Source organism: Anabrus simplex, chromosome 2, assembly GCF_040414725.1.
Source record: "Anabrus simplex isolate iqAnaSimp1 chromosome 2, ASM4041472v1, whole genome shotgun sequence".
In the NCBI taxonomy this organism is placed as follows: Eukaryota; Metazoa; Arthropoda; class Insecta; order Orthoptera; family Tettigoniidae; genus Anabrus; species Anabrus simplex.
The window spans coordinates 303,603,130-303,675,218 of NC_090266.1; the positions used below are offsets into that span (position 1 = coordinate 303,603,130).

Genomic DNA, 72,089 nt, shown 5'->3' on the forward strand with positions numbered 1-72,089 from the left:
TCTTAAAGATAGGAACTATCACAGCTTTTGTCCAATCTTCAGGTATTTTGTTATCCTTTCATATTGTTCTGAGAACTCTATACAGCCACTGTATTCCTGGCATACCAGCAGCTTTAATCATGTCAGCTGTAACTTCATCAGCTCCTGCTGACTTACCACTTCTCATCCTATGGAGAGCTTGCTCTACTTCTGTCCATGTAATTGGGATATCTTCCTCTATTGTTTTCTGTCCTATATCCTCAACAGAGATCTCATTAGGGCCATTTAGGAGCTTGTCAAAATACTGTCCCATTGTATCCGTGATATCTTTCATATTGCGAACTACACTTAAGAAAATGGAAATTGCACCACCATTTAGGCATTGGTCGTTTGTGTTGATTTTCAAGATAAGGAACGATGCCATGTAGGTATGTAAACGATGAAAGTTTCAGACCCATAGGATTTTTGCTACAGGTCTGCCCACGTGATTGGTCGCGGAGGAATCAACTCCAGTATACGGACTCTGGTGTAGCGTAGATGACTTGCAGCCTCTGCAGTGAAGTGTTCCCCGTCAAACATGCCTCGACGACAGAGAAGAGCACACTATCAACAACTGTCACCGTTTGAGAGGGCTCGGATAGTTGGGCTGCGTTGGGCTGGATTATCGCTAAGGACTGTCGCTGCACGTGTTGGCCGACAGGCATCTACGGTACAACGTGTATGGCAGCAGTGGTCAAATGAAGGTACCCACACTCGTAGACCTGGCACAGGCCCAGCGCAACAGACAACTATGAGAGAGGATCGCCGCATCATTCGGATGGCCCTGAAGGAACCCCATGCAACAGCAGCGCAAATTCGAGCAGCTGTTGCACCCCACATTACACAACAAACAGTTGGTAATCGCCTGCGTGCAGCTGGCTTACAAGCCCGTGTCCCTGCAGAAGGTGTTCCATTGACCCCACAACAGCGACGTGTAAGGCTGGCCTGGTGTCGAGAAAGATCGACGTGGGTCGATGAATGGCATAGGGTCGTCTTTAGTGATGAATCGCGCTTCTGTCTTGCCTGCAGTGATCGCCGGAATTGTGTGCGCCGACGTACCGGGGAGAGGGGCCGCCCAGATCTTATTGTCGAGAGGCACACTGGGCCATTACCAAGCATTATGGTCATGGGAGCTATTGGCTTTAATGTGAAATCACAATTAGTGCTTGTTGAGGGCACTATGACTGCTCGACAGTACGTGGATAGGGTACTCATTCCAGTGGTTGTCCCTATGATGGCGAACATTGCTAATGGGATGTTTCAGCAGGACAATGCCGGGGTTCACGCTGCACGCATCTCCAGAGAAGCTCTCCACGACATCACAACCTTAGTATGGCCCGCCAGATCCCCGGACCTCAGTCCTATTGAGCATGTGTGGGACATGATGGGTCGATAACTGGCCAACCTTCCTCAGCCACCCACAACTCTGGAACAATTGACCTGTGCAGTGCAGCAAGCATGGGCCACAATTCCTCAGGAAGCGATCCAGGGCCTTATTGACTCCGTGCCTCGACAAATTCATCAATGTAATGCAGCTCGTGGTGGGCACATCCTGTATTTATTGTTGTCCAAACTTGCGATCAGAGGGACCTGAAAGTGTAATCATCGAAGCACAACTGAACACTCGTCCTGCATGTTCAATTGCAGCAATGTAGCACCACTCCTTCTGGGTGTTGCATTTTCCATTTTCTTCCGTGTATATTCCCATCTGCTGTCTCCAGAGCTGTACTTGCTTCTTTATCTGATCTTTTACTTTTTACTATTGCATGTATCATTTTCAAATTCCCTTTATTTTCTTCTTGCAGTTTAGTTGTAAATTCTTTCCAACTTTTCTCTTTTTATTCGTGTACAATTGTCTTGACTTCCAACTTCTTGTATCTGTATTCTTTTGACATCTCTTCCAATTTATTGTTGTCTATTAGGTAGCTGTTGATTCTTCTGTCAGACTTAGCCACATCAAGAACTTTTTTGGCTTTATTCCTTTTCATTATGGCTTCTTTCACATTATCATTCCACCAAGATGTTCTTTTCTCTCTAACTCTTCTGCTTGTTCTTCCACATATTTTATCTGCACTACCAACCAGACTTGTCTTAAAATCATTCCATTCTTCATTACCTTTCTTTGGGTCTGTTATTGTTATTTTGACTCTGATTTCGTCTTGAAACTGCTGTTTGACTTCCAGATCATTCAATTTCCAGTCTTTAGTTTGTGGTTTTTTCTTCTTGCTTACTTTATAAAATAGGTTTGGTGACTCTTAGGTCTGCAGTGAGGAGTCTATGGTCACTATCAAGGCTCTCACTGGGTATCACTTTTACATCATGCACCTTTTCTCCACTTGACCTATCTGTGATGATAAGGTCTATCACTGATCTATACTGACCTCCCAGCTGTATCTTGTTAGCTTGTGGCTATCCCGTTTCTGAAACCACGAGTTCCTTACTAGAAGTTGGTTTCATGTCCATCGATCAAGCAGAAGTTCACCCTTCTCATTTCTATTACCAAATCCATATGGGCCAGTAATTCCTTCATAACCTGACCTATCAGTTCGTACCTGGGCATTAAAATCCCCAATTATCATTATGTTCTCTTCATCAGTTATGTCCTCTAGTTTTTCTAGGAAGCTTGCTTTCCACAAACCTACTACGCTGGCGTAGCAGGGGGAGAGGTAATACTCCCACATGGTGGGTGTGATACTCCCAAGTGGCACGTCCCAGGTGATGGAGAGGGGGTCCTAACCAGCTTGCTGGCGGACTTCAGGGAAAAAAAAATACCTCTCGCGAACCAAACGCACAACCCCCTGTGGGTTGTGGACGCAGACGAAGAATACACCTACGGTATCCCCTGCCTGTCGTAAGGGGTGACCAATGAATGATTGATTTAGAACTATGAAAATACTTGTAATTAGTACCACCACGCGGGGAACACCATGGGTCGCTTTTACTTGCGCATAGTACCCCTATGTTAGGAACCAAATAGGTTTGTGATTAGTAGCAAAGGAGTACTGTGCCGGCTTTTACAGTACCTGTGATTAGTAGCACTATATGAGCGACACCATAGGATGAGTGACACCATGGTTCTGGCTTGCCTATGATTAGTACCCACTATATGAGGAACACCACGGGATAGTGCGAGTCCCTGTGGTTAGTACACTTATGTGATGAACACCATAGGCTTTTGTTGTCTGTAAATGGCACCGCAATGTATGAAACACCATAGGTCTGTATTACATGTGCAAATTTCTTTACCTGTGAGTAGTACCATACTGTGTGGAATGCCGAGAGTCTACGCTACTTTTGATTAGTACCGCACCATGACAAATATCATGGTTCTACTTTCCTAGTGATAAGTACCATTATGAGGGGCCGATGACTTGGATTTTGGACCCCTGTAGACTAAAAAGATTATCTTAGATATATGAACATTTATTGAACATTGAACATAGCAGGCTTTCGCCCAAATACATGTTCACCGTACCCATAAAAACCAAGTATACTCTTCCTCCTACCACCTCGTACCTACTAAATGTGATTACTAATTTACGTCTAACCCAATACATATAAAACTAATAAAATAGAGAAATGTTTCGTTCCTATTCGGAGACCTTGGCAGAACGGCAACACTGAATAAAGAAAGAAAAAATAAACAAATAATGCCTTTCGGCGAGAAAAAACAGTAAAATAAATAAAACACACCGGCACTCTGGGGGGGTACATGACCTGCCCCCATCCTTAGTGTCAGCAACACACGTCTATTCACTTCCTCCTCACACGCAGACATCTTAGAAAGCAGGCACTGTCCTTGAACCCTGTTCAATATGGTTGAACCTGTCTGCTTGCTCTTAGTCATCCTCTATTGTTCCATTTTGCTGTACACACATAACTTCTTTAGTCCACTGAGTTATACACTAACTACTTCCAACTCGAAATCTCCTTAACCCTGACTCATTATTTAAGAGCAGCATTTAAATCGTACTCACCAAGTCTTCTTTTAACATTTTTTTTTTTTAAAGATGTATGACCAATTCCTTCTTCTATTTTGTCCACACATAATTTTTTAACAGCACATAAAAATTTAAGTTACCAGTCCTGGTTCATTCATTCACTACCCATTTAATAATTTTCCGTTTATTCCCCTGCTTGAGTAGGGCTTGATCCTCTGGATTCGATAATTTACTTCTCACTTTTTTTTACAGCAACACATTCTTTCAACAAGTGCAGGTCATTGGACACTTTCTTGCATAATAAACACCGTGACTGGTCCATCCCTTATTCTTATCCAGCCCCATTAACCACCATAACATACCTCTTCTCTCTACTCTGTTTACATTGATAATGCTTAATCTTGCAACTTAAGCGACTTCATTGTACAGGCTAAGGGAACACTTCTCCCTACCTTCCTCTATCAGGTGCAGCCTTTGAATGTCTTTAACTCTCCCTACTATCTCTCTCAGTCTACTGTTCTCCTTCATGTACCACACTATCTTCCAAATATACCCCATACCGATCCTATCCAAATACGCTTTAACTTTCGTAAGCCAACACCCCTTATACATATAAGTTACTTCGACTGTTGAAGATATGCTGCTTGCAAAACAACACCCCCTGCTCCTGTTTTAAGTCTCATCCAGTATTTTAATACTCTTTTAACACAATCAGCTTCGATACACTCCCCACACATTAGTAATGCACCGGCATTAGCCGTGCATTGTGGTAATTGCATTATTATTTTGCTGAATCTGGATATAATCTGTTTCAACATGTCTTTTGTGTCCTCTAAACCCCATAGTTCCACCCCGTACAGTACTCTGCCCAGCACCAACCTTTTTAAAACCAGTCTCTGCAAGCTGTAATTTATACCAGGGAATTTTGATTCTAGGATGTTGACCACCGAAAGTGCTGCGGTCCTCTTCCATTTGGCAGTCTTAATTTGGTCATCCCAGCCTCCTCTCCGGTTTATAATTACTCCCAAATATTGTAGTTTGCTTACCTCTTCAATCTTCACTCCCTGTACCACCCATATCCTTTCATTCTTTCTTCTCCTAATTTTACTTACTACCATCACCTTCGACTTACTTCCATTCATTTTCAGGGACCATTTCCTTGCAAACTCAAGTTGAGGCTTTTCTGTAAACTTCCCCCTGTCAGGGCTAGAAGGATCACATCATTGGCAAATATTAAGCCTGGTACCTCCAATCCATTTACTGCTGGCACTGCCCAGTTATTTCCACCGTGGTCCTGGAGGATGTCATTAATGAACAAGAGAAATAATATGGGCGATAAGTTACAGTCCTGCTTCAGACCTACTTTACATTCTATTTGGCTGCTCAACAGATTTTCCTCCAATCTAACCCTACAATATACCTTCCTATATAACACTTCATTCGCTTTCATCATTTTACTAGATACCCCCATTTTCCATAATTTTTCTAATAGTGCTCTTCTACTAACCATGTCAAATGCTTTCTCAAAGTCTATTGCAGCTAAGTACACTTTACCCCCTTTCCTATCCAGATATTTTTCTATGATCATCTTGACGGTCATTATACTATCTGTTGTTCTGCGTCCTCTTCTAAACCCCCCTTGAAAGATTGACAATATCGACTGTCTCTCAGCCCAATCACTTAACCTGTTCGCCAATACCCCTGTGTAGACCTTACTCAGTGAGTCTAGCAGTGTTATTCCTCTATAGTTCTTTGGTAGATTTCTGCAACCTTTCTTTTTATAAATAGGGCATATTACACCAACTTCCCCTTCTTTTGGGTAATTCCCTCCGAAAATCGTGTTAAAAAGTTTTAACTATACCTTCTACTATCTCATCGTGTTTGCCTATTTCCTTCCAAAAAACGTTGCTTATACCATTACATCCTCCCCGCTGACTTACTCTTAAGATTACTCAGCACCCTCATCACTTCATCCCTTGAGATCTCTTTATCCTGTTCCTGAATTTGGACCTCTAGATATCTCCCTCCTATGTCATTTCCATTTCTACCTTGTACCATTTGTCTTCACTCCCTAACAGCTCCCTGAAATAATCAAACCATTGGACGTCTGTTATATTCGTTTTGCCAACCCTTTTCCCTCCCTTGTTAATTTTATTAATTCTGTCCCATACCCTCTCCACTTGTTTCATTTTGCACTCCTTGTTTATTAACTCCATTTGCTCTCTCTTCCATATTCTCTTTCTCTCTGCGATTTTTAATTTGTATTCTTTTCTTAGGTTACGGAACACTATTCTTTCTTGGCACCCTCCGTTCTTCCTAAACTCTTTTAGCGCCATCACTAATTTTCTTTTTTCTTTACATTCATTGTTGTACCAGCCCTCTTCATTCTTCTTCGACCTCCTAGGGACTCTGTTCGCCTGTGCCACCCTTTTTATTGGGTATTTGATTAACTTTAGTGCTCTATCAGTATTACCTTCTCTTAAGGCCTCTTCCCATCCACACCTAATTACATCCAGCTCCTTCTCTAAAAGGGGATTTAGCTCCTGTGCTATCTTTTCCGTCCACCTGTATTTAGTATAACTAGTGCCCTTCCCCATGTATCCCTTTACCTCCTCCCCCCTCTATTTTCCCTCGCTTCTTTCTATCATTACCCATACTGGAGCATGATGGGACTTAGCCCAGTCTCCAACCTGCATCTCTTTGATACTCTAGCATGTCCTCTGTGCACAATATTAAATCAATCACATCCCCCCCCCCGTTCCGTAATGAATGTCAGCTTATCCCCCCTATGACCGTCAAAATATAAAATTGGCCTGTGGCACATAGCTCCAACAGTTTTGATCCATACCCATTTCTTTCTTTATCTGCACTTCGCCTTCTTTCCCTCATTGTCATGTCGTCTTCTATACTGTAAACAGGGCACAATTCTCCTATTCTGGCATTCCAGTCCCTTCCCCTCCCTTGTCCCTTCCCCCTACTGAGCCTGGCCCAAATTACTTCCTCCATCTAGTTTTCAATAACTTCAACTAGCTCACTAATCTCTTCTTTTATCAGTAGCGCTATTCCTCCTGGAACTCTCCCTTTTCCACTCTTTTTTCTCCTGGATTTATACTTTACCTCATACCCTTTCCATTTTATCTCTTTCCCAGATTCAAGCCAGATCTCTAGTAGCGCCACAATGTCAAAGCTTTCTATCGTTTTAATAACTGCCTCGTTGCCTAGCTTATTTAGTAACCCTTCAATATTTATAAACCCTATCTTCCAGTCTAGCTATGACTTCCCCTCCTGTCCCTCTCCGTTATCTCCCTTATTTTTGCTTCTTGTTATTATGGCTCTATCCTCTTCTATTCCCATTCAATCTTTCTTTTGCCCTTTGGAGTTCAGCCTGTCATCCTTTTCTTCCACAAGTCTACTTTTCTTACCCCATAAGTCTTTAAAGCTTAAACTTCTCCCTCTATTCAGGGCATCTTGACCTTTTATTTCCTCGCGTGCTCCTTGCTCTTTATTGGACACTTGCCTACTTACGTTTAAACTTCCTGGATCTTATGAGTCAACTTCTGGTGGCACTTGCTGCTGACTCCCCATTTCAGCTTCCGCACTGCTCACTGGACTGCTCAGTACGCTGACCCCTGACGTGCGTTCCTTACGTGCTTCGTAGTCCCGCGCTGCTTCCTCTTCTGTCTTCATGTCAGCTATCCTGTTTTCTTCTCGTTTTAGGTTTTCGTCAATTATTTGCAAATTCTCCACCGTCCAACACCTTACCCACTTTCCGTTTGAAACTATCAACTGCTGTCCCCTGATATGCGCTCTGAGCCCTTGACTTCTTGCTCTAAATAGATGAGCTCTTAAAGTATTTAAGCACTTACTACCTTCACTTCCCATATCTCTCCTCACCCATAATTTCTCGCCTTGAAGGTTGTTCGCATTTCTTACGATAATTTCCACCATCAGAGTTGATATCAATTTCACTCTGATAGGCCTGCTCCCCCTCACTTTTCCAACCCTTTCCACATCGTCGATATCCACTTTGCTAAAGTTGATATAAATTACATCGACCACCTTGTATATGAGTTCAACTTTAGCTTCTTTTACCTCTTCCTTCACTCCATATATAAAAATACATTTCTTCACACGTTCGTGACCACTGTTGGCCTCTACTTTCTTCAGTTTCGTTACCACTTTCAGATTTTTGACTTTTTCTTTCAGTTTCCTGATTTCTTCTTCATTATTTCCCGTCTTTGCTGCTACGTCTTCAGTTTTGTCCTTTATCCATCTCTCCAGCTGTCCGAATTTCTTTGACTGGTCCTGGAACATCTGCTTTAGTTGTTCTGTTGTACAAACATCCTTCACCTCCTCTCTGACTATTCCTTCAGTAGCCTCCATGTCGTCCCAACTCATACTGCCGTTAGAATTCGGGCCGGGATTAAGTTCCACGCCCCCAATAACTAACAGCATCGTAACCACCACAGCCACCAGCACCATCTCTCCTATCTTCCATAAGTCACTCTTGTCAGTTTTTTCTCCATTTCATTCTCCATAACCACCTTCCTATCGCTGCTCAGTACTGCTCCACACCAACCATTGTTCTGCGCACTCCACTCAGCACAACTGAATCCTTTAGTAGCTTGAGTTAGACTGCTAAAAGCATTATCGATTCAGTATTATGCTATAGACGCAGTCCCTTGGTCAGTAATACTATTATTTCATGTCAGTTTCTGTGAATGCAAGATATTGCGGGTCGGATCCACTGATTGTTGTTTTAAATTCATATACATCCATTCATTCTTCGTCCTCACGTTTTGAATTCTAGTCAGTGGAGGATTTTGGACTTTTGATTTGTCATTCCATTTCATCTCATTTCGAACCATTAGGGGCCGATGACCTAGATGTTAGGCCCCTTTAAACAACAAGCATCATCATCATCATCAAGCTTGCTTTTTGGTCATCACTACAACCCTGCTGGGGAACATAAACTTCGATCACAGTTTGAGTTTCTCCATTTAAGCATATTTTAGCTTTGAACATCTCTCATTGATGAATGAGACATCTATTACACTATCAATGTCTTTATGGAGTATAAAACCAACTCCATTCCTCGCTACTGCAGGATTACCACTCCAGTATAATATATATCCGTTATACCTCTAACATTCTTGTGTTGCAACCTTTCCATTTGGTTTCACTTAGCCCTAGGATGTGAATATGTCTACTGTTCATTAAATCTATGTTTTTGTTGCATTTTCCTGTTAAAGTCATAACGTTTAAGGTTCCAATCCGAAGGTTGTTTCTATGATCGGTTCTTCTCGTGCATCTTGAATGAACATCGGACATGATGTCATTAGTTCCAAGAGTACTTGACCTATTGTCAACATTCAGAATATGTTTCTTTCCGAGGCTCGTTTTTGTTTTGAAAGCAACTGCATTATACTCCTGTACTGACTTGCTAGGCCTAACATATTAGAGTATTTTCTTTCAGGGTGGTCTCCCTTAGCCTTTGGCAGTCCCCTGCCTCACTGCAAGACAGCAGCTGATGAATTTGTGTGTTATTTCCCACACAAAGGTCTCATCTTATCCAACCTTCTAAGTGAAAACTACTCTACTCGCAGCTATTGCTTGTCCCTTAGTTTGCCTGGTTTTGTATCGGCTGCCAGACCCTCGGCCAGACAGTCGCAGGTAGTACCGTCTACTGTCGCATACGGTAGCAGAATATATTCTGACCTGAGAGAAAGGATTAGGTATAATTATCACATCAGTGTAGTACTGTACATAATATATTCTATTTCATTAAAATATAACCTCAACCACACATAGGCTACCTTTCTTTTCATTCCATTTCTCTTTTCCATTTCTCCTTATTTGCTTTTTCCACACAAGATTTGCTTGGAGAACACTTACATAAATCACTGCTCATTGCATACATCATTCCACTGAATATTATGCAAGTAAAAATTAAACGTAGTAATGTTTAACAAACACTTAACCACACATTACCAAACACAACACAGCTGATGGCATTATGAAGGAATCCTGGGTAATGCAATTAAGTGCTGATTGGCTGAAAGCAACTTGGTGGGTTTTGAAACTAACAATAGCAGATGTTCAATTGGATGTAGCGGATTTTAAAAATTAACCCTAATTTTTGTCCACCATTTTCGTAGGGAAATAGTGCCTTTTGAAGGAAAATCATGGTACCATTGAATTGCCCGCATGCAAGTTCTTATAAAAGTAACTTCATCTCATTTTTAATTTTCGATGGACTAGGCGAGTTTTGATTCTAGGCGCCTCATATCATTTTTCAGCCATGATTCAGCTCCTATTGCATTATTGGGTATGTATATATCTATTAAATTACTTCATTCTATTCCTTTCTTTACAGTACGTCTACAACGTATAAATCTCATTTTTGTCCGTATTGGCATCAACTCAACTAAGGTTAGGTTGAATGGAGAATCCCACATTCCAATACTCTTTTGTTATTCTATATTCTAACCGTCCGGTGGTCGATTCAGTTAGGTGTTCAAAGATAATGCGAATACGCCTCGGCTGGAGTCAGCGGAGATACACAAGTCCCTGCTCATGGCATGGACATTCGACGAGCACCTGTTAGATCTCATTTTCTACTTAATGTCAGGCTCTTATTGTTATAGCAAGGAATTGTTCAAATGATTATGTAAGGCTAAGATAACTCCTAATTTAATAAATGAAGATATCGAGAATGTTAGTTTCTTGGAAGGATTTTTCCAATTTAGTTAATCAAAGTAACTAGAATTAAATAATAATCTTACATCACAACATGACTGGAAAATATGAAAATAAAATTGAAATTGAATGCTTTGTTGGTTGATACTATCACATAATCAATCACATGTTGGTAAAATTAATTTAAATTCAAAATTAACTTGTAATAAAATCAAACATGGAACTTGGCTGAAGGCTTAGTATCACAATCCATAAAATTATTCTGTTATCATTAATTGTCCGCCAATCATAGAATTAAAATAAGAAAAAGTTCAATCGTTTCACGCTCTTTACCACTCACTGATCCAAGATTTCATCCTTCTATATTCCATCATTATTATCGTTTCTCACATAAATTGCCTATCAATTTGAGTTTCCTAATAACCTATGTCCAACGTTGCAGTTTCTTAAACAAGTGATCATATATCATTCAAAGACAAGCAACTAGATTTAATAATAAATTCAGTCAAAAGGAACAGCCTCTCCTGGAAACTCATATCCGCCACACCTAAAATGTACAATATCTAGCTGATACAATCATAAATAAATAAGATGATCTGGAAATGATTCAACAGCATCCTCCTGAAAATTGTGAAGATTTACTATTACGAAAAATCCATGCTATAGAGCAACTACCCAAATGAATACTGCTCCAGGTGACAACAACTTTGCTTAAGTATGATGTCTCACTACATCTATACCAACGTTATTCATTGTCGAAGATCTCCTATCAGTGATTATCCGTTCAAATGTTTAATATTCGCATCGTGTCATGCCATAAATTAATATTTTGATGACTGCATACATGCCTCAATATTTATATTCTTCCGGAAACATTACGTGAAAACATGAATAAAAGCAAAGCAAAGTCATCTCCATACAGGCCATGAAGGCCCTTGGAGGGGTGGAAGGTAAAGGCTTCCACTATCCGTAACCTCGGCACTTATTGGGGTAGAGTGGTTAGCTCTACGCCCAGCCGCCTTTGCCCCCAGGAATTAACTTGGTACTCATTTTTGATGTAGGCTAAGTGAACCTCAGGGCAATGTGCACCTCCGGAAGTGGAAATCTTGTTTCTTAAATTTTACGACTTCCTGACGGGGATTCGAACCCACGTCCTTCCAGACAAGCCAAGCACGCATTTACTGCCTCAGCCAGGCAGCCACTGAAAACATGAACATCAAACCTTATTGCTTGTCTACCCCTAGGGTCACTTAACTTTGCATGATGAACACTTTAATCAATCATTCTCAACCTTAAATTCTCTGAAACCAAGCTCGATAGCTGCAGTCGCTTAAGTGCGGCTAGTATCCAGTATTCAGGAGATAGTAGGTTCGAACCCCACTGTCGGCAGCCCTGAAAATGGTTTTCCGTGGTTTCCCGTTTTCACACCAGGCAAATGCTGGGGCTGTACCTTAATTAAGACCATGGCCGCTTCCTTCCCACTCCTAGCCCTTTCCTGTCCCATCGTCGCCATAAGACCTATCTGTGTCGGTGCGACGTGAAACGACTAGCAAAAAAAAAAAATCACTGAAAATCTCAAAGACTATATTACACTCTTATAATACCTATTTTCAACAAATCATATATCACAGCAACTTCATTTTACCATATAAACACTTTATCGATGATCCTATCATTTATAATTCACAATACCTTCATGCGCACCATGCATATTCATAATTATCCATTCCAAGAAATACACAAGCATCTTTATCCAAAGAACCATTTCATCATCACAAAACATGTCATAATCATCATGGTATTAATCTGACAAAATACTCACATCTGCACAAGGCACGCATATACAAAAAATTATCATAAAAGAAGACCTTAAAATCGACATTAAAATCACATCACCTCACAAGATCATCTACGCACTACTAGTATATCATTTTAATTATGAAGAGAACATTTCCTATATTAATGTCAGCTACAAAGAAATCCCGGGATAATTTACGATGAAATGTGTGTTCTACAAGTTGAACACTGCACGGGACAAATAACTCCAATATCTCCTTATTAAACTTAACCACAATTACGGATATCGCTGAATGTTTGCGTCAATCACATTAGGTTACTCAAGTTGTCTTAATTATGTCACCTCATGACAAATAAAAGAGAAATCTACTCTACTGCTATGTGTTTTACATTATAGAATAAAGAAATTGGTACTTATCATTGATGGCTTCATGACGTTGTTCTCTGTCCCTCCATTTCGTTGGTCTCAATTTTGGTATTCATTTTATCATCGACCCGGGCCTGTCAGGACACTAATCCCACTCAAGCCCACATATTAAATCTGATCATGACATTACAGAGACAATCTTAAACCATCGTGAGCATTTGGACCTGAAACTTGTATAGGCGGAATTAGTACAATGATATATTTGTCATACAATATCTCAATATCAACCTAAACACTCGCCTTGTTTCTGATAATCAATATACTGAGCTCGATAGCTGAAGTCGCTTAAGTGCGGCCAGTATCCAGTATTCGGGAGATAGTGGGTTCAAACCCCACTGTTGGCAGCCCTGAAGATGGTTTTCCGTGGTTTCCCATTTTCACACTAGGCAAATGCTGGGGCTGTACCTTAATTAAGGCCATGGCCGCTTCCTTCCCACTCCTAGTCCTTTCCTGTCCCATTGTCGCAATAAGACCTATCCGTGTCGGTGCGACGTTAAGCAACTTGCAAAAAAAAAAAAAACCAGATAATGAATATTGGATCTTATTATTCTTATTACTACTATATCCTCCCAATATTTCTCTTCAATTTGACTTCAAAATCCACACTTCCAACTAGCTCTTTCTTAGTACGTGTTAACCAGTTCTTTTTCAACCTTCAATCTCAATTTTTACAATACATTGTTCATGAAACAAAATCCCATTCAAACTATTACATTAACAATATTGGTTCGCATTTCATAATTTCTGACAAAATCATTAGTTTATAATTTCCTTTCCATATGTTTTTGACATTTGAGGAATGTACTCTATGATGATGTCACTCTTCTATTTAGGAAGTTATGCAAAGGAACACTTCACCATTCACTCATATCTTCATGATGTATACAATCGATTGTCTCATCAGCGCCTTCTTGATCGTTGAACTTGCATCGTTGAAACCATGGCCTCTGCCGCTTATGTCATTGCTGGACCTGAACGTCACATGAGACTTGCTTTATCCTGCTGCTGGAATGTAAATTTCACTTTCACATTAAATGATATTTTCTGAACAAAATTATCCAAAGACCACGGGGTTCTGAGCTTATGAATCTCCATCCTCATTCTGTATCCATCCAATTTCTTATCCAAATGAGTGAGTTATCTCGGCTAACAGACACAACTGGACGTGTAACTGCTGGACGTATATTTCCGTGTAATTTTTGTTGACCTCTTCTTTAACATAACCTTCAATGGCTCTATAACTGATTTGAATGCCATTGGGTGGTTATAATATATACAGTATGTATGACATAATGTAGCTTAAAATCTAAGTACAGTATTAAAAGGTACATGTTTCATTCCTAATATGGAACATCTTCAGCTATAAAGATACAAAAATTGGCACATACAAATAAAAACACATATGATGATGTTAATGATAATAATAAGATAAAATGCACCTTACCGAGCTCGAGAGCTGCAGTCGCTTAAGTGAGGTCAGTATCCAGTATTCGGGAGATAGTGGGTTCGAACCCCACTGTCGGCAGTCCTGAAGATTGTTTTCCGTGGTTTCTAATTTTCACACCAGGCAAATGCTGGAGCTGTACCGTAGTTAAGGCCACAGCCGCTTCCTTCCCAGTCCTAGCCCTTTCCTGTCCCATCATCGCCATAAGACCTATCTGTGTCAGTGCGACGTATTAAAAAAAAGCTCCTCTATTTCCGTTGAAATCTCAACAAGTCAATGTTTAAGTCTGTGATAAAATCTGACGTAAGGGATCTTCTTATAAAAAGTTGGAGAAGTATGTACTTTAGTATCTTGAAGATAGGCTTAAAGTTTCTTTTTAAAATACGGTGATCAGGGGAGACTCTTAAAATAACCGAAGTTGAGGTTGATTTTTAAAAGTTTTTCGATGTTGAAGGGAGTCTGTAATGAGGTTGGGTGGCTGGGAGGTAAAGCATTTGCATAGTTCCTTATACTTCACCACTACATACTCACAAGTTTTTTTTTTCTTTATTCTCTTTTTAAAACAAATGTTTCATTTCTTTCATTACAGAGTCCCTTCATCATCATAAATCTTTTAAAAATCAACCTCAACTTCAGTTATTCCCAATCACCGTATTTTAAAAAGAAACTTTAAGCCTATCGTCAAGATCCTAAAGTACATACTTCAACTTTTTATAAGAAAATCCCTTACGTCAGATTTTATCACAGACTTGAACATTGACTTGTTGAGTTTTCAACCCAACATGAAGGAGCATTTTATCTTATTATTATTATTATTATTATTATTATTATTATTATTATTATTATTATTATTATTATTATTATTATTATTATTATTATTATCATCATCATTAACATCATCATCATCATCATAAGTGTTTTTATTTGTTTGTGCCAATTTTTTTATCTTTATGCTGAAGATGTTCCATAATAGGAACAATACATTTACTTTTTAATATTGTAATTAGATTTTAAGCTAGATTGTGTTACACATATTGTATATATAGACTAGCAATAAAAAACAAATAAGTATTGGAAGGTGGGATTCTCCATTCAACCTAACCCTAGTACTTCTACAGTTCACCACTAACATTTTTATGTCATCCCTACTTGACGTCCAGATCCCTGTAGCCTTATCACTGCTCCCTAGTCTTATTATTAAATATTGCAAGTGTAAAGTATTGATTTGTTTTAAATATTTTTTTCTCGTTATGGTATGTGGCCTAAGTATCATACGTGATACCACCTGTTACGACCATTACATCAGATATTACTTTCATAATTTTCCTTTAATTTGTAGTGACCTATTATAGGTTACTACATTTGGGGAGGCCTATGCATGACTATGCACTGCGGCCAATTAGGTATATTGTGTTTTCCCCACTTACGTCTCCATGTAAAACTTCATATTTAGTGACAAATGCTGTGAGATTGTCAAGGGAGACATTAGAAAGTTTACTTAAATCAATAAAGTGACCTCAGGAGTGTTAGTTCTTAGCATGGCTTATGTTTCACAGTTATGAAGGAGTTGTTCAACAGTTCCATCTACTTTATGGCAGAGAACACAGGGAATTCACAGCAATTCCAATCTTGTATAGATGTCCATTTAGTCTCTGCTCTGAACCAGTGAGCAGATCAGTTGTCCATTTCAGATTTCTTGTTCTCAGTTTTTTAGCCCTACTTGCTTTTGGCTCTTTTATATAAGCTTTTATTTTTTTCATCCTTCAGCTGATTTCAAGTACTTTATGTGACTGCTCATCATCCATTCTTAAACTTGGCCTCAGTTTTCCTTAGAAAACAAGTACAGGCTTGGATCCTATGAATAAGCTCTTGAGAGTATTCCCTGGCCAGCCTGTGAGCCTTTTCATTGTTTTGAATCCCTTCTTGTCCCAGCACCCTCATCATCTCAACTTAATTGTGTTTCACCTGTTTCAAGAGGTATCTGGGCCATCAAGTACCAGTTTAGACTGAACCTTCATTGTCTCCAGAGGTTTAACAGCTGCTTGACTGCAAGAGAGTATTAAAATGTTCCTTTTATGATGGCTGTTCCTGATGTTCTCCCACATGCAGTATGCAGCGAAACAAGCAGTAGTCAAATTACAAATATGCTCTGAACATGAACAGTACTGAATGTCACCAGAAACCTGCCGCTGGCAACAATAATGGATGTAGCAAAAGGGAGCGCTACAGCCCACTCTGCAAGTAGGTCATTTGCCCTTCTGCAACAACACTTTGGAGATCACTTAATTTCTCATGGAACAGAATTCCCGTACCCTTCTCACCCCTGAACCTTCTCCAGATGCCTACATGTGGGGCACGCTGAAAGAATCCATTTTACAGTCAGATGACCCACCAAGATTATGTTCCTCAATTACGAGTGTGTCCTTGCTGCAATCTGTGTTCATCAGCATTTTTTAACACATCTTGTACCGATGCTCTTAAGATACGTGTTGCCATAGTCTCCTTGCATCTGATAATAACAGTATCTTGATGTTAAGAACTTGTTATAATTTCAGTACTGTTTGTTTTGCTGGATACTGTACTTGTCAGTATGGCAAAGATCCCAGTTTGAAAAATGGTGGTATACTGACCAATATCATACATATGTTAGTGGAAGCAAAATTCAGAATTAGTTTCAAGACATTGACAAAAGTTTAACTCAATTGGTGTCTAGAGAAACTGAAAGAGCAAGCTGTAAGTGATAAATTTAAGGATAAAACAAATGAAACTGATCCTAAATTAGTGTTGAAAGAAATAAGAGAAGGCACAGAAGAAGCAGGAAGTGAGGTTCTTGGTAGAAGAAAAGTGAAATGCTGGAAGCTGTGAATGACTCAAGAAATCCTTGATCTCATTCAAATGAGGAACAAGATGATAAAAGATGGGAAATTGGAGGAGTACAGAAAAAATAAGTATCTTATCACACTTGACTGTCATCGAGGAAAAGATAATGGATAGAAGAAGTAAGTACGGACATTGAGAATGGTATCAATAATGGGAAAACGGATAAAGTATATGCTAAAATAAGATCATTGCAGGACAAGCCATAAACTGAGAGCAACATGAGGAAAAAAGTTTTAAAATAGGGAAATTATTTCTTGATAGTCAAGAGGTCAGCAAACATTGGAAAGAATACCTTGAGGATTTATAAAGTGGAGAGGATATAGACAATATGGAAGACTACTTGGAAGCAAAAGGTCAGGTTCACAAGGACAGGAAAAGCCCACTAATATTTTGGGATGAGATTTATGTTACACTCTTAAACCTCCATAATTAAAGCAACTGATATGGACATTATTCCTGCAGAACTCTTGAAACATATGGGATAGGAATGAAGAAGCAACTTTTCAAAATAGTACATTATGAAAGAGGACTTCATTCAGAGGAAGAGAGTCATCCTATCAAAAATAGAAAATGCTATGGATTGTCCTAGCTATAAAACAGTATCCCTCTCTCCCATGCTTCAAAAATACTGTTGAACATCTTCAAGACTATAATAAAAGGAAGGGTTGAGCAGTATTTAGATGATGATCAGTTTAGCTTCTTAGTTGGCAAGGGCATCAGGGAGGCAATTTTATCGCTATGTTTGATTTTTTAAAGGAGAATCAAATTTAATAAGAAAACTTATATCACATTTTTCAACTTAGAAAATGCTTTTGACACAGCAAATTGGAAATATGCATTTCAAACTATGAAAAATAATATAATAATATTTGATTGGATGTATTATACTAAATTTGTAAAACAGAATAGCATCAAAATTCAAGTAATGGGTTGTAAAACCCAAACCCCATGGCACTACAGCCCTTGAAGGGCCTTGGCCTACCAAGTGACTGCTGCTCAGCCCAAAGGCCTGCAGATTGCGAGGTGTCATGTGGTCAGCACGACGAATCCTCTCGTTGTTATTGTTGGCTTTCTAGACCAGGGCTGCTATCTCACCGTCAGATAGCTCCTCAATTCTAATCATGTAGGCTGAGTGGACCTCAAATCAGCCCTCAGGTCCAGGTAAAAATCCCTGACCTGGCCGGGAATCGAACCCGGGGCCTACGGGTAAGAGGCAGGCATGCTACCCACACACGACGGGGCCGGCTAACAGGTTGTAAGAACTTACTAAAAATAAGGAGAGGTGTAAGACAGGGGTGGCCTACCTGATCGGTCTATACATTAAATAAGCCATTGCTGCTCTGAAGGACAACATGGAAGGAATTAATGTAAAAGGAAAATTTAGACTGTAAGATTTGCAGATGGCATAGCTATTGTATCTATTTCAAAATAATAATACATTTTTAATCAATAAAAATTCAACTCATGAGACCAGGAGAAAGTTTGTTATATCTTGCATGAGTTGTACTAACCTATTGGAGCAAAAACAAGAAAGGGGCAGGCTAGAAGCAGCTGAGGTGTGGTTTTGGAGACAATTAAACGGAACAAGCTGGCCTGAAAGAAAAGTAATACTGTAATGCTGACAGAAGTAGATGAAAAGAGAAGTCTCATCAGAGAAATAGAAGGTTTAATAAACTCCTAATGAGAGACAACAGTTTCATTCACAACATTATGGAAGGGAAGTTCTTGGAAGAAACAGAAGAGCATGAATAAGACTTTCATACATCAAGAACCTCATGATGAAAATGAACTGCAGCACCTATGAGGAAATGAAGGAATGGTTGGTTGTGACAACTAGGCATAGCCTTTAGTAAATGATGATGATGGACCAAGAAAACAATATAATCTTGCTCCACATCAGTATACCAGACTGATCACAAACTCTCTCTCAAACATATACTCTGGTATCATTTTGTCAGTTTTCATGTTAAACATATGCTCTTACTCTTTGTCCTGAGCAAATTTCAGATGTTTCTGAGTCCCTAAAATTAGATCATCAGCTTGACATGGAGTCAGTAGTGGGCAACTCTAGCTTCCACCTGTAGTGAGATGTTAAGATATAGAAGGCCCAGCAACTCCTCCAGTGCTGCCGTAGGAGTAATATGAAAAGCTCCTGTTATACCAATACTGGACTATCTTTATAGCTTGTTCAGATCCATCCTGTGTGTATTGCCCACCAGACCGAAGCAACATAAGGTATTATGGGTTTAACATCAAAATAGGGTTTAGTCCCAAAGTCCCATCAAGTGTAGTGCAACAGGTCCACAGGGCTCTAAGTGTGTTGCTTATACTATCCATTATTCTGCATGAATTTTCAAAGTCAAGTCTAAAATTAGCCCAAGGTATAAGACTTCATTAGAAAATGCAATGCGTTCACCAGGCAGAAGCAGTTTCTTCGGAGTCCCTAATTTACATTGTCTGGTAAAACTTACTACGGTTTTTTAAGTTCATTTTTGTTATGCCAGCTTTCTGTCCCTTTCAGCACAAATTGGAGCACTTTCGAGATTGTTAAGGGAAATTTTCACTTAATGATAATTGCAATCATTAGCTGTAAATCATATTGAGTTATATCCAAACTCATTCAGCTCCCATAGCAGATCATCTGCCACCAAGCTCCACAAGAAAGGAGATAAATCCTCCCTCTCTTGTTAGCCCCAAGCTGTAGACACTTGCGGTTGCTCCAAAATGGCCAGATACAGTTCTCCTACTGTTTGAAATTGAGTTGATCAAGTTGATAATAAATTTTAGAACTCCTCTCTTACTGAGTGCTAAAGAAATTACATTACTTCATATGAGGTTGTATTAGAAGCTCACTCAGTATCCAAGAACATTCCCAAAGCAATCTTTTTGTCCTCTAGCACCTTATCTATGTAAATATAGAGTACAGTGCTGTCTGTTCAGATTTTTCTGCTTATTAAGCAAAGTGGTATCTGTGTAGAGGAAAACTTTTAAGAATGGAGTTCCTTATATATCATTCAGTCAATCTCTCAAGTCTTTCGAGTAAGGAGATGATAGACTTATTGCCCAATAATCATTAGCTTGGGCATTAGGCTGCACAGTAAAGCTCGCTCTGGCTTGCCCTAAGGCTAGGGAGGGTCTGAAAAGTTTACAGATCATTAATGAAATTTCATCGTTTCTTTATTCGATATGGGCCTGCCATGTTATATGTTTCAAATGCTTTGATTGCTTATCATATTTTAGTTTGGTTTGCAATCCCTCTTGCAAGTCACCAGTCCTCCTTGTGTTTTCAATTCTTAGAACACAGATATGGTAGCTCCTGTTTTGTCATAGTTATCAAATACTACTGAGTCTGGGAAATGAACTGTTAACAATTCATTTAGAGTTGCTCTGCCAGACGAAGAAAAGCTTGCATCAGGTAGCTTTAATTTGCTAAATTTATTGATAGCACCATTAACCATTAGTGTGTTTTCTTTTTCCTGGCAGTACTTCCTCCATGAATCTTATTTGGCCTTCTTCATGACAGGAACTAGTAACAGCACTCCACCTAACAAGTTGGCTGTGCATTGAGGGGTGCACAGCTGTGAACTTGCATTCTGGAGATAGTGGATTCGAACTCCACCATCAGCAGCCCTGCAGATGGTTTTCCACACCATTTTAACCTTAATTAAGGCCACAACCACTTCCTTCCCACTCCTAGCTCTTTCTTGTCCCATTGTTGCCATAAGACCTATCTGTGTCAGTGAGATATACAGCCAATTGCAAAAAGAAAGAAAGTTACAGCACTCCTGTACATGTCCAAATCACCAGCTCTTTTAGCTTTTTATTTCAAAAGCCTACTAGTTTTCACTTTTTCTGTAACTCCTTAGACCTCCAAGGAAGCCTCCTTGGCAAGCGAGCTATCTTAAACTTACACTTTTGGTGATAGGATAATAAGAGAAAGTCTTATTCCTGGTCATCAACAGACAACTCTGTCCAACTCGTTGGCTGAATGGCCAGCGTTATCACCTTCAGTTCAGAGCGTCCCGGGTTCGATTCTTGGCCGGGTCGGGGATTTTAACCTTCATTGGTTAATTCCAGTGGTCCGGGGGCTGGTGTTTGTGTTGTCCCCAACATCCCTGCAACTGACACACCACACACAACACTATCCTCCACCACAATAACACGCAGTTACCTACACAAGGCAGATGCTGCCCACCCTCATCAGAGGATCTGCCTTACAAGGGCTGCACTCGGCTAGAAATAGCCACACGAAATTATAATTATTATAACAGACAATTCTTAACAAGGAATGCTTTCAGTCCTTCCGACAGCAATCGTCACAAATTCTTTTGCAGTAAACAAGCAAGAGATCAAAAGTAAATGTTGTCAAATGCAGCAGTTCACAATCGTCCACAATCCCTAAAACAAGGGTGTGCGATTGAAATGTTTGCAGTTCTGGTTCCAGTACTTTAAGGCTGTGTCACAAGAGGGCAGTTTACTAGCTGCTAGAGCTTGTGGTTAGCACTAGTGGCTAGTAAATCTGTCACACAAAGCCGGTACTGGTAGATAATTACTCGCTGCTTGTAACTCAGTTGTTGAAGAAACTCTCCAACTGTGACATCACAAAACAATGTCTTCTGTGGGTATTAGCTGTGAAGTACTGAGAAGCTTGTTGCATAGGTGTGAGACAGTTATGTGAGGAATTCCTAGAGCAACTAAGGAAAAGGAGAAAACGGAAGTGGGTTTTAGACTGAATTAGGAGAAGGAATCAATTGGGAGCCTCTGCACATCTGATAAGAGGACTGACAGTGGGAGACCCCAAACGATACAGGAATATTTCAAGGGTGACAGGGCCTAAATTTGAAGGATAACTCGAGATGGTGTCACCTCTGGTAAGAAAGAAAAATACTATTGTGAGAGAAGCAGTACGTTGCCAAAACAAATTAGAAATTGCTCTCAGGTATCTCTCCCCTGGTGTTTCCTTGAAATCTGTACAATATTTATTCAGAGTGCTACATAATACTATTTCCACCTTCTTAACTGGAGTTTTGGGAGCCATTTTTGAAGTTCTTTAACCATATATCAAAGTAAGATCACTGTTACTATTGTTATTACCATAATATTATTATTACACATGGTAGTATCCATTATGTTATCAAGAGAATTAGTTGAATGTTCACTTAAAGACCTTTAGCACTTACTTTCAATAGAAGAAAGAAAATGCAGTAGCAACATTCAATTTAAAATACAGTGAAACCTCGGAATGCGAGTAACTTGGTCTGCGAGTGTTTTGCAAGAAGAGCAAACATTTTAAATAAATTGTAACTTGATAAACGAGTGAGGTTCCGCAATACGAGCATCACGTGTGCCTACGTTTTCCCCTCCCCTGTTCGTTTGTTGAATGGATGAACAAGATCTTTGGTCCTGTAATGAAGAAATACCCTTGAGGCCTTGAGGACGACTTACTGGACGAATTCAAGTTTTTAAGGTTAAGTTCCTTCCTCCCAACTCTACTACACTACTCCAGCTTATGGATCAGCAAGTCATTTTGAACTTCAAGAATGCAGTCGCTTAAGTGCGGCCAGTATCCAGCATTCGGGAGATAGTAGGTTCGAGCCCCACTGTTGGCAGCCCTGAATATGGTTTTCCGTGGTTTCCCATTTTCACACCAGGCAAATGCCGGGGCTGTACCTTATTTAAGGCCACGGCCGCTTCCTTCCCAGTCCTAGCCCTTTCCTGTCCCATCGTCGCCATAAGACCTATCCGTGTCGATGCGACGTAAAGCCAATAGCAAAAAAAAAGAACTTCAAGAAGCTATACACCAAAGGACTATTTCAGCGATGCTTCGAAGTGACCGAAGGAACAAACCTTACCCTCCGAAAGTTTGGGAGAGATCATTTCCTGATCTGATCATTACCTGAAGATCATCGATAAAGCCTGGGATGGAGTCACCAAGAGAACTCTTACTCCCGCTTGGGGAAAGCTGTGGCTGACTGTGTTCGTGGACGTGACTTCAGGGGATTGTTGGTGACAATGAGCCGCCGATTGTTGATGAAATTGTGTTCTAGGGAAGACTATGGGACTGGAGGTGAATGACGTGGACATTCAAGAGCTGGTGGAAGAGCTGATGGACCTGCATCGCGAACAATAGGAGGAGGTTATGGAGATCTTATCCGGGGAAGAGGAGGAGGAAAAATCAATGGAATCTCTCACTTCAATTGAGATTCGGGAGAAGTGCAAAATGTGGGAAACGGTGCAAAATTTTGTAGAAAACACCACACGAATAAGGCTGTAGCAGTGTGAGCGATGAATCAGTTCAGTGACAATGCAATGTCACATTTTCATGAAATCTTCAAAATGAGGCAGGAGCAGCAGTCATTGGACAGGTTCCTCGTTAATGTTACACGAAAAGAAAACAATTCCAGTGAGCCAACAGATAACAGTGATACCGTTAGTGAAATTCGTGCTACACAGTAACTCTTCTCATGTCATCTCTCGTCTCCCTCACACCAACAATGGTTCTGTTGTAAGGAAAAGTGCACTTTAAATTCTTTTACGTTATATTTTGTTTTAGAAATGGTATGCGAATAAATATTTTTGTGTTGTGGATGAATCATCCACGTTTCAATTGTTTCTTATGGGAAAACTTGCTTTGGTATAAGAGCGCTTTGGATTACAAGCATGTAGCCGGAACGAATTACGCTCGCAATCCAAGGTTCCACTTTATATATATTAAGGTATTAATCGGACAATAGTAGAGTCTTATTAAATGTTACAACTACATCAAATAACCAGTGGTCAATAAGAAGTTAATGTAGTGTGAAAAATGGTAAATAATGAGGAATAGAATTGTTAACCATGCTCTTTACTGCAATTCACTCTCAGCACTATCCAAGTCACAGATGTTTTACAAGGCATGTTGTAAGATATCAAGACCATGTTGATTTGACGAGATGAGACATATTTACTAACCACTTGTTTTTACTGGTAGTAGTGTATTTCAATAACTTAGCTGCTTGTCTTGGTTTGAAGTAGTGGAAGATAAGGAGAGGTCAAAATGACTTTCCTTGATGGTTTCTTTCATGGAGTTTGTGCTATCTTGCATTTGCATGTCTGAAGCCTCTGCTACAGATATGTCCCAAAAAGCAATGAAATAATGACAAATATTTGGCAAAAAAAAAACTCATTAATTTTGTTCGGTTTCAGGTTCCTACATCTACAGATGAATGGAAGGCTATTCAAATCACTTTTGAATACAGGTGGAATGTCCCAAACTGCTGTTTGTGCCCTTGATGGAAAACATCCAGATTGTGTGCCCTAACAATTCTACAAAGTAACTTACAGTATTGTTTTGTTTGCCATGCTAGACACAGATTACTGTTTGCAATATAGTGATGCTGGAAGTGATAGAAGATCTAGTTATAGTATGATAATCCACAATTCTAATTTGAATATAGCAAGAAGTCTGATGGCTCCTCATTTGTGGTCATGTGGACTTGAGTGAACCTTCAACCAGCCCTCATATCCGGGTGGCAGTCCCTGTTCTGGCTGGGAATTGAACCCAGGTATTCTGGGTAAGAGGCAGGCACACTGCTCCTACACCACATAGAGAGCTATAAGTAACTTTGTTTTGATGTGAAAGACTCCCAAGATGTTCATGATGCAATACAAAGATTCCTTTCTTATAAGAGTATTACACATCTTCGTAGCATCATAGAAACTATGTTCATGGCATTTTAACATAATATTCTGAGAATTGAGGATAGTGACAAAGCAAATGTACTTTTTTTTTTTTTTTCTGATACTTAGAATGTCTATGTTTGGATTTGATTCCATGTTAATATTGCTTGTTGTTCCATTTACAACATGTTCCTTTTTTCTTTTCTTTTTTTCCTTTTTAATGAGCATGGTTTTTTATCTAGTACTTTATGGAATTGGCATTTAATTGGACTCTATGAGAATACCACTTTTTTCTTATTCTCTCATTTATATTTTGTTCTGTAGTAATAGTTCTTTTTTGTAAATGACAGTTTTGTTGTAAAAGACTCCCAAAATGTTAATGATGCAATGCAAAGGTTCCTTTGTTATAGGAGTATTACACATCTTTGTGGCATCATAGAAACTATGTTCATGGTATTTTAACATAATATTCTGAGAATTGAGGATAGTGACAAAGCAAATGTAACTAACATTAATCTGTGTTTGATACTTAGAATGTCTTTTGTATTGATTTGATTCCATGATAATATTGCATGTTGTTCCATTTACAACATGTTCCTTTTTTTCTTTTTATCCTTTTTAATGAGTGTGGTTTTTTTATCTAGAACTTCATAGATATTGGCATTTAATTGGACTCCATGGGAATTCCACTTTTTTCTTATTCTCTCATGTATATTATGTTCTGTAGTAATAATTCTTTTTGTAAATGACATTTCCTAGAAATTGTTATAAATACTTTAAAATTAAAACTTGAGTCATTTACCTTATTTTCCTTCACCGTGCTTTCTTTCTTCTACTTGTGTTTTTGGAAGTTGATTCTCACCGTACTTATGGTTTAATATAATTTTTGACTGAGTTTTTTTGGTTCTTGAACTACACTTTTCTGATTGGATCATACATGCAGTTGTGTCAATTGCTGTAGCAATATCTGTAAAAGAATAGAATCTGAGTGTTACAGTACTACATACTGTAACACTCCTCATCCATCCTTTTTCCTGCGATCTGCATTCCAGTCGTGGTAAGTAAATGAGAGACTGGATGTACAGTCCTTCCTTTTACTTTATTGAACGCTTGGAAACAGTGTTGTGATGGCTTATGCAATACAGCAGCCCAAACTTAGACCATGCACAATTGATAAAACAGTACATACATTCTTATAAATAAACATGCAATCTAAACTATAGGTAGCATTAACTTAGCGTAGCTTCTTGGGCTAGCTTTAAGAGAGATTTTAGGCAATCAACCAGTCATGTGTAAACTTGCCCCTCACTTACCTGCCTAATTATCAAGATAACTAGCAGCTGGGATTCCTTGAGTGTGCTCAACCGTCATCACTAAGTTCACGTTTTGATTTAAAACGGTCAAAATGACTCTCAAGGCCATCGAGAAGAGGTTGTCAGAGTACGAGAACTGTATGGCTGAATTTCAAGCTCGCAACACTGTTTCCAGCTGTATCAACCCCCATGAGCTGCTTCCCAGCCTAAGCTCCGACTTTAAGAACTTCCGTGACTTCATGGGTGCTGAGATAGCTGACATGAAGCAGGTCATTGCGGAGGTCCATCAAAGGATGGATAAACAAGAGAAGATGGCTGATGAAGCAGCCCAGTATAGTAGGCAAAATTTCCTACTGATACATGGGGTTAAGGAATTACCTGAGGAGGACACTTATGGGGCTGTCATAGACATCATTCAAAACAGACTTAAGTTAGATATTGGCATGGACAGTATCGATAGATGTCATAGACTGGGGGGCAAGCGTAGGACGACTGCCAACGTAGTGGCCACTGGGAAAAGGCCAATAATTGTGAAGTTCCTGCTTTACCATCAGTGAGACCAAGTCTGGTGGGCAAAGCGACTACTGAAGGGCACTAACATCATGGTCACAGAATCCTTCATGGCAACAAGAAAAGGGATTTTGAATAAGGCACGCGACGCATTTGGACTGCGGAATGTGTATACACAGGACGGGCGTGTGACTGTAACTACACCAGACGGCAAGAAAACCACTCTGATCACTCCTAGGGACCTAATAGTTCTCATCAGGCAGCGTAGCAGACCACAGAATCTGTGTCAATGAGTGAATGTGTTATAATAGGGCTAGTTTTAAAGTATGTAATAGGACTCTTGTTCACCACGAGTTTCAAATTTGACTCAAATAGTGTTAGTTATGTGCATATTTTCTTTAAATATGAGTGTGAATGTGCAACAGTCAGCAGTCTCTTTCAGCAGGAAGCAGCGGTGAGTACCCATTGTTTCTGTCAATCAAAGTTAAACATAATCCCCTTGTACTGTTAGCTTAACACCCGCTACCTAAGTCTGGCTCCGGTCCGCAACCCCCTGTTGCAACAGGTCTCCTGTTGAGACAGTCTCTCTTCTCCGTGCCACAGGGTTTGCAATGTTGCCATGTGAAAGCGCTCTCTCTCCCTGCTCACATAGATGAAATACGTACAATTGTTAACGACAGTGACATACATGTTTTTTGTATTGCAGAAACTTGGCTAAGGCCTACCATCCCTTCCGCCATGGTAAATATTAATAATTACAAACTCGTCCGCTGGGACAGAACGGATGGTAGGAAAGGCGGCGGTGTTGCCCTTTATTTCAGAAATGACTTGAGAGGTAGAGTAATATGCACATCACAAAATGCCACTCAGCCGGGACCAGAGTTCATGTTCGTGGAGATCACCGTTAAAGGGATGAAAGTCCTCTTCGTTGTAGTTTATAAACCTCCAGATATAGTGAACATATTGTACTATTAGGAGACTTAAATATAAGCTTACTGAAAGAATCAGCTCAAAAGAACAAACTACTTGATATACTATTTTCCTGTAACCTTGCAATTCTCCCCCACCAACCATATATATAGCAATAATCACACTTCACACTCACTAATTGATCTAATCATAACTAACAATCCACCAAAAGTTTTAAATCATGGCCAAATTCCTTTTCCATCAATCTCAATACACGACCTAGTCTATTTATCCTATTCTCTTCGCATACCCAAATACAAACCTAAGTTCACCACTTGTAGGAATATGAGAGATATTAATCTAGTTCACCTGAAGTATGATGCCTACAACCTACCCTGGAATGATATTCTACTACTAGCTGATATTGACGCAAAAATAGACAAACTAAAATTCCCTCATTATTAGCCTATATGACAAACACGCTCCCAAACGACAAGTGAAAGTGAGTCTCGTCCCCCCCCCCCCCTCCTGCCCATGGTTAAATGACAAAATTAAGAATTTGATGGCTCGCTGTGATTCATGGTTCCGACGGTATAAACTTACCCATAATGAATCTGATTTTGAAAACTATCGGGTACTCAGGAACAGAATTAAGCAAGAAATCAGAAATCAGAAATTTAAGTACTTAAACTGTCTTTCAGGTAAACTGTATGCAAGGAATTCCTGGAAAGAACTACGCTCTCTTGGTATTGTAAAAGGTCAACAACAGCAACGAGAACCAACTGTTCCTCTAGATGAGCTTATTACATATTTCTCTGAAGAATGAATCGCGTTTAAACCAATCAATCAGGCAGAATTAAGTACGAATCAATCAGCCATCCCTCCACTTAACCGTCCTCAATTTTCTTTCCAAGAGGTCACTAGCAACCAAATTAAAAATGTACTATACTCTATTAAATCTAAAGCAGTAGGAGTAGATGACATCCCTATGCATTTCATAACATAATATAACAGACGCTATCCTCCCGATTATCACACATATATTCAATTTCTGTCTCAGAAATGGAACTTGCCCTGCACTCTGGAAACAAGCTAATGTCATCCCATTGCCCAAGATAAATGATTCTAAACTGACCTCTGACTATCGCCCAGTTTCTATTCTTCCAGCGCTTTCTAAGGCTGTGGAAAGACTGGTCTATAATCAAGTACCGGTACTGAAATATTTAAATAACTATTCTCTTCTTGCCCCATTACAATCGGGCTTTAAGAAAGGGTACAGCACTGCTACAGCTCTCCTTAAAGTGACAGAAGACATCAGACTAGCTATGGAACAACGACAAGTTACAGTACTAACACTACTGGATTTCAGTGGTGCATTTGATACAATAGACTTACAGCTACTAATTAAGAAAATGGAATCTTACTTGTTTGACCCTTTAGTACTGAAGTTTTTTACGTCATATTTGAAAGACTGGAGGCAGCGGGTGATAACTCGTGAAAGAAATTCAGAATGGTGTACAAGGAAAGTGGGCACGCCACAAGGTAGTATTTTTGGACCGTTGCTTTTTACATTGTATATCAATGACATTTCATCTTCTCTAAAAACGTGTAATTATCACCTGTATGCCGATGATCTCCAAATATATTACCATTGCAGTTTAAGCGAATTACCAAACACAGTAAAATGCATAAATGATGACATGAAACAACTCAGTGAATATGCTCTCGCAAACAGACTTCTCATAAAACCATCAAAATCGCAAGCTATCATTGTTGGTTCCCAGAAGCTCCTACACAAGATCAATGATTTGATCATTCCTCCTCTACAAATAAGTAATAGAACAATCCCTTACAGTAAAACAATGAGAAATCTTGGGGTGACTATGACTGAAACTCTAAATTGGACAGAACATATCAAAAACGTAGGTCAGAAGGTGTTTACTACTCTACACCCACTGAAATTAAATAAAGACATTAAATATGCAGCAAAGACTAACACAACACTAATTCTTCTTATCCTTGACTACTGTGATGTAATCTTGGTAGACACTACTAAAGAACAAACTAGGAAACTGCAGCGTATTAAGAATTGTTGCCTTAGATTCATTTTTAATCTAAGGTATGATGTGCATATTACTCCTTACTATCAAGCACTGAACTGGTTAAAACCTGATAAGAGATGTGAATATCATATACTTGTCTTAATACACAAACTTCTGCATAGTAACCCCCGCCCAGTATATTTTATCTAAACTTCACTTCCTCGGGCTCCACTCTAGCTATTCCTTTTCACCACTCTTCTCTGTATAATAATTCTTTTATTGTAACTAGTTCCAGGCTTTGGAATTCCCTGCCAGTAAGTGTCTTGACTCTTTCCTCAAATTTAAAATAACTTGCCGAGACTGTGCCTTTTCTGACAGGACCTAGTGTTTACAGTGCACTACATCGCCTGGTATAGGCTAGAGCAATTTTGTTACTTTCATTGATCTGTCTCTGTCTTATACTTGGCTTGGACACTATGAAAGTGACTGAGGTATGAGCGATGCTAGTAATGCCATTCCTTTTTCAGCCAGTCCCTGCTATGAATGGTGTGAAACTGTTGCTCATAGGGTCGGTTTGTGCATGCATTCCAGTGGGCTTGGTAGACTGATATATAGTAGCAACCCTTGGCTCAGTGAGGAAAACAACGGGAAACTACCTCACTCCTCATTTCCCTAGTACGCCTCTTCAGTGATGCCTAGGCCATCTATGACAGCTGATGGGTGAGCTGTTGAGGATCCAACCAGCCTTCGGGCTGATGACTAAACATATATACATGCCGAGACTTCCTGTTCTGTGTTATCGATTGTGTGGGTAAATGTGCGTGTGATTGGCAATTGAAAAATTAGAAATGGTTCTGTTAATTTTATATAATGTAAACGTAAGGGTAGTTGATAAGTGTGTAAATTGTAAGTATGTGTACAAGTGTCTGTGTGAGAGAGCAAAGAGGACTGAATTAACGAGCTAATAAGCTAATAAGCTGCATATTGTGTGGGTGTGTAACTTAAGCTTAATTAGGAAATATTATAAGTAGTATAATTAGTAATAGGCAGCCTCAATATTATTTGTTGTATTGTGGTTGAGTGTAAGAAAGGGCTGGGTGCCCTAACTTCGCCACATGAAAGAAGCCATAGTAAATAAATAAAAATAATAAATAATCAAAAACCAATATCGTCAAGCTATTTCTCTGTTAAAATGTGATGTATTTCATTTATTTTCTTGTGCAGTACTGATCCTGTAGTTTTGAATTTGATGACTGTTCTACTAAGGTTTATTTCACAAATCCTATGCACTGGCTGGAATTCAGACTGCTGCCACCTTCATGAAAAATCAATGATTTCACTTGGGTATTCGCTCTCCCCTTGACAAAACATCTACATGCAGTGTATTTATGTGGTAATTGTGATGGTTCCATAAGCTTGTAAAGGTGCTCAAAGAGCACTTCCCTTGTTGGAATATTGCCATAGGACATGGCAAATGAATCTAATATGGCATGCATAACAACAGAAGAGTCTGGCAATGGAAAGGGTTATTATATATGAGTGCATTTAGAGTGGAAGTGAGTTAAAAGAAAGTGCAAATTTCAACATTCCCTAGACAGAGGAGCAATTAAATGCCAGTTGTCGAAACTGGAGCAGAAATATAATAATAATAATAATAATAATAATAATAATAATAATAATAACAACAACAACAACTTACCAAGGGAAATGTTCAATAAATTGCAAATTTCTTTGCAATTATTATTATTATTATTATTATTATTATTATTATTATTATTATTATTATTATTATTGAGGTGGAAGGTGACTGAAAAGTAGAAAGTGATGATGAAAATGTCTGGAAAAGTGTATGGGGGAGAGAATGAGACAATGCAGAATTTATAAAGAGATGTTGGACTATGCAAAAATGAGTGAAATTTGACTGGACAAAAGAGTGACTGAATGGGTGGCTATATTTCTAGAAAATAGAACTCAAAGAATTAGAGTACTGGTGAAGCTTTATCTGACCCTGCAATAATTAAGAAGGGAATTCCTCAAGGCAGTATTATTGGACCTTTATGGTTTCTTATATATGAATGATATGAGTAAAGAAGTGGAACGAGAGATAAAGCTTTTTGCAGATGATGTTATTCTATATGGAGTAATAAATAAGTTTTAAGATTGTGAGAATCTGCAAAATGACCTCGATAATGCTGTGAGATGGACAGTACTCAATGGTATGATGATAAACAGGGTTAAAAGTCAGGTTGTCAGTTTCATGAATAGGAGAAATCCTTGCAGTTTTAATTACTGTGTTGATGGGGTGAAAGTTCCTTTTGGGGATCATTGTAAGTACCTAGTTGTTAATATAAGGAAAGATCTCCATTGGGGTAATCACATAAATGGGATTGTAAATAAAGGGTAGAGATCTCTGCACATGGTTATGAGGGCATTTAGGGATTGTAGTAAGGATGTAAAGGAGAGGGCATATAAGTCTCTGGTAAGACCCCAAATAGAGTATGGTTCCAGTGTATGGGACCCTCATCAGGATTACTTGATTCAAGAACTGGAAAAAATCCAAAGAAAAGCAGCTTGATTTGTTCTGTGTGATTTCCGACAAAAGAGTAGCGTTACAAAAATGTTGCAAAGTTTGGGCTGGGAAGACTTGGGAGAAAGACGAGCTATTCAACTAAGTAGTATGTTACAGGTTATTATCCTCATTATTTTTTCCATATTGAAAGTTATTCATATAAGAAATAACAAAGATACTTTTACTCTTCCACCTAATCAATACAACCCATGTGGGTTGTGGTATGTTTTGAGCTGTCAGTGGAGAGATGGCATGGGATGACATTAGTAGACGAATAAGTTTGACTGGTGTCTTTAAAAGAGGAAAGATCACAATATGAAGATAAAGTTGGAATTCAAGAGGATAACTGGGGCAAATATTTGCTTATAGTAAGGGGAGTTAGGGAGTAGAATAACTTACCAAGGGAAATGTTCAATAAATTTCAAATTTCTTTGCAATCATTTAAGAAAAGGCTATAAAAACAACAGATAGGGAATCTGCCACCTGGGCGATTGCCCTAAATGCATATCAGTAATTGTTGGTTGAACAAAACTGTCTCAGCTGCACTACTGGAGGACTATTTGTGGGGAATGGCGCTTTTTTTATTTGGCCTAATTTTTTGAATCTATACTTTCTCAGGTTGCTGTCCGATGAAGATAGAATTTTTAAATATAGGTTATAAAGAGCACATTGTGTTGTAGAAAATGCTTTTGGGATGTTAGCTCCAAGATTTCATATATTCTGCAAACCTCTGACTCATGGTGGTATAGACGCGAGTGAGAGCCTCTCCAGTATTTATCATTGTGAAGGTGTCATAAGACGGTGTTAAGTGTATTTCAAGTGTGCATTCAGTGGTGTTTTAACTTGTGCATGTGCAGTGGTACTTTAATTGGAAGAAGGTATCGTGATTCGTAAGTAATTTGCAAAAGTTTATCGAATTACAATGGGTAACTCACGTAAACAAGTGAAGGCTAAAGCCCGCATCGCCCAGCCCGCGAGCAGGAGTGCCACCCCACTCTCTAACGGCAAGGAAATAAACAGTGACAGCCCACGCTCTCATGTGGCAACTGCTGAAACTACGCGGGAACAAGTGAAGAACACCAACCGTTCTGTAAGTTCACAGAACAGCGCTGCCAACATCTTGGCCTGTGATGATCAGTGCACTCCATCGGACACTTTGCGAACCAGTGTAAGCAAGGAGGTTATAGATACTACGGTGTCGCTAACGCTGGATAACCTCATTAAGAACAGTTCACTCCTCGACGAACTTGTAGACAGGGTAGCCGATAAGGTCATACAAAAACTTAAGGAAAGTATTGATTTTAATACTGATGTAATAAGAGAATTAAAATGTGAACTCAGCAGACGAGACGAGGCAATAACTGAACTTCAACGGCAGTTAGACGATAGGACAGATGAGTTGGAAAGTTATCAACGTCGGAACAGTTTACGCATATTTGGAGTGCCTGAAATTGCAGGGGAAGACACGGACAAGCGCATTCAGGAGATTGCCACCCGGATCAATGTTCCACTTGATCCAGCGATGATCGACCGTTCACACAGAGTTGGTACCAGAAGTCACAACAAAACCAGGCCCATCATTGTGAAATTTGTTTCATACGCCTACCGAAATGCAGTCTTCAAATCAAAGAGGCTGTTAAAGAACAGCGGTATAACTATACGGGAGGACCTAACTAAGACCCGTACTGATATTCTCAAACGTGCTGTGAGCCATTTCGGACTAAATTCAGTGTGGACTATGGATGGTGTTATAATGGTGCGCGCTGGTGATGTGAAACATCGAGTGAAGACTGAACGTGACCTTGAGGAACTGAAGAAACGCTACCCAGCTCCACTGAAATGATGCGGTGAGATAATTCGTATTCCTGTGTATCACTCTATTACTGGAAATACTTAGGACGAGAAGTAGAGATTATTCTGGCGAGGCTAACAATACAAAAGTCTCTCTCCGCAACCATTCTATTTAGCGTAGTATATTAGTTATAATTTTTTAATACTTAGAAATATCTACTAACGCGATTCATTTCATACCAATTTTCTACTCATTTATTTTTCTCACTTCATCACATAATTTCTAAATCCTTAAGTTATTTTATATTTGTATAGGCTACTAAAATCATCGTACTTCTTTGTACGATTTGCTATTGAACTATTGAACCCTTTGTACCATATTGTACACATGACAAGTAATGAGTGTGTCTTATCTGATTTACTATACGATGTTAGTGTGAGAAACACAAGAAATCTTAAGGTCATTCATATCAATTCTCAGTCTCTTGTCGACTCCTCCCATATATCTGAGTTCCGGCACATTTTTGGCAAGAGTTCGTTTGATATTATCGCAGTCAGTGAAACATTTCTTAAACCTTCAGTACCAGATTCTGCCATCTGTCTCGATGGGTATAATATTTTCCGTAACGACAGATTAAACAGAGCCGCTGGTGGTGTTGCAGTTTATTTAAAGAATAGCATAAAATGTAGTGTACTTAGTAAATCTCCTGGAGAGTACAGTAAGAAACCTGAGTACATAATCCTTGATATAGCCCTTTCAGATACTAAAATTCTTTTCGCTTGTATATATCGTCCACCAAAAGTAGGGTTCATGGATACATTCCTGAATGATATGTATTCTCATGTTATGAATTATAAATATATATTCGTTGTGGGCGATGTTAATGCTCGGTTCGGAACTGGGGCGTTTGAAAGCGAAAAAATACGTGATGTGCTCAATGCTTGTAACCTCGACTGCCTTCCATTCAATCCAACCTTTCATACTGCCACTTCCGATAGCACACTCGACATAATCTCATAGAACTGCAATGAGTTGGTAGTAGTATACGGACAGGAACCAGCTGCCGGTTTTTCTGGTCATGACTTACTGTATGCTGTATTCACTTTATCCACGCCAAAACAAATTCCTAAAACTATTCTTGTTCGAGACTTCAGTAAATTTGACGTGAACAATTTTCGTGCTGACGCTGAATTACTACCCTGGTATATGTTTTTTCAGTCTAATGACGTAGATCAAAAAGTATCTCTCTTCAACAGCTTTGTACTTTTACTCTATGACAAGCATGCGCCACAAAAAAGAATTCTCGTAAAACACCGGTCATCACCATGGTTCAATAAGCGTATTAAGGAATTGATAAGCAAACGGGACAGAGCTAGGAAGAAATTTATTAAAACTAAACTTCCAGATGATTACGAGCAATTCAGGATCTTACGTAACGAGACAAAACAAGTAATTAGGAACACTAGAGTGAAGTATACGTACAACATCTTCCGTAATTGTAAGAGCACCTCAGCTTCTTGGCGTGCTGCAAAATCTCTTGGTATTGGAGTCAGTCACTCTCTAGATAGCCAGATGCCTGTTACTCCATCTGAATTAAGTGAATATTATATGACATCAGTCTCTAACTCCAACTCTCCGAAAGTATCAGAGACTGCCAAATATTATAGACATCTCACTCCAAGTAACAGAGATAAATTCTATTTCATGTACGTACACCCTTCACAGGTAGAAAAAGCAGTCAGATCAATACGAACTAAAGCTAAAGGTCCAGATAATATTCCAATATCCATGATTTCTACCTGCATGGACATATTTCTTCCTGCCCTTGTGCACTTATTTAACTTCTCTCTACAGAATGGAGTTTATCCCTCAGAGTGGAAGCGTGCCAATGTACGTCCTGTGCCCAAAAAGAAAATACCAACAGTCTGTAGTGATTTTAGGCCTATCAACATCCTCTGTGCACTTAGTAAGGCACTAGAAAAAATTGTTCATGAGCAGATATGTGAATATTTGTCTAAATACAACATTCTAAATCCCTACCAATCTGGCTTCAAGAAGGGCCATAGTACTACTACTGCTCTTCTGAAGGTTACAGATGATATACGCGCGGCCACCGATAAGAGGCAGCTTACTATCTTATGTCTCTTTGATTTCTCTAAGGCATTTGACTCTGTTAATCATGAGCTGTTTCTTGCTAAGCTGAAGTCAATTGGCTTCTCCCAGAGTGCTCTGTCGTGGTTTGAATCATATCTGTCAAATAGATCACAAAGAGTCACGTTCGTTGACGGTCGATTCTCTAGCTGGGAATCAGTAAACTGTGGCGTACCACAAGGATCAGTCCTCGGTCCTTTATGTTTTTCTATTTATATTAATGACATATCTGAAGTCTTTAAAAGCAGTAGCTTTCACATGTATGCGGATGACTTACAAGCTTACTTCCACTTTTGTCCCACTAACGCATCTTCTTCTATAACGCATTTTAACCATGACATCTCTCGATTGATTGAATGGAGCGCAAATCATAACCTCCAATTAAATGTGGCTAAGACCCAGCTTATTTGCATAGGTTACACAAAACTCCTGAAAACTGTTGACCACAAATCCCTCCCAGCAATAAAAATTCTAGAGACAGATATTCATTATAGTGACACCGTTAACAATCTAGGTCTAATTTTCGACAGAACCTTATCCTGGTCTGATCATACGTCAAATGTAATCCGAAAAGTTGTGTCATCCATGCATATTTTGAAACGTAACGTGTCATGTACACCACCTTTCATGCGAAAACTACTTGTTCAAAGTCTTATATTTCCAATAATTGACTATGGTTCAGTCGTATACAACGACTTATCTGAAACTTTGAACATAAAACTACAGAGGGTACAAAACGCATGTGTTCGTTACGTTACAAATGCCAGGCGTGATGAACACATAACACCCTATTACATACAGCTACAATGGTTGAAACTCCATGAACGTCGGGATATCTCAGTAGCTGTTGCTACGCAGAAAATTCTCAAACTGAAGACACCATCCTACCTTTATAATGCATTTAAACCTATGCAGTCGGTACATAACAGAGATAATAGGTTTACAAAAACCACCCTTCAAATTCCCCTTCATCGTACCACTAAATTTAACAAATCCTTTGTTTGCACTGCATCACGTATCTTTAACGTCTTTAATCTTCACCGTTTCGCAAGTAACACTAACTGTACCCAACTAAAGCAGTTCTTAACATCTATCTTTCTGGAGGAGTACGCAAGAGGCTGCGATCAGGCATTCTTGTGTCGAACAATCAGGAATATGTATATTTCGAAGAGAATTGTTTCTCTGCTTTAGCTTTATATTCTTTAAACCCATGTAGTCCAAAATAACAGAAGGGCTTAATGATTTACTTTCTTACTTATTATTTAATGTATGTCTTAACCCTACTGGTTTTGGTATCTGTATTTTCATTTTTTTTAAGTTTCATGTTTAGTTTAATACTTTAATATTATAAAAATGTAGTTACTGTTTTCATAAATCTGCATTGTATTATAAGAAGACGCTGCATAAAGGGACTTTTCAGTCTCAGTGGCATGTAAATCATGATCAATAAATTCAATTCAATTCAAACCAATCAATGTCTCGGTTAATACAATAGAACTCATAAAAGCTGCATGTGCTCTACACAGTTGGCTTAGAATGATTTTTTTCTATGGCATACCTTCCTCAAGGATCTGTAGACATGGAAGATCCATCTTCTGGCAAAACTGTTACTGGTGCTTGGCAACAAGAACCTAATGCAATACTTCCAGTATATGGTTTTGTAATCATTCATCATCATCATCATCATCATCATCATCATCATCATCATCATCATTTCCCCTTTTCTAGCTGACACCAGGTGTGAGCAAATATGGTTTCTCTCCACTTTGTCCTCTCTCTCTCTCTCTCTCTCTCTCTCTCTCTCTCTCTCTCTCCACCATTCCTCACCCAACACTGTGTTCCAGTCCAGGTTCTGTTGTCCAGTGCTGTTCTTCACAGACCCCATCCACCATAATCTGGGTCTTCCTCGTTCTCTCTTCCCTGTCATTTGTCTTTCCAGTTCTTCTTTTTCTTTCATCTGCTTGACATGTCCAAGCCACCTCAATCTGTTCTGCTCCAGTTTTTCATTTAGGTTTTGCACATTTAGCTCCTTTCCTATGTCTTCATTTCTCACTCTGTCCCTCCTTGTCTTCTGTACCACACTCCTCCAGAACTTCATTTCAGCTGCCTGTACTCTACTCTCATCTCTCTGAGTCATTGTCCAGGTTTCAGCTGCATATGTCATTATAGTTAAGTAATATCCTTTGTACGTTACTTCTTTAGCCTTCGTTGGTACATCTTTTTTCCATATTAATCTCCGTACCTTGTGGTAAAGGGCACTCCCCAGTTGTATTCTACTAATTTTCATACCCAGACTTCCATTTTCTGTCAGTTCACTTCCCAAGTATTCAAAGTGTTCTATTATTTCCAGTTCCTTGTCTCCAATTCTGATAGATCCTTTTTCTTCTTTAGCTTCTCTACCATTGTCTTGCTATTCTCCACATTGATCCTCACTCCTCATTGTTCAATCCTTCTACTCAGTACATTCACCTGTTGTACCTCCTTCTCATCTTCTCCCCAAATCACATCATTATCATCTGCAAACATCATTACATTCATTCTTTACACTCTATAATCTTCCCCTGCTGCCTTTACAATGTCATCCATCACCATTATAAACAGTGAAGGTGATTACACACTCTCTTCTTTTAGCCCATTGTCAATTCTAAATCATTCAATTCCACCCACTGTTGTCATTACACAGCTGTAACAGTTATATATTGCTTTTATCATTGTTATTAGTTCCTTGCCAGTGCCCCTGCATGATAGGTTTTCCCAAACGTTTGTTCTGGGGATGCTGCCGTATGCCTTTTCTAAGTCTATAAATGTCATTACTATATCCTTTCCATATACCCAGCTCTTTTTCATACTCTGTATCAGAATGAAAATGGGTTCTAATGGTGACCTTCCAGTATACATCAAATTAAATAGCCCATTTGAAACGTTTCAGTTAAGTAATTGAGAAACATTATTGATCATGTTGCCATTGATGCTTTCTCCACCTGTACTTATAGACATCATACTGTATAGACTTTTAGGCTTATGCCATGTCAAGAAAGTTAGATGAAATTCTTCACGTTTCACAGAGAACTGTGCTCTGCGTCATCAGAAGAAAATCTCGACTGTCCACAAGAAAGGCTTCTAAAACAATGACTCTTTAAATTAGACGTTATAATAGAAGTAGAAATAGTACATTCATTCACCACCAGATGGCTCCCCAGATGAGGCACCATCACAACAGTGCACCAACATGAATTTGGTAACTGAGCAAGTTGGCCATGCGGTTAGGGGCGCACAGTTGTGAGCTTGCATTCTGAAGATAGTAGTTTGAACCCTACTGTCGGCAGTTCTGAAGATGGTTTTCCGTGGTTTCCCATTTTCACACCTAGCAAATGCTGGGGCTATACTTTAATTAAGACCATAGCCTCTGCCTTCCCACTCCTAGCCTTTTCCTGTCCCATTGTCACCATAAGACCTATTTGTGTCAGTGCGACGTAAAGCAGATTGTAAGAAATAAATAAAATTAATTTGGAAATGCCGAAACTTGGAGTTCTGCACTGTTGTACGTAGTACATATGTCTACTTGTTTGCAACACATTTCCATTGATTTGGTAATGGATATTGCCATCTCTAGCTGCAGATACTGCTGTAATTCGATCAGGCATGCTTAGGATGCAATCTGAAATGTACTCTTGTGGTATAAGCACCCATGGTGCCTGGAGTGCAGCCTGAATTTTAGCCCCTGTGTCAGGGGAATGACTCCTAGTATGTCTTGCAACCTTATCCCAGACATACTCTGTCGGCTTTAGGTCAGGACTACAAGCAGTCCACACCGCACGCTCAATTAAGATTTTATCCATGTACCCATGTACACAGACATCAACGTGTGGGCTAGCATTGCCATCATCAGTATAAAAGTTTTACAGACGATAGGTGCAAAAGGCACTACTTGATCCACTGAAACCTCCTCAATGAATTGGTGGGCTCTCAGACTCCCATTCTCGATGAACACAAGCCCTGTGCATGCATCAGCGGTAATTCCGGCCCAGACCATGACAAAGACTCCATTGAACAATGTCCTTGCAGGGTGAATGACATTCTCTGGGTCATTTCCAAACTCTCTCCCTTCCATCCATTGCCCTCAAATAGAATCTGGATTCATCCATAAACAGCACTGAGCTCCACTGTTCCACACAGTCCACTTTTGATGGTGTTGGTGAATTGCTTCCGGGAATCATTGTGCCCATATATAAGCAGAGGTCATGTGGCGGGCTCTTGGCCTGTAAATTTGCTTCATACAACCTCCTTCCTGTCCTTTTGCTGCAAACTATTTCTGGCTTCCAAAGCTGTTGTGTGTCAGTCACAAAGTACTTGTATAACCTGAAAGCAATCATTGGGCTCAGTGCTTCTCCTATGACAAAACACCAGGCCTCCTGGGATAGATAATGGGTGATATGAATAAACCGGAGACATATCTCTTGTCTCATAAATATTAAGACATGTCTCAAATGTGTATGAATAAAAAAGCGACGTCTCAGCAGTGACCTTTGCGTCTTGAGACACAGCTCGTTAGCGGATTCTCTTGGAGACATGTCTCCAAATGTATTTATGAATAAATTGGAGCTTAGTCTCTCTGAATGGAGACTGATCTCACAAATTCTTGAGACTGCCCAGTAGGTGACTCAAGGCAGTAGAATCAGGCTGAAAATGTGATGGCGGAGTTTATGATGGTTTTACAATGGGGAAGAAAAATTTATAAAGCACTAAGATCAAACGTGTTTATAAAGATCCCTACCGTTTCCAGAATGGAATGTTTAGCACAACATTTTCTGGAGCCAATACACGAGACGAGGTGGAGCTCTTACAAATGAGGAGAAAATGAATTTTTTTTTGCGTTACCTAGGTGACCCCGGGTTTCAAAGTGGTGTGGCTGAAGATATTGGTGTCGACCAGAGTACAGTTTCCTTGACGTTCTGGCAGGTAGTTGGAACAATTAGGTCACATGCAGCAGCCTGGATAAAATTTTGCATGACTATTCAAGCATTAGAAAATGCAAAGATTCAGTGGCGAGAGAGATATGCAGTTCCTAATGCCATAGAAGCAGTTGACTGCATCCATGTGCTAATCAATAAACCACACATACATATTAAGAGAAAGGGGCTTCCCAGTATAAATGTGCAAGCTACATGCAATGCCAGAGAAGAATTCACAAGTGTAGATGCCGCCTGGCCAGGATCTGTCCACGATGTAAGAATATGGAGGAATTTCACTGCATGTGCAATAATGACTGGCAATCGAGCAAATGCACTAATAATAATAATGGCGTATGGACTCCGGAGAGGCCTGGTGCAGGTCTTTTTCTAGTAGACGGCCTATTAGGTGACCTGCATGTCTGTGAAGATGAGAGTCCTACCTAGGATGATTGCTAATGTTGAATACGCCACACACACCCAGCCCTCGAGCCATTGGAATTAACCAATTAAGGTTAAAATCCCCGACGCGGCCGGGAATCGAACCCAGGACCCTCTGAACTGAAAGCCAGTACGCTGACCATTCAGCCAACGAGTCAGACAGCAAATGCACTTATTCTGGGTGATGAAGGATATGGGATAGCACCATGGCTAATGACACCTTTTCAGAATGCTAACAGTCTGGAACAGAGGGCATATAATACTTGCATTACAAAGGAACGTGTTATAATAACAACATAACAACAATCACTTCTGATCTGCATTTAGGGCAGTCGCCCAGGTGGCAGATTCCCTATCTGTTGTTTTCCTACGCTTTTCTTAAATGATCGCAAAGAAATTGGAAAATTATTGAACATTTCCTTTGGTAAGTTATTCCAATCCCTAACTCCCCTTCCTATAAATGAATATTTGCCCCAATTTGTCCTGTTGAATTCCAACTTCATCTTCCTACTTTTAAAGACACCACTCAAACTTATTCGTCTACCGATGTCCTCCCACGCCATCTCTCCACTGACAGCTCGGAACATACCACTTAATTGAACAGCTCGTCTCCTTTCTACTACATGTACGTAACACGACCTAATACGTTGAAAGTCTGTTTCGATTACAATGCGGTCGTGAAAATTCAATATTCATTGACATGACCCACAACGGGCGACTTAAACGCACTCTACAGTGTGCTAGCAGCAGTGCCAGACCTGTAGCTCAGATCCTTTTAAACAGAACAAAGATAGCCTAGGCCACCATAGCTTAATTGGTAGAGCAACCGACGCGAAATCGGGAGGTTGTGGGTTCGGATCCCACTGGTGTCCGGCTGGCCATTTTTGTTCTGTACTTAACATCTCTTCAACACGTACTACATGGACGTAACACGACCTAATACGTTGAAAGTCTGTTTCGATAACACTGTTTTAGTTCGCCTTCTTGTAAGTACATGGGTGTGTGTACCATCATTGCCTATGACATATACGAGGCCGGGACATAGCTACTAATTTGTCGCTGAAAAAGCGGCCTGACCGTGTTCACGGTTTGGCCACTAGATGTCAGGTTTCCGTTCTGTTCTTGGCAGACTTTAACATTGTGATATGTGGAGTAATTGTGATGCTGTGTTGATTTTGTGCAATTTATTGTGAATATTGTTTCTGTCGGTGAGTGTCTGTGAGGTTGAGAAGAAGGTGCACTGTTGTGTACCTCTCTGTATTTTGGATGACACTAAAAAGGCATGAAAATTGATGTTCCATAGTTTCCCTTCCGAGTGCGGTTTAAGGGAGAAATGGAAGCAAACGATTTCTAGGCAAGGTGATATAGTAGGATCTCTTTAGGTACCTAGCAGTTCTCATAAAACATCAATCCAACTTCCTTCTGTTTTCATTGTGTATCCTGTTCACAAACAGGAAAATGTCAAACGCAGGAAGCGTCCAGCTCCCAAAAATGATGTATTGCCATCAATTTTTTTTTTTGCTAGTGGCTTTACGTCGCACCGACACAGGTCTTATGGCGACGATGGGATAGGAAAAGCCTAGGAGTGGGGAGGAAGCGGTCGTGGCCTTAATTAAGGTACAGCCCCAGCATTTGCCTGGTGTGAAAATGGGAAACCACGGAAAACCATCTTTAGGACTGCCAACAGTGGGATTTAAACCCACTATCTCCCGGATGCAAGCTCACATCCCCGCGCCCCTAACCGCACGGCCAACTCGCCCGGTCCTTCAAAATTTAGTAAAAGTTCCAATTCAGATAACGATGAACATATATCTTCATACATCAGGCACAAACGAAAAAGGAGTACAAGTCTCGTTTCTATATCAAAGGAAGTCTATGAGTATTTCTGTTTTTAAAAAAATGGATAAGAAAATTAAATACCAGATTACAGAAAAGCAATCTGCTGTAAATTGAGAAGTAGGATACGAGTAATGAAATCGGAAAAACTAAAATTGGTCATTTAGGAGCTTAATTCCTGTTAGAACGAATTTAATTTTCTTCTTCTTTCTTCATCCGTTTACCCTCCAGGGTCGGTTTTTCCGTCGGACTCAGCGAGAGATCCCACCTCTACCACCTCAAGGGTAGGGTCCTGGATCACCAGACTTCGAGTCAGGGGATACAGCTGGGGAGGATGACCAGTACCTCGCCCAGGCAGCCTCACCTGCTATGCTGAACAGGGGCCTTGTGGAGGGATGGGAAGATTGGAAATGACAGGCAGGGAAGAGGGAAGGAAGCGGCCGTGGCCTTTAGTTAGGAACTATCCCGGCATGCCTGGAGGAGAATTGGGAAACCACGGAAAAAACACTTCCAGGATGGCTAAACTGGGAATCAAACCCACCTCTACTCAGTTGACCTCCCGAGGCTGAGTGGACCCGTACCAGCCCTCGTACCACTTTTCAAATTTCGTGGCAGGGCCGGGAATCGGACCCGTACCTCCGGGAGTGACAGCTAATCACACTAACCACTACACCACAGAGGCGAACACAAATTTTATTTTTACGGGAAGAAAAAAGAAAATACGGTGAAACGCCGCTAAATATTTGCGTAACGGGCATAACATCGGTCACCAAACAGCGGCTTCAATACGAATGTCAAAATATCAGATGTGCCGAGGAAAAGATTGGATCGCTGATAATTGGTGAAAGGGCCATTAACCCAAAGTTATTTATGACTGCAATCTCGATCCCCTTATCGGATACTCTGAGGCACAATTAAAGGAATTGGTAATAAGTGACAAACTCGCTATCAGATTTCTCTGCTTCTTTCGTGAATTACTTACACTGACTGACAGAGCAAATGCAACACCAAGGAGGAGTGGTTCGAAAGGGATGAAAGTTGGGGAAAAAACAGAGACGGCACGGACGAATAATTGATGTTTATTTCAAACCGATATGCAGGTTACACAATGCGCACGGCATCGACTCAGTAGGATGTAGGACCACCGCGAGCGGCGATGCACGCAGAAACACGTCGAGGTACAGAGTCAATAAGAGTGCGGATGGTGTCCTGAGGGATGGTTCTCCATTCTCTGTCAACCATTTGCCACAGTTGGTCGTCCGTACGAGGCTGGGACAGAGTTTGCAAACGGCGTCCAATGAGATCCCACACGTGTTCGATTGGTGAGAGATCCGGAGAGTACGCTGGCCACGGAAGCATGCGAGCAGTGAGTGGGCGGGCATTATCCTGCTGAAACAGAGCATTGGGCAGCCCCTGAAGGTACGGGAGTGCCACCGGCCGCAGCACATGCTGCACGTAGCGGTGGGCATTGAACGTGCCTTGAATACGCACTAGAGGTGACGTGGAACCATACGCAATAGCGCCCCAAACCATGATGCCGCGTTGTCTAGTGGTAGGGCGCTCCACAGTTACTGCCGGATTTGACCTTTCTCCACGCCGACGCCACACTCGTCTGCGGTGACTATCACTGACAGAACAGAAGCGTGACTCATCGGAGAACACGACGTTCCGCCATTCCCTCATCCAAGTCGCTCTAGCCCGGCACCATGCCAGGCGTGCACGTCTATGCTGTGGAGTCAATGGTAGTCTTCTGAGCGGACGCCGGGAGTGCAGGCCTCCTTCAACCAATCGACGGGAAATTGTTCTGGTCGATATTGGAACAGCCAGGGTGTCTTGCACATGCTGAAGAATGGCGGTTGACGTGGCGTGCGGGGCTGCCACCGCTTGGCGGCGGATGCGCCGATCCTCGCGTGCTGACGTCACTCGGGCTGCGCCTGGACCCCTCGCACGTGCCACATGTCCCTGCGCCAACCATCTTCGCCACAGGCGCTGCACCGTGGACACATCCCTATGGGTATCGGCTGCGATTTGACGAAGCGACCAACCTGCCCTTCTCAGCCCGATCACCATACCCCTCGTAAAGTCGTCTGTCTGCTGGAAATGCCTCCGTTGACGGCGGCCTGGCATTCTTAGCTATACACGTGTCCTGTGGCACACGACAACACGTTCTACAATGACTGTCGGCTGAGAAATCACGGTACGAAGTGGGCCATTCGCCAACGCCGTGTCCCATTTATCGTTCGCTACGTGCGCAGCACAGCGGCGCATTTCACATCATGAGCATACCTCAGTGACGTCAGTCTACCCTGCAATTGGCATAAAGTTCTGACCACTCCTTCTTGGTGTTGCATTTGCTCTGTCAGTCAGTGCATTTCGTTTAAGCATATTGTAAGAAATACGTTGTAGAAAATAAGTCAAACAATTGAAGACCTGAGTGCAAAAACTAGCTAATAACCTAAAGTTAAATTCTGCGAAAAATGAGAAAAACATTTAAAACTATATAAATCCTATGATTCATTAAAGGTTTCAGTTTAATGTGAAAGTATATATGAATATATACTACTGTTTCAATTTTTAACCCTCTACTCCATTTATAAATAACCAAAAAACGAGAAAATGTGTGATGGAATTATCCATTTCTTGCACTCAAATGTTTTAAGGAATGTAAAAACGGGAATAGAAATTGGAAAATGAATGCCATTGCATGTTTTAATGTTTTAATTATGAAATATTGAGTTTTGAAAGGCCAGTGCATTACATACAGAATAAGTATTAAGTAAAATATGGTTGAAAACAGTTTTTAGAACTCGTGGTATGATGCCTCACTTTCAGAGCCATATTCTTCATCCTCGCGTTCACATCTGAGATCGGAATACCATTTCATGTGTACAGGAGGAATATACTTCTGTGCCAATTTCATCACATCTCTGTACTTTTAGTTATTCAAAGGCAGTGGAGTTTGGTACAACTTGGCGGGATGTAATTTTGGAGTACGTTTCGTCTTGAACAGACAAAATTTTGTATGAACAAAAGTGTTTTGACCAGCAGAAACAGACAGCTCTCTCCCTTCATAAACAAATTTTTGTACCTTCTTTCTTAATGATTCAGTACCATTCTTTATTATTTTCTTAAAATATGACACCAAGTGATGTTTAAAATTAAATACCATGTCCTGGTGTACTTTCACCACAGCAAATTTTTGGGAAGTATATAAAACAATATCGTACCATTCCTCAGGGACAAACACATACTCTTTCTTGCGTTTTAGCTTCTCAATCTGTGCGAAGGTACGATCACAGGGCATGAACGAATGTCCACGTTCTGGAAAATGGTGATATATTTTGACAAATCTGCCCAAAGCCGCTAGTGTACTTCAGTACTGAACCATCAAAATATTCTTGTTTTGCCCTGCACAGTTGTCAGTAAAAATGTGCAGAGTTTTAATTTCATGCGGAATGTAGTTCTCTACATAGTGGTTATACACCTATTTATTCATCCTCATCTTCACTCTCAGTTTTATTGTTTCTTGCAGCAAGCTTCTTCTTCCTTCTACAACAAAAATATATTGCATTGTTGTGTGTTCAATGCTCCTACAAAGTATATGTCTAAAACTAATATTTATTTAAAGCTTACCTTTGAATATTATGTGAGGTTATCAAGCCCATGAGATATGCATCCTGAGCATTATTATCACTCATTTCGTTGATCCTAAGAATTTGTTCTTTCATATCTTTGGAGAACTTGGCTGTATATTTTCTCTTATAAGAACAATCTGGAGCAACTCTCTTTGCAGGCACAAGTCTCCCTGTTGATGATATATATTCTTCTCCATTCAAAATATTTCGTTTCCTGGCATTCCTTTGCCAGTTATCTTCTTTACTTGTCCTTTTCTTACTCTTTACTGGAGAAGTATCAGTAGAACTTGGTAGCGGCATCTAAAAATGACAATCATTTATAAAAGCATAAAGTGTGGGCTTCAAACTTCCACATTCATTTGAATATAATATTTTGGTCTAAAATATTGTTGTATAATACAATGTAACATTAAACTGAATATTCTGTAATATACATTCTATACATTTATCACTAAAATAGAGCTCTTAATGGAACCTACCTCTGAATTAAAGCTTGCATTTGCAGCACTCAATAACTCACTGCATTCAGCCACCTTCCTTACTCTTCTTCAGCACGAGGGCAACTGAGAGCAAGAACTGGATAATTCCGGTTATTATCCAAGTCTTGCACTCAGAAAGGAACCAGTTGAAATTTAAAGGCCATCAAGCGGGAAAAATATGCACTTTCTGAAATTAACTTCTATAGTAACTGATAGAGGGCAGTGAAATGAAATGTCGTATGGCTTTTAGTGCCGGGATATCCCAGGACGGGTTCGGCTCGCCAGGTGCAGATCTTTCTATTTGACTCCCGTAGGCAACCTGCGCGATAGAGGGCAGTTATGGCTACAAATAGAAGTCAAAAGCTAATTTTCGCTAAATGTGGTCATTATCTAGTTCTTGCACTCATGTCTTCAATTGCTCTTGGTCTATCTTTGATCTCATATCTGTTTGCTGCCTTCTGAAATTACTAGTTTTAATGAATTTTTATAGTTTTTCATATATGAACGTGTCTCTTTGAGCGGGCGAGCTAGTAAAGAGAACTCTAGCGGCGCTTCTCGGAAGTATCTCGAGGACAAGTTTAGTGTGCTGTATTTCCCCAGGGGGGGCTCATTCCTGACTCCCGCGCTTTGTTTACAGCGTAGCATCGCCTCATGCTGACGTCACGTGGAGGTCTCCTGTCAGCAGCTGTTGCGGTAAACGATAAGGAATTCGCTTTCAGTATAGGTCTGTTTTGCGGTATGGTACGCAGTCTTGTAACATTTTCCGTATTCTGTTAATTGTTGTGTTAAAGATCAGTAAGGTTTCTAAATATAAAGTTAATTGTGCTATGGCACAATGTACTAATTGGGGATCGAAAACAACTGGTGTCTTGTCCCAGATTTTCAAAACGTGAGGAGATCAGGCGAGTGTTGGTGTTGCGCTGTAAGCGAAGTGAGATATTTAATCCTGACAATGCCAGGGTATGTTCCATACATTTTCGTCAAGAGGATTATGAACGAGATTTGAGAAATGAACTACTGGGATTACCGCAGAAAAGAATCTTGCGGGCAGATGCTGTTCCGTCTCTGTCCATTGCAAATTGGCATGGCGATAAAGCTTCGTGTTCAACCACTAGCACCGTTCCCAGCCAAACAGCAGAGCAGGTAGGCCTATCTGTCTACTACTTTCCATACAATATTTAATAATTAATAAATACAATATTTAATAAATCGTAATAAATTTGACCAGCTACGTGGAAGTATGAATAAACCGATTCTGTCGTACTATGGTATTGTATGCTGGCTAGGGTAGCTGACTTTCATTTAGAAGACTTAGGTTCGATTCCTGGTACTGGAACAATTTTTCGAATCTTTTTACTTTGTTCTGTTGTTTGCCCCCAAAACGTTTTATGTGATAACACCGAGTTACGACAGTATATTAACTTACAACTCTTCATATACTTCGAACGTTAAGTAGTTAGGCTTATTTTATTTAACGAACGTAGTTTCGATTTTATATATGTTTAAAACGTGATCACTCATAAAGGTTTATCTTCATTTTACAGATTTCTAGTGATAGAGATTTGCGTCATGAAGTTAGGAGCGTGAAGAAGCGGACGCGGTCAACATTAGAGACTTTGTCACCAAAGAAAAGGAAAGTTGACCAGGCGACTAGCACTGAATTGCTTCAAAATGAGGAGATCTTAAAACTCCGTAAGCGGGTGGAGATTTTGGAAAAGGAAAACGCGATTTAAGACGAATGAAGGCTGCTCTAAAGAAGCTCAAGGGACCCAGGTATCTAGTCTCAAAAAGACGACAACAACCGTCTCCGCCGAAAGTAAAGAAGAGTGCACACAGAGAGGAAGTAGTTAAGATTCTGTCCAAATGTTTTACGCCAGGGCAGATTTGAGAGGCAATAAACGAGTGAAATGGTCCTCGGAGGACATAGCAAATGCTTTGTCATGAGATCGCTTTCCAGAAAAGCATATGATTATTTGAGGAACCGGAACATTCCTTTACCATGTCGGTCAACCTTACAAAAATGGATTCGGCGCTTTAAATGGAGGCCCGGAATTTTAACAGAGGTGCTATATCTGTTGAAAGCCAGCGCAGTAAATTACAAGGAGTCTGAAAGATCGCGGTTTTGACATTTGATGAAATGAATATAGACGGACGCATTTCATACGATTCATCTCATGACCGCATACTAGGGCCTCGCAGCAACGTCCAGGTAGCGATGGCTCTTTGCTGCATGGAAGCAGCCCATTTTTTTATTTCGACGTGACAATGGCGTCAGAGTTGTTAAAAAACATAATTTGTAAACTTGAGGCTTGTGACATTCATATTGTCGCAGTAACTTGTGACATGGGGGGTAAAAATGCCAAAGTGTGGAAGGAATTAAACGTACACAAGGACAAGAGCTTTTTGCCAATCCAGTGGACGATAAAAGGAAGGTGTGAGTGTTCTGTGATGTACCCCACCTCTTGAAATTATTGAGAAACCACTTTTTAGATGAAGGTTTGACGTTATCTGATGGTTCAGAATTTCAGAAGAAGACAATAGGACACCTATTACAAACTCAAACAGGGGATCTATCAACTACACATCATATTAATGAGGCTCATCTGAGTGTAACAGGCAGATACCGTCAAAATGTGAGAATGGCTGCGCAGTTATTTTCCAGGCGCACAGCTCTGGCAGTGCGGTATACTTTAAACAAGGACGCTGAAATCAACTTCATCGAGCTAGTCAATGACACCTTCGACGTGTTGAACTCCAGAGCGCCTAAAGGTGAAAAGACTCCCCATTGGAGTGGATACGGATTAAACTTAAGGCGTCAGGAAAATACTCTGAAGCTCTTTCTGGAGGTGATTACACAAGTGAGATTTGGTAAACGGAAAACTTTACTTCCGTTTCAGAAGGGGTTCATAATATCTATAAATTCTCTCTTAGGGCTTTTTGAAGACATGAAACATGCAAATATGTCTCATATTTTAACTGCCAGATTAAACCAAGACTTCTTGGAGAATTTTTTTTTCACGTGTTCATGGCCTAGGAGTTCTTTTTATTGCAATCCGTCCCCTTTTGAAGTTCGTAACAGAATTCGACTTCTATTACTCACAGGGAGTAATGAAATCCCCCTCTCCTGTAGTTGGTCAGAGGAAGCTGAAAATAATTCATCGCCGAGTGATACGTGTATTTTTCATCCTGATGCTGATAATGAGGAAGATTTCTTGAGCTTCGTAAGCAATGAACTATGTATAGATGTTTTCCAGGGGCCGTTAACAACTGTACCCGTAGATGAACATGAAGAAACGTTGGAGTTGTTAAGGATGGAATACTTGAGCCAGGACTTCGAAACTGAAGACGTAAACCAGGATGCAATTAAATACCTTGCAGGCTACTTGGCATTCAAATGTCGCTCTGTTGATGACAGCTTGGGTGATAAAGGTGAAATGTTTGCCTTGCCACAGGAAGTGGTTATCAATCATTTCAAAAGGAGGCCTTACTCGTCCAACCGAAGTTATGCTGTTTGAGGTACTGTTTGACAGTCTTCACGGGATTTATATTTCTAAATGTGAAAGAGTAGTGCAGACTTTGATTTCTATAATTAAATCAAAATTTCCAGAACTTGACGAGAATATTATATCACTGTACGTCAGAACTAGGACTTTTATTTATAATACGTCACCTCAACAAAAAACATCATATAGATGCTATGAAGAAGTATTCAGCCAAGAAGAGTCGACTGTGGGCAGCTTCAGCTTCTTCAACAACTTCCTAAGTCATCAAAACGTGAGTTTTAAATACAATTACACCAATAACTATTCCAGTGTTTCTATGTATGTATTGTTCTTACAGCCGGCTTTTAAGATGTAATTACTCACAGTTTCTTCTATTTTTCTATGAACAGTATTATATCACTCATTGCAGGAGGTATGTAAAGTACCACTTTATTATAATAATGCCAACCTTTTGATTATTTATAAGAAATTGAACTTATTTTACCTAATTATCTAGGTTTATGCTGCATGCAGGCAATACAGGCGCGCGCTTCTAGCCCTCCCGGCTACGTCACGCGCGATCAACCAATGAGAGCGCGGTGAGCGGGAATGGCCTACCTAATATACTCTATAGAGGCGACAAACCATCGATAGTAATCACCATCGATATTTTTCGATATTATGAGCTCTACTATCGATAGTAATCGATAGTTTTACAGAAGTGGAACGAATCATATCATTATGCCCGAAAATAGAACATTTATCGAACACAATTCACAAAAATCAGTAGAAAGCACAACTATTTCATGCTATGTAATTTCTGAGATTCAAATCGGAATCACTCATAAACCTCTTCAGTGGCACGTCCGAGACATTCTCGGGCTGCACGCGCTTGCCCATAACGTGACCGCCCGAGAAATACTTGTTCAGCTGCAGTGTTCATTTTGCGATCGCCCGACATCTTTGGAAAAATGTTTTACAGCATTCTCAACAGACGACAGGAGAATTTTCAGTTGCTTTCATGAAGTCTTTGACCTACAATGTGCCTTATCTTCTCTCGTCTACATACAGTCTCTGACAACATATAAATCTCATTGTTTGTCCCGTATTGGCATCAACTGAACTAAGGTTAGGTTGAATGGAGAAGCCCACCTTCCAAAATGCTAAATAGTCTTTCGGCTGGCACAGAAGTCACAGGTACGCAGAGATATTTAAATGCACACCTATGAATCGAAACAAACCCCTCACCATTTAACTGCAAACAGCTGTACAATTTCTGTTAGCGTAAACAATAAGTCAATGAGGGAAAAAATGCTATCGTTGATTATCGATAATGGGCAACTGACTATCGATGTAATGACGATAGTGGTCACTATCAATAACTACCGATAGCACTATCGGAAAACTGTCGATAGCACTATCGATAACTATAGATAGCACTATCGATAGTTTTCCGCCTCTAATACTCTATCAACATGGGCGCCCGCAAGGGCGGGGCAAGGGGGGGCACTTGCCCCCCCCTGGAATTCTAAAGATGTTGATGTTCAATTGTTTAATATCATACCAGATTATTTAATAAACTGAAATTACTGACAGTCATCTAGCATATGTTATAACTGGAAGTTTCTGTAAACAATTTAATGTTGCTGACGTTATATTGGTTTTTATATTCAAGAAAATTGTTAATGTGCCTCCCCCTGGAAAAGATCCTGCGGGCGCCCATGTCTATCAAGACCAACTAGAATATCTTAGACCTTAACCGACCTATCGAAACTGTCCATAATGGCAGCAGCTGGAGTGTTGGCATGCGTTTGTTTTGATTTGTGTAAGCCGTGTTGTTACCAAATATTTACGGAAATTTGAATATTATTAATCTACATTACATTTATTTATAGTCTTAAGAAGGTTACAGATAATCTTTCAGTGCCGTAAGAAGATATTTGTTCTCAAAGAGCTTATTTATTCCAACATTATCGGTGGTGATAAGGTTAATGTTGATTCTCGTGTTCTTCTCTGAAAGTTTTTTTCTTCATTTTTAGTTACCGGTACCTATGCAATATATTTATATTTTAATGTGCTGTGTGCCTGGATGAGTAAGAGCTTCAGTGTTCCCATTTCCAAAAGATCTAGTATTAAGACAAAATTGGGTTAAGAGCATTCATAAGGAAAACTTCGAACCGAATCATAGGACTAATAATGTTGTGTGGATTAATCATTTTATCATTTTTGAAATCAAATGTATTGTCAGGGAAGACATTATATACCCATAGAAGTGGTGATCTAATTCGAGTGCAGAGCAAACTTCCGAAGTTTAAACTAATGATGTCTATCCTAGCATTTGCCTTATCAGCCAACGTACCTTACTACAATGAACATTAAATCAGACCCAGAAATCATGACTAAAATTTAGGATTTAGAGACTAAATTATTCTTAAACGGTGGTGCAAGAATGATGTAATTAATTTCCAACGTTATACAATGAACATGCGTAAACTAAACCTAACCCCATTTCCCGTGGAATGAACATGAGGATTATGTTATATATAATACAATTATACCATCAATTCTGGTGAGTTTTAAGCTGACGAGTGCTTTAGATGATCAAGTGTATCATACATATATCGCTTGTACCTACTCAACAACACAGGTGGATTTTCGAGGGTTGAAATATTGTTGGAGAAATTTGTTTGCGTGTTTTGCATAATGGGCTGTGGTTAATGGTGGTGTTACATAGTATTTCATGTAAGGTTAATAATGTTCTTTGTTGACATCTATTTATCGTATTTGCTGACCGGAGATTCATATGTGAAATAATTTTATACTCTGTGTCTGTTTCAACCTGACGTTGATACAATAATTCTCCCTTCGTTATTTTCCCCTCTGAAATTTCATTTAGACATACAATACGCTATAACGCTACTTTTGGTCTTTAATTATTCATATTTTGAGTTAGAGAGTTGCATTTCATAACGTTCGACTTGTGATATTTTCTTTAGGTGACTCAAAATAAGCATGCATAACCTTTCCCTCAACCACTCATATCGCATACCGATGTCCGCCATGTTTATTCAGGATTACGGTCTGATGTAATTGTAGTTGGTCTTGACTCTATCTACCTTGGTATTTCCCGGCCTTGTGTATTTCGTAGGCAACGGTACCATAAGTGACTGTTACTGTGAGAAAATTCATATCTTCTGCGATTTGAAGGTAAGGTTGCAATACACGTTTTATTTTTTTACATATTTATCTAAAAATATCTGTATGAAATAACACACAAGAATCTATTAAGGCTGAATAAGTTTTCGCGCCTTCATGCATAACCTCATACTGTTCAAAACAACCTGTAACAACAGTGAGAAGATCATATCGCCAACTGTGATTTCGTAGAGAACGAAATTTCCCAAGAGTGAAGTTGGGTTAACTTGGGACAGAAGCATACTATCTAAACTGCGCATTATCTAAGCTCCACATTACGTGTCAGATTGTTTAATTTTGTTTCTTCTTCATTCAGCTTCAAATATGGTGAGTGATTATAAACGAGTGTGTGGCGCACGTGCATATGAGGACTATTCTGCAAACCAGCTAGAAAAAGCAGTTGACGCTGTGAAGAAAGGGACATCTCTCCGTAAAGCAGCTGAAGAATTTGGGGTATCAAAGTCTACCTTGAATACGAAACTTAATGGGAAAAGTTGGGAGGCCATACGTACTTTCAGTGGAAGACCAAGAAGAGCTGGTGCAATGTTTCATCTTGGCCGGTGACTGGGTATTTCCACTAACAGTGTATGATATTCGACTTATTGTCAAATCATACCTTGATAGGTTGGATAAAAGTGAGAAAAGGTTTAAAGACAATTTATCTGGTGTGGATTTTGTGCGGTCTTCCCTAGGAAGATATAAAAAGGAACTCTCAAACAAAATGTGCCAAAATATAAAGAGGAGTCGAGCCAGTGTAGATGATATTATTAATCAGTACCGTACTTTGATGAATTGAGTGTGACGTTAGATGGTGTACCGCCCAAACAAATAATCAAGTATGATGAAACTAACATGACAGACGACCCTGGAAAACACAGAATTGTTGTTAGAAGAGGTAGCCGTCATCTTGAGAGAATTATTGATTCAACCAAATCAAGTACCTTCGTCGTGTTTACTGCTGCCGCTGATGGCACTTTACTGCCTCCCTATATTACGTATAAGGCTGAGCACCCGTACAACACATGGACAGAGGGAGGTCTTGTGGGAACAGTGTACAATCGATCAAAAAGTGGATGGATTACTATCGAAATATTTGAAGATTGGTTCAGAACCATTGCCTTGCCATATTTTCGAAGATTTGACAAAAATGATGTCAAAGTGATGATTGGTGATAACCTGGCAAGTCACATATCACCTTGGATTATAAACGAGTGTAAGAGCAACAACATTAGGTTTGTTATTCTGCCCCCCAACAGCACTGGACACACTCAACCTTTGGATGTCGCTTTTTTCCGACCACTAAAATCAAATGGCGTCAAGTGCTAACACAGTGGAAAAACCAGAACCGAGGAACTGTTCCCGAAGACCAATTTATACGTCCCCTGAAGCAAACGATAGAGGAAATTGGAACTGACGCAATATCCAAAGACATCCAGAGTGGATTTAAAGCATCAGTAATTGCTCCTGTTGACAGAGACCAAGTGCTGGAAAGGCTTCCCCACAAAAGAACACGATCTATTGATCAAGGACCATCAACATCTACATCTGCTGATAATTCCAGCAGTGAATGGGCCCTTATATTTGAAACGTATTTGGAAGAATCCAAGAAAAGAGAAACTGAATCTTTGAAGAAGTTGAAAAGGAAAAAGTTACATGTTCCACCAGGAAGAGGAATACTGGTAGAATATCTTTTAGTGAGCCCTAATGCTCCAGAAATGCCAGAAGATGGTACATCAATGCTGCAACAAAGAAAAAGAAGTAGACGTAAAAGGAAATTTGATGAGACCTCTAGTGATGATACAGACTATTATTCTGTCCACAACTCAGCCTCCGATCTTGACCTAAGTGACTATGATGAGGAAACATCCGTACCGGTACCAGAAAACTTAGGAGTGAACATAAATAAACTTCCTGTTGGTGAATTTGTGCTTGTGAACTTGATTTTTAACGAGAACACAAAGAAAGAAGCGATGAAACAATATTACGGACAGATCACACAATTAGATGTTGATAACGATGAAGAAACAGTGAAGTTTCTAAAAAAAGTTCGAAATCTTTCGGAAATGTGTATATTTTTCCAATTGCTGATGATATTATGGAAATTGATGTAAATGTAATTTTAACTAGTGTGCAGCAAGTCAATGTGAGGAGAGACAAATTTACATTCCCCTTTGAAATTAAAAACTAAGTTTATGGTAGGGTCTGTGTCTAGTATGAAATATGTTCAGTTATGGTAAAATATATCATTATAAATAAATGATGTTATTAATTTTTCACTTATATGACCTCCTTATATATTTGAAGTGTCCCTAGTTATCCTACAATAGGCTAACTTGAGAATATCAGGTGTTTTAAATCAGTGTCCCAAAAAACCCCAACTTGGGGTATAACTTGGGACACCCATTAAATTCAAATTTCTCCATTTCTGTATAACTGTAGGAATTGTACTAGCTCACGTTTAGCAAGTATAACTGTAAACCCAAGTTTTCGAAAAGTTACTTTATCACAAATAACATTTTTATGAAAATGGCAAGTGTTTAAATAAAAAAGGTGTCCCAAGTAGCCCCATGTTTTTTCTCAAAATGGCGCCCGGTAATGATGACGTAGTGTTTTATCCTCCGAGTAAATTAACCGTTAAATGTGACGAAAAGTGCGGAAAATGTCGAAGAATGGTGAAAAATGAATGTTGTGTGATTCATGTGATCGATGGTGGCATTATAAGTGCGGAAATTGCCCTAGAGACGTAAAAACTAATGACAATGTTGACTGGATCTGTGAGCAGTGTGTTCGGAATGTTGTAGTTGGCGACGGCGTTGACGATGAAGCACCGAAAATAATCGATGAGGAATATAAAGTGCATTCGAAATTATAAACATTCTACAAAAGGACAATGAGGCTCTTAAAGTTGAAAATCAAGAATTGAAAGGAAGACTGCGATTGCTAGAATATGGGACTGACCATTCTTCGAGTGATATACCGGTACCGGTAACAAACTCGAGCACGTGGTGTCAAGTAGTTCATGGATATCCGGCCAAGAAGAATTCTACAACTGAATTTCCGGAAATAAACATCAGAAATAGGTTTTCTGCCCTAAATAATTTAATTCTGGAAGAAAGTGATCGCGCGCGTGAAACCAAATCATCGCGATCTGCTGCCGTTGCCGTGCCGAGGTTAAAATTTAGGCCTAGATTTAAGATTCAAGACCCAGTTAGGGCTAATTCAGCAAAGGTAGCTGTGTTTGGTGATAGCCAAGGAAGGGGAATTGCGGAAGTGATAAACGACGAGAATATAGCAGCAACCGGAGAAATATATCCAGGAGCTTCTATCAGCAGTGTCCTGGAAAACGTAGAAGAAGCAACTAGGAACTTCGGGAGTGGCGATGCAGTGCTTATCTTCGGTGGGACGAACGACGTAGCTCACGACGACGCCAAGAATCTAAGATCATAACTTAAACATACACTAGGGAAGCTGACCCACACTAACGTCTTTGTAGTGAACGTGCCCCACAGGCATGATTTGAGTAGAGACTCGTGTGTGAGCATTGAAGTAGACAAGGTCAATACAGATATTGTTAAAATTTGTAAACATTTTCGCAATAGTCAGGTATTGAATGCAGCAGTTTTGAGAGATACTGTTATACAAAACATGGCCTCCATCTAAACAATTCAGGTAAACGAAAGATAGCAAATATTGTTCTAGATTTTATTAATCATAAGATATGTACTGTAAAACAGGCAACTCCCTTGAGTTATAATACTGACCAGGAAAACTAGTAGAAAGAGCCAGCTGTACTTCAAGCTGGCTCAGTCAACTAGAAAATAAAACTCAGGAAAGTAAGGAATTTCAAGTTACCCAATTGCAACAGTCAAGTTTTAGGGAGGAAGGGGTTCTGAGATTGCTCTTGGTAAACTGTCAAAGTGTAGTAAATAAACAATTAAATTCGGCACATTGATTGAATCTTATGAGACTGATGTGGTGATAGGAGAGGAATCGTGGTTGAGAGAAGGGGTGGGTAATAGAGAAGTAGTTCCAGAACGGTACACAGTCTATCGTAGAGACCGAGGAGATAAAAAGGGAGGTGGGTGTTTATTCTGGTGAAGGAAACTTATTATTCACATGAATGGTTTACTGATGAAAGGGATGAAATATTAGGGATAAAATTAGTTTGTGATAATATGAAGGAGGTGGGAATTATAGGAACATACAGGCCTGGAAGAGAGTAAAGAGACATGGAAATATTTGAGAAAATAATAGATTATACTCATAAAAACAATAATAATGACATGGTAATAATTGGGGGAGATCTAAATTTGCCTGAATTTGAATGGAATGGAGCTGGAAGTGAAGCCCATGAACAGCAACTGGCAAATAATTTAATTTGGGAGGGAGGATTTACACGAGTAGTGCAAGAACCGACTTGTCTCAATAACTAGCTAGATGTATTCTTGGTTAAACCATGGGAAATTGTTGATAAAACTGAGGTAATTGAAGGAATAGGAGATCATACGGCTGTAATAATGGATGTAGGACTCGTACCAAAAAGGCTTAATAAGAGGGTTACACAAGACAAGAAATTGTACAGAAAAACTAAAGTTGATGAATTTGGGACTTACCTGAAGTCACAATTCAGTTGTTGGATAAGTGAAGGGAGTAATGTGGATACACTTTGGGCTACATTTGAAGGAATCATTTGGGAAGGGGAGAAGAGATTTGTACCTGTTAAGAAGGGTAAAATGACCTCAGACCCTGTTTATTATACAAGGGAAATAAGAAAATTAAGAAGAAAATGCAGAATAGTAAACAGGAAAATCAAAGAGGGTAGGGAGAGTAGGCAAACTACAAAACAGCAAATGAGGAAACTGAATAGAATGAAAAAGGAAGCAAAAGAAAATTATATGAATGGCATACTTAAAGAGGGTAATGACCACAAAGAGAAATGGAAAAAAACTGTGTTCATATATCAGGAATCAAAAAGAAAAAGGAATCCAAATTCCTACAATGGTGGGAGAAGGGGGTGAACACTATTTAACAGATACTGAAAAAGCAAACCTATTTAGTAGTGTCCCCGTTAAAATTGGCGATATTACGAGTATTTTAACAAGTGGAAAGCAAAAATTTTATTGTCTGCTTAAAACCGCAGCATGTCATTTGGGAAGTAGTGGCGAGCTGAGAACGAGTTTTTTTTTGTCGTTCAGAGGGGTGAGATACATCGGCGAGACTGTGCCAAGGTCGGATCAAACCACGTGACTGCCTTCGCACGCGCAACCCAGCTTGTTTCTGGAATAGTCTGCGCAAATTAAAGGAGACCATCAGCCAATTACCGTTCTCGCTGAAGAACACGCCTCCCTGGCTAAGTAGATAAAAGGCCTTGCTTCGAGTGAATCGCTCTCTTAATGCTTTATGCGCTTATTCTGAAGCTCTCTCTGAATATATTCTTCGCTGTGTGAGACATCACGTTACCGGACCACGTGGAAGGAAAATTTTCAAGTCAAGTCGACGCCCGTTCTACCAGAATTTAGTCTGATAATTAGTGAATTCTGTGGAATAAAAACGCCTAGGAGCCAAGTTAAGTGTGACAGTGTAGACGAGCTGTTTATATTCTGCGTGTGCTTGTGCAAAATACTTAATTTTGTCATCTCAGTTACAGCTTGTGACCAGCAATCCACGGAAGACGTCTTAGAATTGAACATCTCAAGATGAAAAATTCCGCAACCACCGGCAACACAATTTCATCGAGGGACACCTGTTGCAGAGCCTCCATGGAGCTGTAAAATGTAAGGCGTCTCTGGTAATTGGAAGGAGACTGGCCGGAGTATGCTGAAATAATTGACTGTCGACGGGAATCGAACTTCACAAAACTTGAGTACCTTTTTAATTTAATTTATCTGTCTTACCTTTTGTACAACTAGAGGTCTTTCTTCTTAAGTCGTAGATCTATTAGTTTGCTGTAGTTAGAAATGTTTCATTTTTCTACTTCTTAAGGTGTCGTGGTAGACTAGGTACGTGTGAATGAAATTTTGGAATCTATTAGAGTAGACATGTAGGTTGTCTTTGAATGATTTCCCATGCTTAAGGAGCTTTATGTTTAATAATCACTGACCACACGATAAATCTACTTTCCTTGTAATATTGAAAGTTACCGGACGGAAAATTTGCGTGTACATTTTGAGTGAATAGGGTCGAACCTAGTGTCTTTTAAGATCACTTGTTGTATTTATGATGAAGTCATCTAATTTTACGATATTCCATGAGGATCAGTAGATGTAATAATCACTTAAATAATAATAATATTGACTAAAGATCGGGTAAAACAGAAGTAAATGCTCGTGAGCCATAAAACTACTGTAGAGTTCCTAAATGTGAGATGGAATGTGCTCTGTTCATGAAGGGTCTGGAATATGGCCAATCCTGAGGGATATTTGTTGTATAATTGAGCAGTTGATGAATTAATGGTGATATTTGATTTATTCTTGTGTATTTGGAGCGCAAGATGGATTATAATTATTGGAGCACGTGTTGCGAGTGAATTTCACAGGTAGGAAGTAAAAATAATACGAGTAAGGCTCACGCTTGCGGTAAATTCAACCTGTAGCCCACATGATGGTAGTGCTTATGGATTTTACTAGAATCTTCCATTATAATTTCATGAATTAGATGAACCTGCGTTGATATGTGGAATGTGTTTCTACCAAGTGATACCCATGACTTCGATCACTAGCCACCATTAATAAGGGAGAATTTCAGTACACGGATTATTTCTGCCAGACATTACGCGTCCCGACCACCAATAAAAATCATGAATAAATTTGCCAAATCAGGATTCGATGTAAATAGTGTACATAAAAACGTGTTTCCCTAGTGTGAATGTGTGTGTGTGTAAATGTGTATATTTCTCTTGTGTCATGTTGATTTCATTTAATTTGATCTGGTCGCGCACTCGCTGTGACGCAGGTCACACTCATCGTTGTGTGTCGCCTTAAGAAATAATTTTCATGCCCTTAAGGGAAAGTTTAATTAAGTTAAGTCAAGGAAGACTAGGAAGGAATTTATTTTCTTAATTAGCGAGATTTAAAAGGAAAGATCATCTCGTTACTTTATGAAGGCACTCGATTTGTAAATAAAATTTATTTAACTAGCTCACTCGTTGGTAATGTAAATTTCTAAAAATCTGAAATACTTTAAGATTAATTTAATAGAAATGAAATGCAAAGATCAGAGGTAGAAATTCGTTAGCCGCATGATTGCTTTGAAACATTGTGAAAATAAGTCATTAATAATTAATTAAAAATCATTACTCTGAAATGCTAATGATGATCATTAGGTAAATGATGCAGTGGAAAATTAATAAGAACACGATCGTGTGACAATGAAACAGGTTAATTGAATGATAAGAAAATAATAATAATAATAATAATTAGAATAATAATTAATTAATTTTTAGAAGTTTGGAAACAATTTTCATTTTCTACTGAAGTTCATGTTGGTGTCATTGACTATTATTAGATACTGTAAATGACAAATTCAGTTGAATACATCTTAAAACCACGTGTTGAGACTACTTTAAATTGGTAAAGCTTTGAACACATGTTAATTTATTTAATTCTTTCAGTCAAATGTTTGGTTTGAAAAGGCAAGTGGCCTAATTACTTCTTTGGTTTCATTACAGCACAGTAAGGCTGGAGAATAAGGATACGCGTCACTCTAAATCGAGGAAGAAATCCAATATTATGAAAGTTCTCTGTTATATTAAAAAGAAACCATCAAGAATATTTCATTTGTTTGTCTGCTTATGTGAATAAATGTCAGAGTGTTGTTTTAACATTTCTTTTTATCCTGCTTGGTCATCAATCCTTAACAACCCTTAAATGCCTCTAGAAAGTGATAGCCAACGATCGAACGGTCCACCTTGGGATTCCTCGCTCGATGGCTGGGCTTAGCTCGGGAAAAATGGGGGCAGTAGAGAATTAAGAGATTCAGTAGATGATTGTCAGGAGTTGGAAACCAAAAGAGGAGATAGAGAGGGAGAGACACAGAGGGAAACAAGAAGCTTCTCATTCACAAATGAAGATGTTTTCAGAGAAATCCAACTGATTCAGCAAGGAAAAGCACCAGGAAGTGATCAAATTACTGGGGAGGTATTAAAGACAATGGGGTGGTACATAGTGCCTTATTTAAAATTTCTCTTTGACTATGTCATAAATAATAGTGTAATACCAAAGGAATGAAAGGAATGTATAATAATACCAATTTATAAAGGAAAGGATGATAAAAGGAAACCAGAGAACTACATACCAATCAGCCTGACCAGTATAGTTTGTAAAATACTGGAGAGTTTAATAGCAAAGTACATCAGAGGGATATGCGATGATAAAAATTGGTTCATGAGGAGCCAGTATGGATTTAGAAAGAAATTTTCTTGTGAGGCACAACTGGTGGGATTTCAGCAGGAAATATCAGATCAAGTGGATTCATTAGGCCAGTTAGATTGCATAGCCATAGATCTTTCCAAAGCTTTTGATAGAGTGGAACATGGAATATTATTAAAGAAATTGGAGGGAATAAGATTGGACGTAAGGGTTACACGTTGGATAAAAACATTTCTGAATTCAAGGGTTCAGAAAGTCAAAGTAGGAAATAATGTATCACAGGAAGAGAAAGTTTGGAACGGAAATTGCACAGGGTAGTATAATCGGTCCGTTACTTTTCTTAATATATGCAAATGATTTAGGGAACAATATAACATCAAAAATAAGATTGTATGCAGATGACATAATTGTTTATAGGGAAATAAATAACATTGAGGATTGTTCAGAATTACAAAGGGACCTTGAAAGTATCCAACAATGGGTTGAAGAAAATAATATGAAGGTTAATGGAGGCAAATCAACTGTTACAACTTTTACAAACAGGAGCTTTAAAACTGAATTTGAATATACTTTGGATGAGGTAGTTATCCCAAAAGATGGCAAGTGCAAATACTTAGGTGTGAAATTTGAAAGTAATTTGCACTGGAAGGGTCATGTTGATGACATTGTTGGGAAAGCATACAGATCGTTACATGTCATAGTGAGGCTACTTAAAGGATGCAATAAAGAATTAAAAGATAAAAGTTACTTAAGTATGGTTCGTCCATTATTGGAATATGCAAACAGTGTTTGGGATCCTCACCAAGAATACCTAATAAAAGAAATAGATAGTGTGCAGAGGAAAGCAGGAAGATTTGTAACGGGGTATTTCAGGGGAAAGAGTAGTGTATCAGAAATTTTAAAGGAACTTGTGTGCGAAACTTTAAGTAAGAGAAGGGAGAAAACTAAAATTATAGGATTATATAGGGCCTATACAAGAGAAGAAGCATGGGGAGATATCCGTGAGAGGCTTTAGTTGGAAAATAATTATATCGGCAGGACAGACCACAAATATAAAATTAGAAGGAATTTTAGCAGACGCGATTGGGGTTAATTTTCATTCATTGGGAAGGGTGTGAAGGAGTGGAGCAGTTTACCAGGGGTAGTGTTTGATCCTTTTCCAAAATCTGTGCAGATATTCAAGAAGAGAATAAACAGCAACAGAGAAAATAAATGAAGTGTTTGAGGGCATTCGACTAATGCTGGTTATTGTAAATAAAAGAAATGTGCGTGAATAAATTAATTCCATCCCCTGGTCTAAGGAGTTGGACAGCCAAAGCAGAGGACTGCCTGTAGGGTTGAAGTACAGTGGGGACTTCGAGGGCCCTGGGACCACTACGGTAGCTGTGAAGGCCCTTCAGGAACTCTGAAAAGTGGTGGAAAAGGGGCTCTGGTTAAGACGCAGCAGGTCGTTATGCTACTTAGGTTCCAGAATTGGTAAAAAAAAATGCAATGTAAAGTTTAACCTTATACCAGTTGTATAGTATCATTTGAAGTAATTCTTCTTAGTGTCTTTACTTCTCTGTTATAATATAGTGGATCTTTACCATTCCTTTCCACCTTTAAAGGTACAAACCTATTTTCACATTCCTCAACAATTGTTGTAAACCCATCCCAGAGAAAGGTGCTTCGGGCAGCTGATGCAACGTTTTCAAATACTTCAAAATAAAATAAGACTACCAGTAGCAAAAGTGCCTTCAGTTGTCATCTGCTGTATTATACTACATAGCGTGGCGAAATATCTTCAAGATGAGAATTTTGAAGTACCTGATGACGAAGTGCAGAAGGAGGAGGGAGAATCAGCCGCAACTGGGGTGGTTCGGGACGTACAGGAAAGAAGAAATGGCATTGCACGAGTAATTCATGGTTTGTAGGTGAGTGCAAATTTTATTTTATTCATATAGCAATAATGATAATGATGATGACGAAGATAGCCATTAGCAATAGGATTTACATGCGTCTTGAAGTCTAAAATGTTCAAAATCAAACCAGAAATATGCAAAACCGTGCAACATACAATTCTGAAAATTTTCTAAGTAATTAATTATTAGTCCGCCTCTGAGGTGTAGAGGTTAGTGTGATTAGCTGCCACCCCCGGAGACCCGCGTTCGATTCCCGGCTCTGCCACGAAATTTGATACGTGGTACGGGGGCTGCAACTGGGTCCACCGCCTCGGGAGGCCAACTGAATAGAGGGGGTTCGATTCCCTCCTCAGCCAACCTGGAAGTGGTTTTCGTGGTTTCCCACTTCTCCCCCAGGTAAAAGCCGGGATGGTACCTAACTTAAGGCCACGCTCGCTTCCTTCCCTCTTCCTTGTCTATCCCCTCCCATCGACCCATCTCCTGACAAGGCCCCTGTTCAGCACAGCAGGTGAGACGCCTGGACGAGGTATTAGCCATTCTCCCCAGTTTTATCCCCCGACCCAAAGTCTCACGCTCCAGGACACTGCCCTTGAGGCGGTAGAGGTGGGATCCCTCGCCGAGTCCTAGGGAAAAACCAACCCTGGAGGGTAAACAGATTAAAAAGAAGAATTAATTATTAAATTAAATTAATAATTCTTAATTTATTCCGCATTCGTGATTTTTCTGTACGTTGGAATTTTTCTGTTCACAAAATACAACTAACACTTTATAAATAATTTAATTCACAATCACGGAAAACGCCTAAACAAAACATGGTTATGTTTAAGATATGATTAACAATTCTTCAAGTTTTTCATTATTCATTTTTGTCCTGCTGCTTAGTTGAATGGTCAGTGTAGTACTCTTCGGTTCAGGGGGGCCAGGGTTCGATTCGCGGAGGGGTCAGTGATTTTAACTTTAAATCCCCAACATTCCTACAACTCACTTAAATAGAGCACTGGATCAATTACCAACTGAAGGAAAAGCCTATTTAAATGTACATTTTTATTGAACTGTACAGTTACAATATACAGTCTGGCATTTTCCTTCAGGACGTCATAGAACGTATTTTGGTTTTTTCTAATGTCTTCAAATCTAGCTGCCATATTATATGTTCTGCAGAGTCTGAGTGCTTATGTGAAGAACGTGTTATGTTCAAAAGGTCTGAAAATCCTTCTTTATTCCAAACATTATTTTTATTGATAAAAGGCAAGCAGGCCCAACAAAACAACTTCTGTAGAGCTGGAGAGGAGCACAACCATGGAAATTCCTTAAACCACGATCGTTTTAAACTAAGATTGTAAGGTTTACCGGAATGTTTCACTTCTTTTGTAGCACAAATCTGCAGTGATCCAGTAGGGCGATCAAAACGTAGAACTTCATTGTGATTTTCGTTTCTCCAACGTGAAAATGGTGTTTATAATAAAATACACAGTATGTCATAAATAGAATACATGTTTAAATAAAACAACACAAGACTACGAATGAAGCACGAATCGTAAGTACTCGTACTTCACACAGGATGACGCAGGGAAGACGAAACATACTGATCCTCCGACAACTTCACTTGCACATTCTTCTATGTGGAAAGTACGCGGGTGACGTCACGGTTGTCATGGCAACCGCCAAGGCCAAGCGCTAGGAGGGAGCACTTGGGAGGTAGAGGCAGCTGCGGAATCTCTCGTCTTCACTCAGTCTCACGCGCCGTACTGTGGCCGACAGCCGGCGCTTTCGTTAGTTCCCGTGCTTCTCATCAAGTGATGCGATCTCTTGGTGCTTCAAACGCCGTACAATAAAACATTTTCTTTCCGTAAAACCAACAAATGTCATAAGAAAAATAAATTTAAGTAATTCATTATGGTAAAAATAAGTGGTGAAGTGGCACTTCACCTACTTCACCTGAAAAGCCGCCCCTGCAATAAATACTGGTACGAAAATGTTATTTCACGGCAGAACGGCTATCAGCATTGAGTTCTGGATGTCTTTGCTCAACTTAGGCCTGCTAAGTTTCATTGCAATTGGTCCGGTCCAAATCAAACAGCTCCCTTGTTGGTTCATATACGTTTATGAATATGGATAGCATTTTGTATTATTTCTATGTTTTGAAAGTTTGCAGTTTAGACAGTTTATGCAACAGTATACAGGTATTGGTAGTATATTATATACCGGGTGAGTTGGCCGTGCGGTTAGGGGCGCGCGGCTGTGAGCTTGCAGCCGTGAGGTAGTGGGTTCAAGCCCCACTGTCGGCAGTCCTCAATATCGTTTTTCGTGGTTTCCCATTTTCACACCAGGCAAATGCTGGGACTGTACCTTAATGAAGGCAACGGCCGCTTCTATCCCACTTCTAAGCCTATACCATCGTCGCCATAAGACCTATCTGTGTCGGTGCGACGTAAAACAAATTGTAGGAAAAAAGTACATTATATGCAGAAACACCCTTAGTTATACACAGGTATGGTCAATAATCTCTTCATATTCATTAAGAATGAAGTACGAAGCGTGTGTTAAAAGTGACTTTCAATGGCCGCAGAAAATTATGCATTTGAGTGTGGATCCTAAATATGATGATAAATACAATGTAACTTCTTACACTTCTTACACAATATCTCGAAGGAAACTTACAATAAAAGAAACTTTGATGCTTGTTGATGATGCTTGTTGTTTTAAGGGGCCTAACATCGAAGGTCATCGGCCCAAAAGAAAACTTTAAATCAGTCGTTCCCAAGCTGGGGTGCAAGTATACCAAGGGTACGAACCACTACATTTATGTAAGCCTAGAAGGAACTGAAACAATTACGGTAGTGATTATTGAATATTGATTAGTACGAAAGGTATAGTTTGCAGAAAAGGCTCCCAAGTGAACCATAATTGAAGAATAAAAGGCTGTCAAGAACTATTCTAAATGAAACAATATCGGTGGGTGTTCCATTTCGATTGTACTTGTTTGTTCTGCTCTTGTGTCCCTTTCGTGTAAAAGGTTTCCATTAGCAATTGCAAAACCTGTTTTTGCACTGAAATAAGTTCTTCTGTTTTCCAAGAATACACTGTCGCTTTTCAATCTGTTTCGCTTGTAGATCTAACACTTTCATCTGTTTCAACAAAACCACTCTTTGTAGCTCTCCGATTGTTAAGTCACACGTCAAAACAGTTTCGAAATCTTCTAGTTTCCACTTTTTAGGTCTAGATAGTCCTCCACGTGTGACATCAGCTGAATTATGCGGCGACGGAAGATCCTCAGGGGGAACGTCCTCCAAAGGAAGGTCGGGAGACATAACATCACTCGTCGATGCGCTGTATCCAGCAGCATCCGCTCTTGAAATATAACAAGACAGATATCATTTTGAAATAAATATAATTTAACTATTAACTCGATGGATGAAGCTGTACGCATAAACCGGCTTCGGTGGTGGGGTCATGTGAGGCGAATGGAGGAGGATAGGTTACCTAGGAGAATAATGGACTCTGTTATGGAGGGTAAGATAAGTAGAGGGAGACCAAGATGACGATGGTTAGACTCGGTTTCTAACGATTTAAAGATAAGAGGTATAGAACTAAATGAGGTCACAACACTAGTTGCAAATCGAGGATTGTGGCGACGTTTAGTAAATTCTCAGAGGCTTGCAGACTGAACGCTGAAAGGCATAACAGTCTATAATGATAATGTATGTATGTATGTATGTAACTATTAATCAATGTGCATTCTTACCTGGTATTTTGGCAATAGTAATGTTTCTATCCGCCTGCAGCATGTTTAGGAGCTTTTTCTTCTAATCCCTGAGTACACTATGTTTACTTCCCGTTCTTTTCAGATCCGTTTTTGTTTTCAATCTACTTTTCATGTTTCTTACAGTTTTTGAAATTTGAGCCTCCGCCAACTCGATATTTAAGAAATCACGGCATCGGTCTTGTATGCGACCCATTGCGGTGGATTTCCTTCTGCGCATTTCGGGAAGTTGTGATTTTGCCAAGATCCCTTCGCCATACTCTTGTACAATATTGATACAACGAGCCTGAAACAACTCCGCTCTTTCTTCCTCCATCGCTATTGTTTTGAAGTAAACTACGTCAGAAGGAATTTAAAGGGCGTAGGCAGAGCATGGGACACTTAAAATTACTCTTTTATTAGGTTGTATTTGATTATACAGCTACGGTGTCAGCTGACAGAAACCAGAGCCAGTGTGCGAGACTCATCTCAAGCGGAAGGAGACAAGTCTCGTTAGCGAGAAGCAAACTTTATTCACATACATGACGAGTTTTGTCTCGCAAGTGACTTCCGTCTCAATCCTCCTTCGAGACTCGTCTCCGAGATACATCTCATTTTTATTCATATCACCCAATGTTTATACTCAGATATCTTATGAAAAATGGTGGTATACCGTACTTATTTGTTCAAATAATTTTCACCGCTGCTGTAACTGCAAGTATCTAATACTGACAGTGAAAGTAACTGCATGGTGCAGTCATGTTATACAAAATGAAATGCATGACATAATGAGCCACATAGTTCTACGAAAGCCAATTGCACAATTTAAAAACTCATTATAATTTGCAATAGTATGTGATGTGACAGATGATGTCAGCAGGAAAGAAGTTTTCATTTTCTTTACTTTTAGTCACAGATTAATTAGAAATCGAGGAGACATTTTTGGCTTCTACATAACAGACAGTACATCTGCGTTATTTTCTATCTTTTGTGATATACTTGTTTGCTTTGGTTTGTCCATCACAAATTGTAAAGACCAAAGCTTTTATGGAGCTGGCATATGTTCAGCGTGTGTAATGGTGTGCAAGTAAAAAATTAAACACAGAGAAGAGAGCTCTATATGTACGTTTAAGTGCATTCACTCAACTTGGTGGTATATGATACAATATCATCAATTTTTAAGTGTAGAGATGCACCTAACATGGCCAAAGATATAATTGGTTGCGGTATGTGAGAGATTCTCCTAAGAGAATAGCATTTTTTCAAATCAGCAAAATGTGATGAAACACCTAATCTACTATCACTGTGCCCTATGAAGTGGACATTCAGATACTTCTGTCCTTCCCTATTATACGCCATTGAATGTTTTACTTCTGTTACAGACTGTGATTCAATTGAGTCATGTTCTAAAGCTGCTTAATTTTAAGACTGACGAATTCCTTTAATTTTTCTTTATTCTAACCGTTCTTGCGAATTTATTTGGACAGACAGGCTCCACAAATTGTGCTCTTCAAAGAAAATTGCTTAATTTTGATGAGGTTCATATATTTCTTATGATACTGAAAGCAAGAGAAAACAAACCTGCAGAAGTTTATTCACCCACTTTGCACAGAAAGAGAAAGATTCCCAAACGGTTTTGCGATTCAAAATATAATTCAACAGAGCAGTTGGATACAGTTGAACATAGGCACAGATCATAGCAATCATAGACAACATTGTTAATTGTTCGTCTTTCCATTTTGATACATAATCTCACCAATCCTTGCTTGAAGTTGAGCAGTTTCTACTTGGGTGATATGCAAACAAAGACAAAATTTTGCAATTCTATGAAGATGATGTAGAATTTGATCATCCTTTGCTTCACAGAGGAATGTTTCATGAGTCACTGATGAATGAGAGCAAAATAATTGAGAACTTAAGAGGACATTAACAATCACTTCAAGAAAGTAGTTCATCTTAAGTATTTGGTCTCAGAACTGTTCAGGTTTTTGAAAATAGTGTTGATAATTTCCGTGACAACTTCAACAGCTGAGATATTTCTCTCAGGCCTTAAAAGACTTAAGACTTATTTGAGTACAATTACAGGACAGCAGAGATTAAATTCATTGGAGCCTTTTGCTTTTACATAAATAGGCTGCTAAGGCATTAGATCTGGAGAAAGTGACAGATTATTTTATATTGAAAATGAGATGAGAAAGCGGAATTTCCTTCAGAGAACTACATTTCGTAATGGAAATTTTTTATCAATACAGCTGGTGGTGGACACTTACACATGTCGTATTATGAAATGAACAATATACAATATACATTTATTCAGAAAATGTTTTTGTGAAGCACGTTCTACGTATTTTGTTTACTTGTAGTTATTTTTGATAGCTCTGTATGTAAGATATTACTTCAAAATATGTATTTATGCCTCAAGTTCTATTTTTCTGTTTATTTGCGAATATGATAGAAAACTCCATACTTAGGATTCATTCAGAAAATATTTTGGGAAACAGGTTTTATTGTTGTTCTGCTTTTACTGTTTTCTGGGAATATTGTTTATATACGAATGTTTGCATCAGTAGCGTACCGGTAGCCAGGATTTTATTTTGATAGGTGTCCAATCTTCCAGAGTTTAAGTGTTTTAGAATACCTAAAAAGGAAATGAGTGTGGTGGATTCGTGCGGATTCCAGAAGCTGATAGTCGTCTTCTTCTTCCTCTGCTTTTCCCACATCTGTGAGGTCGCGAGTGCGAACTGTGTCGCACACGTGGATTTGGCCCTGTTTTATGGCCGGATGCCCTTCCCGACGCCAAATCTGTATAGAGGGATGTAATCACTGTTGTGTGTTTCTTTGGTGGTTGGTAGTGTAGTATGTTGCCTGAATATGAAGAGGAAAGTGTTGTGAAAACACCCAGTCTCCGAGCCAGAAGAATTAATCAGACGCGATTAAAATCCCCGACCCGGCCGAGAATTGAACCCGAGACCCTCTGAACCGAAGGCCTCAACACTGATCATTCAGCCAATGAGTCGGACTCCGGAAGCTAATAGTAACATGCACTATAATATAAAACATTCGTTAAAACTTCTGGGGTGTCTGGACTCCTTGTACGACAAACCCCCCTCGGCCAAGCTCTGTTACTCCCATCCCAACATAACAGTAGCATTTCATATATTCCGACTACAAGTGAAATGAATGAAAGAATAAACAGTTTGAGTAAAGATGCAATATTCTGGTTTAGAATAAATACGTTTTTTATTGTAATAATGTCCGGCTGCATCGATAAATGGTTAGCGTGCTGGCCTTTTGTTACAAGGGTCCCGGGTTCGATTTCGAGCAGTGTCGGGAATTTTAACCATAATTCGTTAATTCCCCTGGCACGGGGACTGGTTATATATGCCGTCTTCATCATAATTTCATTCTCATCACGACGCCCAGATCACCTACGGGCGTCAAATCAAAAGACATGCATCAGACCTCTCCGGAGGCCACACGCCATTATAGTAATGGTCATGTGATAAGCTATAAAGAAGTGGGACTTTATACAAATAATGCGGCAAAGAAATATATATACACACGCATACACGTCAACTAAAGGTTTCTCTCCCATCTTGTGCATGGCTAGATGATGAAACCAAGAGAATGATGGCCCACAGTGACTCGTTATTTCGACATTATAAACAAACCTTAGATTACACAGTCTTCGAATCTTACCGCATCTTAAGAAATCGCACAAAGCAGTTAATCAGAAAAAAATGTAAATTTTTCTGGAATTTAGCTAACAAGTTAAATATTCTAATCGCACCTGGGACCAAGTTAGAGCTCTGGGAATAGGAAAACATCAACAGAGACGGACAAATCCGGGCATTCCACTTGACGAACTAAACGATTACTTCAGTAGAATACATATGCAACCTACCCTAATTA

General features: G+C 39.5%; 1 pseudogene; it reads left to right on the top strand.

The window, feature by feature from the left end:
- The first annotated feature begins 21,815 nt into the window (after positions 1 to 21,815).
- Positions 21,816 to 54,732, top strand: LOC136863518 (uncharacterized; annotated as a pseudogene).
- Positions 54,733 to 72,089: the final 17,357 nt, after the last annotated feature.